The sequence below is a fragment of the Nycticebus coucang genome, chromosome 5, assembly GCF_027406575.1.
Source record: "Nycticebus coucang isolate mNycCou1 chromosome 5, mNycCou1.pri, whole genome shotgun sequence".
NCBI lineage: Eukaryota > Metazoa > Chordata > Mammalia > Primates > Lorisidae > Nycticebus > Nycticebus coucang.
Genome location: NC_069784.1, coordinates 121,941,038 through 122,011,426, shown reverse-complemented (window position 1 = coordinate 122,011,426; position 70,389 = coordinate 121,941,038). Strand labels below are relative to the sequence as shown.

The 70,389-nt window shown below is 38.4% G+C and overlaps 1 protein-coding gene across 3 annotated transcripts; it reads left to right on the top strand.

The window, feature by feature from the left end:
- The first annotated feature begins 38,715 nt into the window (after window positions 1-38,715).
- Window positions 38,716-58,072, top strand: FBXO30 (F-box protein 30). 3 transcript variants are annotated; one of them, XM_053591912.1, is made up of 3 exons: window positions 38,716-41,331; window positions 49,872-51,927; window positions 55,925-58,072. In XM_053591912.1, the coding sequence occupies exons 2-3, from the start codon at window positions 49,888-49,890 to the stop codon at window positions 56,126-56,128; spliced, it is 2,244 nt and encodes a 747-aa protein (XP_053447887.1). In that variant the 5' UTR covers window positions 38,716-41,331; window positions 49,872-49,887; the 3' UTR covers window positions 56,129-58,072. The 3 variants fall into 3 exon arrangements, with proteins under 3 accessions (XP_053447887.1, XP_053447889.1, XP_053447888.1); XM_053591914.1 differs by having other exon boundaries at window positions 55,912-56,207; XM_053591913.1 differs by lacking the exon at window positions 38,716-41,331 and adding an exon at window positions 41,806-41,993.
- The last annotated feature ends 12,317 nt before the right edge of the window (window positions 58,073-70,389 follow it).

Below are 70,389 nucleotides of genomic sequence, written 5' to 3'. Positions count from 1 at the left end.
CTGCACTGGACATGAGGTTTACACCACCAGCTCCACTAGTTCTCAGAACTTTGGAGTAGGACTGGAATTATACCACTGGCTTTTCTGGGTCTCCAGTTTGCGTTGCAGATTGTTTTACATCTCAGCCTCCATAATTGTGTGAGCCAATTTCTTATAACATGGTGCTGTTTCTTTGAAGAAGCTGGACTACAGTAGTATCCTGGGTGCAGACGACAGTATTTATCATGTAGGGCATTGAGAATGGGATGCTTGAGTAGCACAAAAAGAGACTGGGTGCTAGAAGTCCAAAGTCCAGATGGATATCACAGAAGTGCAGAGAGCATGAAATGTCCCTGATTGTACCTTGACCATTTTTTTGTGACAATTTCAGTTTTGCCCCTGTCATCATCCAGAAGATGATTTAGTATGTATGATTGTTTTTGACAGTGTTACTAAATTTCCCTCACTTAGTTAATAAGAATTTGTGCCTCATTGTCTTGCATAAACCATAGAACTTTTCTGTAGACAACTATGGCCTGCAGGATAGTCAGATAGGGCTTCCACAAATGAGCTGAGTTCAGGAGCCCAGTGATCTTTACTGTAATGCTGTTTGATGTGCACAGAGTCCACACGGTTTGGAAAGATAATGCAGATTACAAAAGAAATTTTGAAAGGCACTTCTGCAGAAATTTAAACATGAAACTTGAAGTGTCTCTCACTACTAAGAGGACAGCCATGACGTGCCTCTCAGATATAAAGAACTTGCTTTTCAGTTGGGTTAGTGCCATTTGTTGAGAGCTCCTGTCAATGCCTGGACATGGCGTTCTAAGGCCCAGCTGTATCACCTTAATGCAAAGCTCCTCTTCTGCCAGCCCTCATGCTGGAGCTACCTTTGGGGTTGACCAAGCTTTTCTAAGGCAGTTTCTACCCAGTCCACCTTCCTCCCTATTCTTCTTTCATAGAAGTCAGCCTTGCATCACAGCCTGAGTTTTTCTCTGTGTATTTCTGCTCCCTTCCCCCTTTTATCTTTCACTGAAATTACTCCTGATTAATTTCTTACACTTCTAACCATGTCTTGATATCTGCCTCCTAGGATACCCGATCTAATAGAATTGGATCCAAATTCAGAAACAGGAATCAGATCCATGTAAGCACAGGAATTACCTTTCATTAGATTTAAATAGCAAGAAAATCTTAAGCTTTTTTGTTGTTGTTGTTGTTGTTGTTATGGTTTATTTTAACTAGAAAGATCAGGCTTTTGTGGAACTGTTTTTCTAAAACTGAAGTAAGTTCTGTTGCTGCCAAGAACTTTTTTCTCTGAACTAGATTCATAAAGTAAAGGAAGTGACCAGTCACAATTGGTCACAGCAACTGGCAAAGTGGGATTACCTAGTTTTTCTAGATCAGCAGGAACAGATCAGGACAATTTATTTTTTCAGTCAAAAGACACACAAATAGAAATCAATATGAATATATATATAATATTTCTATTGCCCCAAAATATCTATTATTCTCTTTCTAAGAATATATGCTTTCCTATTGACCAAACAAATTTGAAAGGGGAAAATGTATTCTGGAATTGGTCTTTTAATGAAAGGATATATGAAATGTTTATGCTTAAACCAATCATAAGAAAAATCCTAAATTCATCTTCTAATGTGGAATTTTCTAAACTCTTTTGCTCAATGTAATTTCTTTCTTTTTGTAGAATGACTATATCTCAAGTAAATCTAACCACCTATGAAAATTTTTATTTGGTGGCAGTACATTACAAAATTTACAAGGCTAAGGGAGATTTTCTCCACATATTAAAATTGATGTAAACTTATTAAAACTCCTCTTTTAAAAGTATCTTTATAATACCTGGGCATTATGGCGGGCACCTGTAGTCCTAGCTACTTGGGAGGCTGAGGCACGAGGATCACCTAAGCCCAAGAGTTGGAAGTTGCTGTGAGCTGTGATGCCACAGCACTCTACCGAGGGTGACAAAGTGAGACTCTGTCTAAAAAAAAAAAAGAAGTATCTTTAGAGAATGTTTTAAGCACTGTCAACACTAACTTCATTACTTTAAAGCTATTTTTTTCTGTTAATTGAGTTTTTATTTTATTATATTTTATTTTTAATGTTAAACCATAGCTGTGTACATTTGTGCAATCAAGGGGTACAATGTGCTGGTTTCATATACAATCTGAAATATTCTCATCAAACTGTTCAACGTAGCCTTCATGGCATTTTCTTAGTTATTGTATGTAGACATTTGTATTCTGCATTTAGTAGGTTTCACATGTACCCATTCTAAGATGCACCATAGGTGTGGCCCCACCCATTACCCTCCCTCCACGCTGACTTCCCCCCTTCCTTCCCCTCCCTTGGCCCTTTCCCCATATTCTTGTGCTATAATTGGGTTATAGCCTTCATATGAAAGCTATAAATTAGCTTCATATTAGGGCTGAGTACATTGGATACTTTTTCTTCCATTCTTGAGATACTTTGCTAAGAAGAATATGTTCCAGCTCCATCCATGTAAGCATGAAAGAGGTAAAGTCTCCATCTCTCTTTAAGGCTGCATAATATTCCATGGTATACATGTACCACAATTTGCTAGTCCATTCATGGGTCAATGAGCGCTTGGGCTTCTTCCATGACTTAGCAACTACGAATTGGGCTGCAATGAACATTCTGGTACATATGTCTTTGTTATATTGTGATTTTTGGTCTTCTGGATATAAACCTAGTAAAGGAATTATAGGATCGAATGGCAGGTCTATTTTTAGATCTCTAAGTGTTCTCCAAACATCCTTCCAAAAGGAACGTATTAGTGGGCATTCCCACCAGCAGTGTAGAAGTGTGCCCTTTTCTCCGCATCCATGCCAGCATCTTTGGTTTTGGGATTTTCTTATGTGGGCTACTCTTACTGGGGTTAGGTGATATCTCAAAGTAGTTTTGATTTGCATTTCTCTGAGATTAAGGATGATGACCTTATTTTCATGTGTCTGTAGATTGTGCATCTATCTTCTTTAGAGAAGTTTTTCTTCAAGTCCTTTGCCCACCCTGAGATGGGATCACTTGTTCTTTTCTTGCTAATATGTTTGAGTTCTCTGTGGATTATGTTTATTAAACCTTTATCAGAGGTATAACCTGCAAATATTTTCTCCCATTCTGAGGGCTGTGTGCTTGCTTTACTTCTATGTTCTTGGCTGTGCAGAAGATTTTTAGTTTGATCAGGTCCCAGTAATGTATTTTTGATACTGCTTCATAAAATTTGGGGAGTCCTCCTCATAAAATATTTACCCAGGCCTATTCCTTCAAGAGTTTTCCCTGACTTTCATCAAGTATTTTTATAGTTCATGTCTTAAGTTTAAATCTTTTATCCAGTGAGAGTCTATCTTAGTTAATGGTGAAAGGTGTGGGTCCAGTTTCAGTCTTTTACTGATCGCCAGCCAATTGACCCAGCACCATTTGTTAAATAGGGAATCTTTTCCCCACTGAATGTTTTTAATTGGCTTGTCAAAGATCAAATAACGGTAAGTAGCTGGATTCATCTCTTGGTTCTCTATTCTGTTCCAGACATCTACTTCTCTGTTTTTGCACCAGTACCATGCTGTTTTGATCACTATCAATTTATAGTACAGTCTCAGGTCAGGTAGCGTGATTCCTCCTGCTTTGTTTTTAATTCTGAGTAATGTTTTGGCTATTTGAGGTTTTTTCTAATTCCATATAAAACGAAGTATTATTTTTTCAGGATCTTTAAATTATGACAATGGAGCTTTGATAGGAATTGCATTAAAATTATATATTGCTTTGGGTAGTATAGACATTTTAACGATGTTGATTCTTCCCAGCCATGAGCATGGTATGTTTTTCCATTTGTTAACATCTTCAGCTATTTCTTTTCTTAAAGTTTCATAGTTCATTTTATAGAGATCTTTCACATCCTTTGTTAGATAAACTCCTAAATATTTCATCTTCTTTGGCACTACTGTGAAAGGAATAGAGTCCTTGACTGTTTTTCGGCTTGGCTATTGTTGGTATATATACAGGCTACAGATTTATGGGTGTTGATTTTGTAGCCTGAGACATTGCTGTATTCCTTGATCACTTCTAAAAGTTTTGTAGTAGAATTCCTAGTGTTTTCCAGACATACAATCATGTCATCTGCGAAGAGTGAAAGTTTGATCTCTTCTGACCCTATGTGGATACCCTTGATTGCCTTTTCTTCCCTAATTGCACTGGCTAAAACTTCCATTACAGGTTAAAGAGCAATGGAGACAATGGGCAACCTTGCCTGGTTCCTGATCTAAGTGGAAATGATTTAAATTTAACTCCATTCAATACGATATTGGCTGTGGGTTTGCTGTAGATGGCCTCTATTAGTTTAAGAAATGTCCCTTCTACACCAATTTTCTTAAGTGCTCTGATCATTAAGTGATGCTGGATATTATTAAAAGCTTTTTCTGCATCAATTGAGAGAATCATATGGTCTTTATTTTTTAGTGTGTTTATGTGCTGAATTACATTTATAGATTTACGTATATTGAACCAGCCTTGAGAGCCTGGGATAAATCCCACTTGGTCATGGTGTATAATTTTTTTGATGTGTTGTTGCATTCTGTTTCTTAGGATCTTATTGAGTATTTTAGCATCAGTATTCATTAGTGATATTGGTCTATAATTTTCTTTTCTTATTGGGTCTTTCCCTGGTTTAGAGATCAAGGTGGTATTTGCTTCGTAGAATGTGTTGGGTAGTATTCCTTCTTTTTCTATGTTTTGGAAGAGGTTTAGTAATATAGGTACTAGTTCTTCTTTAAAGGTTTGGTAGAATTCTGATGTAAAGCCATCTGATCCTAGGCTTTCTTTTTAGGGAGATTTTGTATAGTTGATACTATTTCAGAACATGATATAGACCTTTTCAACATTTCCACTTCGTTCTGGCTAAGTCTTGGTAGGTGTCGTACTTCCAAGTATTGGTCGATTTCTTTCAGATTTTCATATTTCTGAGAGTAAAGTTTCTTGTAATATTCATTATGGATTTTTTAATTTCTGAGGGGTTTGTTGTTATTTCATCTTTACCATTTCCAATTGATGAAATTAGAGATTTTACTCTTTTTTTCCTGGTTAGGTTGGCCAAAGGTTTATCTATTTTATTGACCTTTTCAAAAAACCAACTTTTGGATTTATTGATCTGTTGTATAATTCTTTTGTTTTCAATTTCATTTAATTCTGCTCTGATTTTGGTTATTTCTTTTCTTCTGCTGGGTTTGGGGTTGAAGTGTTCTTCTTTCTTCAGTTGCTTGAGATGTCCCATTAAGTTATTAACTTCCTCTCTTTCCGTTTTCTTGAAGAAGGCTTGCAGTGCTATAAATTTCCCTCTTAGGTTGCCTTTGCAGTATCCCAGAGGTTCTGATAATTCGTGTCTTCATTGTTGTTTTGTTCCAAAAATTTGGTGATTTTTTTCTTAATCCCGTCTATAACCCATCTATCCTTCAGCATAAGGTTATTTAGCTTCCATGTTCTTGTATGGGTATGCAGATTTCTGTTGTTATTGAGTTCAACTTTTATTCCATGATGGTCTGAGAAGATGCAAGGAATAATTTCTATTTTTTTAATTTGCTGATGTTAGATTTGTGGCCAAGGATGTGGTCAATTTTGAAGTATGTTCTGAAGTATTCAATTTTGTTGGGATGAAATGTTCTGTAGATGTCTGTTAAGTCCAGATGTTGAATGGTTAAGTTTAAATCTAAGATTTCTTTGCTTAGCTTCTTTTTGGAGGATCTATCCAGCACTGCTAAAGGGGTGTTAAAATCTCCAACTGCTATGGAACTGGAGGAAATCAAGTTGCTCATGTCTGTTAGAGTTTCTCTTATAAATTGAGGTGCATTCTGGTTGGGTGCATAAATATTAATAATTGAAATCTCATCATATTGAGTATTACCTTTACAAATATGAAGTGTCCATCTTTATCCTTAATTATTTTGGTTGGTTTAAAGCCTATTGCATCTACAAATAGGATTGCAATGCCTGCTTTTTTCTGCTTTCCATTTGCCTGGAGTATAGATGACCATCCCTTAAACTTGAGTCTATATTTGTCTTTTAATGTAAGATGCGATTCTTGTATGCAGCACATATCTCGCTCAGGCTGATCTAGAACTTCTGAGCTTAAGCAATCTGCCCACCTTGGATCCCAGAGTGCTGAGATTATGGGTGTGAGCCACCTCACTGGACCTCTTCTTAATCTTTAATCTGCCTTTTAACACACCAAGTGAATGGTCTCCACTGGAGGGGGTCATTAAATACCTGTGGATTACAACAGAAAGTTTTTACTAAGATAGTTCCAGTTTTTTGCCTACAACACACTTTCATATACAGTCAAATAAATTTAGCATTTGATTAAACAGTACTTGCATCTTCTGAACCATTATTTTAAGCACATAAGTTAAACTTTTGTGCTTAAAGACCATATGAAATAGTGTTATCTTTCTAATCTGGAAGACATATTACTATTGCTGAAACAGCAGATACTCAAGTACACACCTTGTTGTCAAGTTAAACCTGTATTCTGATCATAATGCAAGAAAGGATTGAAGATATAGAATATTAAAGGTATCGATTATTATTTATTTAGAAACCAAGTTTAAACATTTAATGTCATATTCATTTCAGACAATTTTTAAGTGTATTATAATCCAACTTAAAATCCAACTTCCTCATAATGCCAGGTTTGATGACATAGGCAAAGCCATCCCAGAGAAAAGAGGGAATAAGAAAACTGAGAATTGAAACATAATACATGAAGAGCCACAATGGAAGAAACATCTAAATCCAGCTTGAGAAGATGAAGAAGGCAGGGTATGCCCTGGAATCCTGAATGAAGAGTGACACTTCAGGAGAGAGGGAATAGTATCATAAAAGGTTCCAGATGCCGGAGAGATCATAGCCTTTAGGATTAAGTAAAGAGTTGGGGAGAATGGGAGCAGTCAAGGAAAAGGAAAGGCTGAAGAGGCAGGTGGGAGCAGATCATGATGGAAAGGCGTGTTTGCTGAGTCTCAATTTTCAAACATTTCTCATACATATTACTGAATCTTACAAAGCATATTGTCATTTTTATAAAAGGGAGATTAAGGTGAATGTAAAGTCATTTGCTAACATTTGTTTACTATTCTGTTTTTGAGACTGTCCTCTTGACCCTGAAATGTTGTTAGGGAGCAGTGTGAAGAAGAGGCAAGAAAGACCCCCTACCAAGCAAAGCCATGGGCTGCCGCATCCCCACATCCAGCACCTGGGTCTGCTGCTTTGCCACCATCCCCAAGAGAAGGCTGAGGAGATGCTAAAGGCCAAGGGTGAACCACAGAGAAGACCTGAAGGTTGTCTGATGAACCGGCTCCTCCAAAGCCAGAGCCCAGGCCTCAAAATGCCCCTGCAAAGAGGGGAGATGGGACTCAAAGGGAGAAAGGGTAAAGCTGGAGCTGGTGAGGAGGGGAAGAACCCTGCAGCAAACAGAGCTGCCCAGACAAACCAGGCCCAGGAGCGGCAGGTGCTGGAGGTGCCAAGTGAAGAGTGTGCATTTTTGATCACTGTGTACTTCTAGTGACTGTACAGTTTGAAATACTGTTTTTTTTTTTTTTATCAAGTTTCATGAAAAGGGAGGATTTTGTTTTACTTTTCCTTAAGCTACATTGTTAGCACAGAACACTTCATTGTTGTTTTGGCCCCATTGATGGGTTATGTGCTGCTAAAAGAATGTCTCCGATGCTGGATTGATGTGGGGAAAACATCTTTCCCATCTAGTTTTGAGAGGCTTCCTCTTGGCTGTCAGGAGAGGGATTTCCTGACCTTGACACGCATAGCCCGTTGGCATAAATGTCCTGTGGTATAGAAAAACAACTTTGTTTTCTATGTCCTCTTCTCTCTTTCTGCCCTCAGCATAGACTTAACTCCCTTCCACCCAGACACCTGTTGGGACCTGATTCCCAATAATCAGTTACCACCATATCCAGTAATCTTGACTTTCCAATGATGCCACTGAGATGGCATCCCTGAAAAGACCAGCAGTTATGTTTCTAGATTGTGGATCTTCAGATAAATTCTGCCATTTTCCTTTCATTCCTGATAGTCAGAGTTAGCTCACGAAAAGTACTAAACAACGTACTAAATGTGAAACATCAACCTTCACTCTGAACTTTCCCTGTTCAGAGCATCCAGTGAAGACTCTGTTTCATAGTGGCTTTCTGATTTTGATAAACCACTGAAGCAAGGAGTTTGAAAGTTGTTGTATACTATTAACGATGATTGTCCGTGTCCTGTCTGAAAGACCATGATGGCTTATAAAAAGTATCTTTAATAAAGCTGGATACAGTTTGGCTTGGAAAAAAATAAAATGTTGTTAGGCAGCTGGGGAGGAATTCTGATAGCAAGTGTTCTCTTGTCTTGCTCTACAGCTCACAAATTGCTCTTAAGCCACAGATTTCCACACCCTTCTGTACCACCCAGTAGGAAATCCACCCACGTGGCTCTCATAGGATTTAAACCTTAGACTGATTCCCAAGGGGGTCGTTGGCAGAAATAAAAAATGACTCATTTGACAGAATTAGAATCATGGGATCTTGCTTCTATTTTTAATGGTATTCGATCCAGAGAATTCAAGTTATTAATGATAAACTTCATGGGTAAATAACTGAGTAAGAATGACAAACAACATTTTCCCTGCAGTGTGAACTGCACAGTCACCAACAACTTGGCAAGGTTAGGAGCAAAGTTTGTACGACAGTTGAGTAATGTGGTGCCCTGGCTGTCCTCTCCCTGTGAGTGACTCGCTAACAGGCGTGACGTACACTGAGCTAAATCCAGATACAAGAGGCTTTTGAGCAATGTAAAACTGATGCTTGAACTCTGAGTCTTTACATTTATTTGGCCAAGGAACCTTGTTTCAACCAGATAAAACAATATTTTAAACATTGACGGTCAGTATGTGTCAATAACAAGATTCCTGATTTTTGATCAGGTAAAATCAGGACTTTAGGACTTCTCAACTCTTTCCTAGGCACACCTGAGTTAGAAAACATAAAACGCTTTTGAAAATAATGAGTGAAAAAAATATAGAAAACAAATCTGGATGCTCAGATTTGTTAAGATGTCTTATAGTGATCTGTACTCCATAACATAGTTCCAATATATCACAGTTCTGCTATCAGCAAACTGGCAAATCTAAAAAAGATTGGGATGTAAAAATAAATATCAATCATATTCTGTCTCAGTGCAAATATGCCCGTGATATGCTACATTTCATTTAAACATGAATAAGCATATTAAACTTTCTCAAAGTTAGGCTAGAAATCTATTTTGAATGACCTTAAGCAAACAAACAGAAAGGAGGGAATTTGTCATCATGGTAAGTCACTGTCCAGTCTGTCGTGGGTCAGGTGTGAATGAACTGAGGAGACCAGGCCACGTCGCCAGGCCCTTTGCTCCATCTCCAGTGCTGCCTTTGTGTGTTTCCATCCTTGGCTTTCTGAGTTCTGGAAGGATGGCACCTGGACATTTGAGGCTTCATTATCCTGATGGCTGCAGATTCTAGGGAAAACAAGCACCACTGTCCCTGACACAAGAATTACAGTCAACAATCTGGCTGGAGCTATCTGCCTGACTTGATCACTGTGTGCAGAGGAGTAATAGACTCTTGACTGGCCTGCTTACGTACTCTCACCACCCGGGACTGGGTTAATCCAGGATTAACAAATGGGTTGGTTCCCCAGAAGGAAAAAGTGCAAAGCCAGTAAAAAAATAAATAAGAAATAAAAAATAAACAAATTGTAGATGTCTTCTATACAGGCCAGCCAAATACAGAAAACCTTTCTTTATTAGTAGCCAAAATATATAAATATCTTTTAAGGCTCGGCACCAGTGGCTCAAGCGGCTAAGGCACCAGCCACATACACCTGAGCTGGCGGGTTTGAATCCAGCCCAGGCCCGCCAAACAACAATGACGGCTGCAACCAAAAAGTAGCTGGGCACTGTGGCAGGCGCCTGTAGTCCCAGCTACTTGGGAGGCGGAGGCAGGAGAATCGCTTGAGCCCAGGAGTTGGAGGTTACTGTGAGCTGTGATGCCACAGCACTCTACCCAGGGCAAAAGCTTGAGGCTCTATCTCAAAAAATAAATAAATAAATAAATAAATATCTTTTAAAAAATAATTCTTTTCAATACTTTCACATATTCAAAGAATATGTTATGATGCCATTAGAAGGAAAAAGATAGTTTCTCCCTTCTATCAACAGAAAAGTTGTTTAAAACTCACAAAATGTTTTCCCAGTAATTGTAAGTATTAAAACACAATTTTAAATAGACCTAGTTATTTTAATTGCAAATGAATACAACTTAACACATTCTCTGCAGTGAACAAAAACTTTGCTCATGATATATCTTTATGGAATATATAAGGCTTGCTGACGCAGCCTACAAAGGAAACACATCAACACATCAAGTGCAAAACAGACTGACCTTTAGGGAAATAACTAAATTAAAAGGCAGATTTCCATTTCTGAAACTTGTAATTGTGCTATATGACCCAGAACTCTCAAATTTATTGCTGAAAATCCTTGGTAGCATTCAAAACTTTATTTACATCAGGTACTTTTAATAAAATATTGACAAACCTATCTCTGTACACAATTTAGGGGGAAGGAGACCCTTTCTTCCATTATGGATCAATAAAGAAATGTTTGCTCATAACCTGTTGTTCTGTGGCTGACTTTGGGAGCAGAGACAGGGCACAGGTAGGGGCCACAGCAGAAGAGAAGAGGTTCTGAGCCAGCATTTCACGTCAGACCTTAAAAAAAAAAAATACCCAACAAAGAAAAGGAGTTCTGAACTCTGGCACAGTACGAAGCCATAAACAAAATGCCTTCCCCAACAGACTGTATAAAAGGCATTTTATAAGTTAAACAATCCCCGCCTAGCCATCATGGCTTAGCAAGAGCAAAGACTAAAAAAGGAAACAGTCTCCTTTCTGCAGGAGTCAAGGTGGAATCTCTCTCTCTCTCTCTTTTTTTTTTTTTGAGACAAAGTTCCACTATGTTGCTCTGGGTAGAGGGCCGTGGGGTCACAGCTCACAGCAACTTCAAACTCTTGGGCTTAAGCAATTCTCTTGCCTCAGCCTCCCAAGTAGCTGGGACTACAGTCACCCGCCACAGCATTAAGCTATTTTCTTGTTGCAGTTGTCATTGTTGTTTAGCAGGCCAGGGCTGGGCTCGAACCCGCCAGCCTCAGTGCATGTGGCTGGCACCATAACCACTGTGCCACAGGCACTGAGCCCAAGGTAGAATCTCTTTGAGTTGTTCCCCTGGCATCCTCCCCAACCTCTGTTCCTTCTAGAAGTGTGATATGGTGTCTACTTCTTATAGAATTAATGGGAATTTTATTTTTAACACAATTTGGTGCCATCGTTTTGACTTCATTGTTCTACCTTAATGGGCTCTACCCACACAGAAAGTGAAGTCCACAGAGCAGGAGGTTGGGGAGCTGCCAGGAGAGGAGCTGACTCCTGCAAGGTGGGTGTTCCTACCCCATCACCCGGAGGCACATAAACCTAATCATTCTGATGTGTCTTCAAAAGCCCACGTGGAGCTTTTGATCCAGGTGGTTCCTGGATCAAAAACATGGTCTGGTCAGTGCATACCACTGCCTCTTCCAGTGGGTATTATGCATGTATAGGCTTTGATAATCACATTTTTTGATTCTAACAAAAATGTGCATGGATAGAAAAGAAGTTCAATGCTCTCCTACTCACAGAGCCGCTTATGATAATATTAAGAGACATTTGGCCAACAGTGGTGAAGACAGAAGTAAGTGCCTAATAACTAGCACTTACTGCTCATGCTGGCCTGCCTGGAGTAACTGCTAATAGTGCCCCTTTTACTCCCAAAAGAGTGCCAAAGTGAAGATAAAATCTTGGGTCATCCTACAAGTAACCTGCATTTCCACAGACACAGGCACAGTCTGTACACATGGTTATATCCAGTGACATACACAAAAGCTCTGTGATAAGGCATAATTAGTGGCCCTGTCATTAATCAAAGTATGAAAACTTTATGTTAAATAATTGCTCCTCCACTGTCCTGTAACCCACCTGTCCAGTCGCCTAGACCCACCAAAATGGGCAACAGGCACGTGGTGCTGGAGGAACACAAGCTCGGTGGGGAATAAAACTGCCCTTATAAATTAATAAAGAGATGCAAGGCAAGAACCTTGGCAAGAGCCTAGCTAAGAAAGGATATAAGGCCAGCTAGAAATAATGATAATAATTAGCCACTGTTGCGTGACCAGAGATGTGAACAAACAGCAGCTTTGCCGTGGGTGTAAACTGGTTCCTGTAATTACTAAGTCAAGAAACAGACTACATGAGATGGGATGGTGTGTAGCGAAAAGCTTTATTCAGAGGTTTGATTTTATACTTTTTTAGTTACATACACAATCTATCATCTGTTAGTTCCCTCATTATCTTATTTTACCTATCTGAAATTAACTTGAAAGGAAACACTTTGTTATCATATCAATACAATCACTTTTGTAGTAAACCTCTTCTTCTAAACACTGACTAATTTCTGAGCAAGTATCTAAAGAAAGATCACAAAGAAGAAAGTAGCCACAGGGGAACAGAGTTAATGGAAGAATATCTTCAAGCGTTCACTCAGTTTACTCAGTATGAAGTAACAACTGTGTCTTTCCCTCAGGGCAGAGCACCTATAGACCTCTGACAATATGTTGTTAACTTACGTCAACCCTCTGGCCTGAATCTCTGAGGAAGGGCAGCATGCCCTTTGATCTCAGGCTTCATGGGGTGTACAGCTTCAGAGAAATGGCTTATGGAATTAACTCCAGGGAAGCCAACTCTGCATGTATCCCAGGGGGGTTGAGGTCCCTTAAGCCTTTGGAAGAAAAGCAAGTCATTTTAAACTCACACTGATTTCACTTTGTGTACTTGATGTAGGATATGTTTATTTCTAAATATTATCCTACAGCCACTGTCTCCCATCTGCTACTCTGGTGTCATGTAGCTGCTGGTCATAAAGATTCTTAGCTTTCTCCACAGATACCACCACCTTTCAAAACCTAGGGTAGTTTCTGAGATGTCGTCTAGGTCTTGGTATGAAGACCCATACCAAGGGACTGATGGTTTCACCCAATTAGCAAACCTAATTGCCTAGTCCTTGGCTCTCCAAACTGTCCTTAAAAGCCCTGCCTTCCAAATTCTCAGGGAGGAATTGAGAAATTCCTTCCATCTCCCTGCTTGGCTCTATGTGGAACTAAATTCTCTCTGCTGTGAATCCTGCTGTCCCAGCATATTGGCTTTCTCTTGGGCAGCAGGCAAATGAACCTGGTTGGGTGGCAACAGGAATCATGAGAAAGGCTTGCATCAACCAGAGGATCTGGGTGGATATCAGACCCTAAAGAATTCACATATTATGAACCATGAAGTTCATTTAAAGAATGATAGTCATGGAGGAGAAGGGGAAAGGAGAGAGAAAGTTGCCTCTGCTTGGCTCTACTTTTACCAGTTTTGCCATATCCTGTGGTGAGGGGTGGGAACTTTAAAAGCACCTGAGTTATCTTAGTCAAGCTTAGTCTAGAAACTGCCCAACAGCACATCAATTTTGTAGGACTAGCTTTCCCTGCATTTCTGCACTTCCAGGAGCTGATGGGCAACTGAAATGCAGGTCTATAGGCAAGAATCCTGGCAAACAATTTCCTGATAGAAAAATGGCTTCATCTCCTCTATGGTCCAAATTGCAGCCCAAGCCATTGAGAATTTTTCAAATGAAAATTATAGCTTGAACAGCAGTGAGTAGAAAAGCATGCAGTTTATCAACATGTGTTAGATTAAAAAAAAAGTATACTGGTCAGTTACATACAATCACCTGCTCCATAGCAGAGAAGCCAAATATTTGGAACATGTAAATTAAAAGTTATTCCTGGGGTGGGCATGGTGGCTCATGCCTTTAACTCTAGCACTCTGGGAGGCTGAGGCTGATGGATTGCCAGAGCTCAGGACTTCAAATCTAGCCTGAGCAAGAGCAAGACCAATCTCTACTAAAAATAGAAAAACTAGCTGGGCCTATATATCCAGCTAATCAGGAGGCTGAGGCAAGAGGATCACTTGAGCTTTTGTTTGAGGTAGCTGTGAACTATGATGCCATGGCATTCTACCCAGGTGACAGAGTGAGACTCTGTCTGAAAAACAGAAAATTATTCCTAGCTGTTAAGATTTAAATGTCCTCCAAACCCACAGGGATGGTGTTAAGAAGAGGAGCCTCTGGGTAATAGTTAGCCCATGAAGACTCTGCCTTCTGAATGGCTTAGTCCTTTTATAAAAGAGGTTTCAGGAAGCACTCTAAAGCCTTTTGCCTTTTCTTGTCTCTTATCACAGGAGAACACTACATTTGATCCTTTTTCCTCCCCTTCCTCCATGTGAGTTTGTAGTAAGAGGTGGCTTCTTGGAGCAGAGAGCAGCTCTTGCCAGACACAGGATCTGCTGGCCCTGTGATCTTGGACTTCTCATCTTCCAGACTGAAAAATAAATTCTCATTGTTTATATAAATTACCCAGTCTATGGTATTTTGTTATAGCAACAAACCAACAATAGCTTTAAACAAGCTACTTTTCCTGGTATTTAATATGTTGTAATTACATAATTATAATTGTATAATAGAATTGTAATATATGGTTATAGATTATTAAAGCAAATCAGTAAAAGAGGTCCACGTGGCATCATCTTTTGAAACTATTCAGGTTCCACTGATTAAATAGGATAAAAGGGCACTGTATTACTCAGGCTTCTGACCTTTTTCTCCAGAAAAAGGGAAGCGAAAGAGAGATAGAGAAAAAGAGACAGAGAGTAAGAGAAAAACAGATACAGAGAAAGGAAGAGAGAGAGTTTTAAGGAGTTGGCTCATGTGATTATGGAGTCTTCAGCACTCCAAAATCTGCAGGGTGAGCCTGTAGGTCAGAGACCCAGGGAAGAGTTGATGTTTCAGTTTGAGTGTGACGGCAGGTTGCTGGCAGAATTCCCTCTTTCAAGGAAGTCAGCCTTTTTCTATTAAGGCCTTCAGCTGATCCGATGAGGACCACCCCAATTATGGAGGGCAATCTGCTTTACTCAAAGTCCACTGATTTAAATGTTAATCTCATCTAAAAAAAATACCTTCATAGAAACATCTAGAATATGTTTGACCAAATATCTGGATAGTTAGTGTGGCCTAGCCAAGTTGACATATAAAGTTAACCATCACTGTGCTGAGTACAAAGCTGTCCTGGTCTCCATGCACCTTCGAAGCCCAATTAACAAAAGTCAGAGCCCAGGAAGTATTTGGAGCTGAGAGAATATATTCTGTCATGTAAATAAAAACAGAACATCTCTGAAGAGTTATTTGAAATTAGTAACAAAGAGCAGAGTGTTTCCTAAGTTAGGAAAAAAAAAATTTCTTTGAGCTTTGACTCAGGTTTCCCAGGCTGCTTTGGAGGATATAACTCCGGGAAAATAATCATGCCAAGCCATACTATGCAACTTATAACAATGAGAAGTAGACAGATAACGTAGGTGAAGAGTCTATTAGCTAATTTACACTTGCTGAGCTAAATAAAAGAGAATGTATGGTTTACTTAACTCAGGAAATTTTCAGGAAACAGTTTGTGGAATTTGGAAATACAAAAATTTTTTTTAAAACCTTGCTTAAAAGGATATGAAAACATGTTTCACCTTTAGAATCTACCTTCTATTTTTATACAAGGATAATTTGCTAGAGCTAAGAAGTATTACTATATGCAACCCAGAGGCAGTCTTGGAATGGGATGGTGACCGGATAGCAACCGTCCCAAGAGGTCCTCCAGGTACCAGCATATCTAAACCCCAAAGACCCTGGGGTGGCATATAGTCTGACAATAGCACATAATACTTTAGGTAGCAACTTAAAACCTGCTGTCCCAGTAAAATTTCCTGGATTTTATCTTTCTATTAGAGAGCTTTCCAGATATTTCAGAACATTTACAAAGTTAACTTAATTCTTGTATGCATTATATCCCTTTAAATGCAAAACTTTAAGATCAAATGTTCTTTACAAAAAATAAAACTGATTTCCGCGACTGAGAACAAAATATCAATGTGATGAATAATTTCTATTTACATTTTATTCTTGGTAGAAATAATTATTTCCATATTTTTACCTCTTACATTTTAGATTAATGGTACAAGTGAAGTAGTGATTTAATGATCATTTCCTCTTGCTACACTGAGGATAGTCTCAATAAAGATCATGACCATTTATTTATTTTTTCAAAATGATTGTGAAAAGCTTTGGAAGATATGCTGGAGATGCTGAGAGGAGTAAGACTTTGAGCCTCAGGGAGTCCTCTTTCCAGTAAGGAAAGCAGGTGGTGTTATGGTTTGAAGATTTTTATCCCCTTAAAATCATTTTGAAACTTAATCCCTAATGCAATGACATTCAGAGTTCTCAATTATAAGTGGAGCCAAAGGATGGATATATACTTCATATGGTCATATGAAGTGGTATGTATAATGGACATTGGAAATGAAGAAAGGGGACGGGTTGGAGGGTAAGGGTTAAAAATTACCCATCTGGTACAATGCGTTCTGTTCAGGAGATGGGTGCACTAAAAATCCTGACCTCACCGCTATGAGTTTCATCCATGTCACAAAAAAACGCTTGTACCTCCTAAATCAATTAAAATAAATTAAAAAATAAACAAAAATCATTTGGTGCTATGCAATTTCGTAAAAAAAAAAAAAAAACACTTGTGAGCTGTCAAAGGTGATTTAGTCATAAGGTCTGTTTTCATGAATGGAATTGGAATTCCCTGAAAAAGAGTTGACGGGGAGTTTATACTTCTCCCTCACCCTTCCATTCCTGCTGCCATGTGAGGACTCAGCATTCCTCCGCTTCAGAGGATATGGCGACAAGGTGCTATCCTGGAAGCAGACCGCAGCCCTCACCAGGGACCAATCCCACTGGTGCCTTGATCTTAGACTTCCCAGCTTCCAGAACTTGAGAAAATAAATTTGTATTCTTTACCCAGTCTGTGTAACTGTGCTATAAGAGCACAAATGGACTGAGATAGGTGGATGAACAACAAACGTAGGTAAAATAAAAACCGAGGAACAAAAACAAAAAGGAAGGTCAATCCTTCCTCAGAGGGACGAGGTTAATGACAATACAAGTCAGTAAGGAAGATGTAAATTCTCTAAATGTCTACCTATCCTGTGTCTACCAACAGGTATGTCCTTCCATGAGTCTGGCGTTGCCCTGAATCAAATTGAGGAGATTGTGATGTTGCGCTCCCCTTTCGTAGATGGAAGGCAATGGGCTGTGTGGGCAATGGAGCCTGAGAGACAGGGGTGCCTCTCACAAAGCCTGACCAAGAGTGAGAAAAGGGGCAGCCAATGTGGAGCTGCTGCCTGGAGGGTGGTCTCCAGGGTGCAGGAGTGCATTGTCCCAGAGCTGTCAAATGCAGGAGTGACCGACCCCCTTACACTCCTGGCTCACCCCTCTCCATCGGAGGGTTGCTAAAGTACATGCCATTGCATGTATACACTGCTGCCTACTTCCAAGCATAATTTGAGAAAAATCACTTGAGTAAAAGCCACATATACAATATAACCATTGAAAGAACAAAATAATAAGTATTAAGAAAGAAATGTGTTAGGACCTCATACATATTTCCTCCTACAATGTTGAGTGACAGATGCTGTTCCAGAAATGCGTAGAGGGACTGAGAGAGATTGGGGACCTGGGTCACTCAAAGCTAAGACATGGATCTGGGCTTGCCGGATCTAAAAATCACATTCTTTCCACTCTGCTTGGCCAGGCATGAAGCTTCTGTTGATTTAATGAGAAGATAGAGGCAGAACAATGCAGAAAATGCTATTTATCATGTCCCTGCCATGATAAATGTCCAATAGCCATTGTTTGAGTCCAACTTTAGCTGTTGTTGAAACAGAGTCTCACTCTGTTACCCCACACTAGAGTGCCGTGGAGTCAGCCTAGCTCACAGCAACCTTAAATGCCTGGGTTCAAGCAATCCTCCTGTTTCAGCCTCCCGAGTAGCTGGGACTACAGGAACTGGCCACAGTGCTTGGCTAATTTTCTATTTTTAGTAGAGATTGGCTCTTGGTCTTGTTCAGGCTTGTCTAGAACTCCTGAGCTCAAGGGATCCTCTCACCTCAGCCTCCCACAGTGCAAAAAATACAAGTGTGAGCCACCATGCCAGGCCTAGTCCAACTTTTGACCTAATCAAGAAAGAAAAGAATTTGATTTGAGGTCTCTAATAAATACCTGCAATACTGGTATTTTGCAAAAGACATTTCAAATGTTTTATGCACCAAAGAGGTAAAGCTGATTTTCTTCTCAGTGAAAACCAGAACCAAATATAGACTCTCCAAGATGGGGAAAATCCTATCTTTGCTGAAAGGCAGGCTGTGGGGCTGGTCAGGATTAGGGCCACAGCTTTCCAAAAGGGAACTTGAAAGCAATATACATTAGGAAAGACTCCTGCCTGAAAGTGACAGAAACCCCATTTGAATCCACATAGGAAAGGGAAAAGAATTTCTTATTGCACAAAACCTAAAAAGGGGTACCTCAAACCATGTGATAGGCAAACATGCTGTTTGGTTGGAGGAACAGATCCTACTAAGACTTGAATGATGCCAGGTCTCTTCCCTCTCCTTCTCTCTCTCACTTTCTCTTTGCTGTCTCATGACTCTATGCCAACATTTTCACACACTGAGCCAGGCTTTCTGCATGTGGCAGGAAATACCATCACTGACAGTTTCTAAGTTTTACATCTCAATGCCATGATGGGACGGGGCTGCCTCCCCGTATACTACCATCCCACAGTCCCTGCCCACAAATGAACAAACACACACCTTGGTTTGGTTACTCATCCCTGGGGACCTCAGCACTTTCTAGGGGGCAGAATTGCAGCAGAAGGAGGAGAAGTTTCCAGAAGAAGGAGTTGCTTTTTTCAGAAGAAGATGGGAAGTGGTTGGTGGAACAATCAATAATATACTCAACAAAGGTTGCCTCATCTCTGTGGCTTTTAAAAGCAGAGATTACCAACTGTCAAATTCTTCTATAATTTATTTATTTGTAATTTATTTAATTGTTCAATTAAATTTTTTATTTATTAATACCTTCTCTTATTTCAAAAGAGTTTAAGATCATTAAAGAGATATATTAATATAGAAATAGCAATAGGAAACCAATAAGACACAACAACAGATCATAAACTACAAATTTGACAAGAGCGAAAAGGAAAAATAAGCATGGGGACAGAAACTGACAGCAGAAATGAGCTAAATGAAAAATGTCTAACACTTTGGGAGGCCAAGCTGGGAGGATCACTTCAGCTTAAGAATTTAAGACTCCCTTGGGCAACAGCAAGACTCCCTCATGGCTACAAAAAAAATTTTAAAAACTAGCCGGGTATTGTGGTGGAGCCATGTAGTTCCTGCTACTAGGAGGGGTGGCTTGAGCCCAGGAGTTTGAGGCTGCTGTGAGGTACGATGAGGCTATTGCACTCTAGCTGGAGAAACAGAGTAAGATCTTGTCTCAAAAAAGAAAAAGAAAAAGAAAATGGCTCAGAGCCTGTAGCACAGTGGTTACCGCGCTGACCATATACTCCGAAGCTGGTGGGTTTGAGCCCGGCCAGGGCCTGTCATAATACAATGATGAATGCAAACAAAAAAGAGCCGGGCATTGTGGTGGGCACCTGTAGTCCCAGATACTCGGGAGGCTGAGGCAAGAGAATCACTTAAGTCCAAGAGTTTGAGGTTGCTGTGGGCTGTGATGCCATAGTACTCTATTGAGGGCAACATAGTGAGATTCTGTCTCAAAAAAAAAAAAAAAAAGAAAAGAAAAAAGAAAAAGAAAGAAAGAAAAATTTAAAAAAGCAATCATACTATCAATTTGAGCTACAAATTTCACCCTATGACAGTGAATGGTAAAAGGAAAATGTGACTCGTGACACAATTTATTGCCATCCATAAAATAAAAACAAGTCAATTTCTCATGCTTAGTAAGCCTATTCCTTTCACTAATCCCAGAAAAGAAATGTTGAAGCATTTGTAAGGTAGAGAGTGTGAAATATAAAAACATGAGAAACATTAGTTACTTAGGAGGGTACACAGGGCAATTATCAGCGCAAGACCACACCATCGATTAAAAATTAAGAACAATTCTGTAGGGCAGATACATTCTGGGAATATATGTCTTAGCTTATAAGAGACTTAATCCAGTAAAATATTTCATTTAGTTATTCAATTAACAAATTAAATATTACTTGTAGGGTACCACCACTTGTCAGACAAGTGGGAAAAAAATCACATTTTATCTACTCCTTTTGTATCTTGTTCCCCAATACAAAGGAATAGATAAAATGTGTATTTTTCCAAAATCATCTGTGGACACCATTTCCTTTAGTTGAGCTTTTAGTAGATACTTGAGAGACAAAAAATTAAGAATGTACTTCCTAACAAGTAGTTGGCAATTCTTCTATGTTGCAAATTAAATTCCCTATGAAACACTTGAGGACACCAACGTTTGAACTACTCTCTGGGAGAATTTCAAGAGGGATTATTTGTCAGATGTACATTAAAATCAGTGAACAAGGTGACATGCTTGCTTTCTTTCTCTCTCTTTCTTTCTTTCTTTCTTTCTTTCTTTCTTTCTTTCTTTCTTTCTTTCTTTCTTTCTTTCTTTCTTTCTTTCTTTCTTTCTTTCTGTTTTTTGAGGCAGACTCTTACTCTGAGCCTTGGGTAGAGTGCCATGGTGTCATAGCTCACAGTAACCTCAAACTCTTGGGCTCAGGTTATCCCTTTGCCTCAGTCTCCCAAGTAGCTGGGACTACAGGCTTACACTACAATGCCCAACTAGTTTTTCTATTTTTACTAGAGATGGGGTCTTGCTTTTTCTCAGGCTGGTGTCAAACTCCTGAGCTCAAGCAATCCACCTGCCTCAGCCTCCCAGAGTGTTAGGATTATAGGCATGAGCCACGGCACCCAGCCTCTACCTTGATTCTTAATAATTATTTGATGATTGATGGTTAGGAACCAAAAAAAATTTTTTGAAGTAGTTATTGGGAGATGGATAAGGGGACAATAATTAATTAAACTAAGGAGGGAGGGAGGCAAGATGGCCCACTAAAGCCAGCTTTCGGCAGAGGCTCCTGTCCAGAGACAGAAATAATGGCCAGAAATAACCCAATAAAGTGGAAGATCGGGAGCTGAACTGAGAGAGAGGATTGATAAGTTCATATCACCCCTGCTGCAACAAGCTGGGACTCCAAGGAAACAAATTTCAGGTACAAAATGCATCTCAAAGAGGACAGGAATCCTTCCCCTCTGCCCCAGGAAAGCGGTTTGAGGTGAGTAGAGAACAGAGGACCTTTTGTTTCACCAAAGGGGAGAGAAGACTGAAGGCTGGGGCTCCCTCTATGGAGAGATACTGCTGCAAGCCCAGGCAGTTTCTTGTCTGGGCCAAAAGTTGACCTAATATTTTCCCTACCTTCCTGAACTCCCAATCCACCCCTCCCCTCCTCTCCTAGTGGTCTGGAAGACTACCCCCTGCAAAATCCAGAGCGTTTGGCAGATTTTTGCTAGGGTGGGGCACCTTATCAGCTTATCAGTTATAGTTTGTGCTCAAACTATAACTTTAACAGAGGCGAAGAGTCACAATGATACAGGATTCCACCACTCAGGGCTAGACAGGGAGCACCCCATTCTCTAGGCCCAGGTGAGCTCAGAGGTCAGACCCCCCATTTGCAGGCACAAGCAGACTGCCTTTTTTAGGACACACTCTTTGGGCTCTGATAAGATCATGAACAAAGCAGCCTGTGATAATTTTTTGGGTAGTTTCACCTTGGGTAGGAGTACACACCCTAAACCCTTCTCAGGGATAAAGACTGTAGGACCTGATAACCTCACCCTAGTGAAGGAGGAACTACGTCCTCTAGACTTAAGACCCCTAGATAAAAGAGCCCATATGGAGACTCCTGAGTGAGTTCTTCAGTTCTTTCCCCCTTCTAGAAGCTCTGGTGCTTTTTACTTCTTCTGTATTCCTTTCTATCTTCTAATAAAAGTCCTTTCTCACCACTGATCTGTAGTCCATGGGTTCATTTCTCAAATCACAGAGACCAAGGACTTACTGATGAGTGAAATTCCAGTATCAACAAGGGGAGAGAGGCTTGCTCCATGTTAAAAGAGCATAACGCGGGACCCCTGCTACCAAACACCAGGGACGGCAGCCCACTGGGGACCGTGGCCCACCAGCTCCCTGGCCAGGCAGCCCATGGTGGGCAGCTTAGCTCCCCACTGGGCTCCTGTGAGCAGTGGCCAAGGTGGTGACTCCCAGCTGGCTCCTGAGACCCGTGGCTCGCACCCAGCAATTCCCACCCAACCCTTGCAACACGCGGCCAGCAACTCCCGCCCGGCTCCTGTGGCCTGTGGCTGGTGACTATGCCCTTGGGCTCCCTGCCTGGCTCCTGAGACCTGTGGCCTGTAGCCAGTGACTCCTGCCCGACTCAGGCCACCCCCAAGGCCAGCAACTCTGCCCTCTGGCTTCCCACCTGGCTCCTATGACCCTTGCAGCTGGTGGCAATGCCCTTCAGCTCCCTGACTCCTGCAACCTGCACACCGCAGTACCTCAGACCAGTGCCACCACCCTCAACAGTGGTAGCACTGCTCCTGACAGTGGTGGCGGCTCCACAGTCCCTCCCACTAGGTTCAAATTGAGCTGCCAGTGGACCCCCACAGCCTAGATGCTGAAGACCTTTTGAACTCTCCCACCTGATTGGAGTTTGTGACGACCTGGACAACTGGTTTGGAACTCTTGACCTGGGCCAATCACCCAGGACCCACCAAGGTTGTACCCTGGTTGTGTTGTTGTGGGAGTGTGGGACTCTCCCATTCCAGTTGTTGCCTTGTGGGGGGGGAGGGGGGTGTCTTAGTTGCTTATATGTCTCCACAGCTCAGATTTCAGTCCAAAACCATAGATTCACTAGGGTTGGACAGAGACTAGCTGAGTACCGGTCAGCGCCATCTAGACCACCACACCAAGCAGGTGCCCAGAATTTCGGTTCTGAATGGGACGTTTGTAAAGCTCTAAGGGAAAAGCCTCAATCACCAGTGTCAGTTCTTTGGGAAAGGGCTGGTTAGTTACAACTCCAGGAGCCCTCAATTCAGTTTCACTTCACCAGCTTCTCCAGCCAAATGGTGAAAAATAATCATGGAGCAGAATCAGTGGAAATGATACATGAATTATCAGAGTAGATCAACTTCCATGAGGAATTACAAAGAAGACACAACAGAAGATTCCATTCATAAACAAATGGCTGAGATGTCAAAAGTTGAATACAGAATTTGGATTGCAAACAAGATTTAAAGAATGGAGGTAAAGATAGAATTAGAAATTCAAGGAGCAATTCAAAAGTTATCTCAAGAATTCAATGAAATCAAAGACAAATCACCAAAGATTTTGACACATTGAGGCAAGAACTTGCAGCCCATAAAGATCTGAGAAATATACTGGAATTCCTCAGTAACAGAATGGAGCAGGCAGAAGAAAGGATCTCTGACATTGAAGACAAAGCTTTTCAATGCTCCCAAACACTCAAAGAGGAAGAGAAGTGGAGAGCAAAAATGGATCATTCCCTGAGAGATTTGTGGGACCATTCCAAAACAGCAAACATTCACCTCAGAGGAATCCCTAAAGGAGAAGAGGATGGTCCAAAAGGCACAGATACTCTACTCCAAGAGATAATTGAGGAGAAATTCCCAAGCATGGCAAGAGATACTGAATATCAGATAGCAGACAGTTTCAGAACCCTAGCACGACTCAACCCAAATAAAGCATCTATTAGACACATCGTAATTAACTTTGCTAAAGTTAATATGAAAGAGAAAATCCTTCAAGCAGCCATACGTAAGAAAGTCATAACCTACAAGGGGAATAAAATTAGAATGACTGCAGATCTTTCTGCTGAAACTTTTCAAGCCAGAAGTGGATGTCATCGACTTTCAATCCCCTAAAACAAAACAACTTTCAGCCCAGGATCCTGTATCCAGCTAAATTGAGCTTCATTTATGACGGAGAAGTTAAATACTTTAATGACATACATACGTTGAAGAAATTGCCATAACCAAACCAGCTCTTCAGGATATCCTCAGACCCATCCTCCATAATGACCAGCACAATGCTCTACCACCAAAGTAAACAACTCACTCTGAAATTCTTGACCAAAACCCAATTTTCATAGTGGTGAAAAGATTCAAAATGTCCACTAGACTTTCAAAAAAACTTGACACCCAAAATACTACCAGGCTTATCAATACTCTCAATTAATGTGAATAGCTTAAACAGTCCTCTTAAGAGGCACAGGTTGACTGACTGGATACAAAAACTCAGGCCAGATAGCTGATGCATACAAGAATTTCGTCTTACCTTAAAGGATAAATATAGACTCAGGGTGAAGGGATGGGGATCTGTAATCCAGGCAAATCAGAAAAAAGCAGGGGTGGCAATTTTATTTGCAGATACACTAAGCTTTAAACCAACAAAAGTAAGGAAAGACAAGCATGGCCACTTCATATTTGTTAAGGGAAACACTCAACATGATGAGATATCAATTATTAACATTTATGTGCCCAACCAGAATGCTCCTTAATTTATAGGGGAGACCCTAACAGACATGAGCAATTTAATATCTTCCAGCACCATAATAGTTGGAGATTTTAACACCCCTTTGGCAGTATAGGATAGATCCTCCAGTAAAAAACTAAGCAAAGAAATTTTGGAATTAAACTTTACCATGCAACAATTGAATTTAATAGACATCTATAGAACATTTCTTAAATTGAATACACATTCTTCTCATCAGCCCATGGAACATCCTCCAAAACTGATCACATCTTAGATCACAAGTCTAACCTTAGCAAATTTAAAAGTATAGAAATTACTCTTTGTATTTTCTCGGATCATCACACAATAAAAGTTGAACTCACCTTTATCTTAAATTTAAGTACTTTATCCATCTTGAATCAATTTTTGTGAGAGAAATGCAAATCAAAACCACCCTGAGATACCATCTAATCCCAGGGAGAATGGCCCACATCACAAAATCTCAAAACTGCAGATGCTGGCATGGATGTGTGAAGAAGGAAACACTTTTACACTGCTGATGGGACTGCAAACTAGTACAACCTTTCTGGAAGGAAGTATGGAGAAATCTCAAAGCACTCAAGCTAGACCTCCCATTTGAACTGGCAATCCCATTACTGGGCATCTACCCAGAAGGAAAAAAAATCCTTTTATCATAAGGACACTTGTACTAGACTGTTTATTGTAGCTCAATTTACAATCGCCAAAATGTGGAAACAGCCTAAATGCCCACCAATCCAGGAATGGATTAACAAGCTGTGGTATATGTATACCATGGAATACTATTCAGCTATTAAAAAAAGAAAAGAAGTATGGAGAAGTATAGAAGAAAAAATATCCCATGTACTCAGTACTATTATGAAACCAAGTGGGATCACACTTATGGTGCAAAATGCAAGGGTACATGTTGGATCTATTAGTATAGAGTATAAATGTCTTAACACAATAACTAAGTAAACAAGATGAGGTATATATTAACCAGTGTGATGTAAGTGTTCCTAATTCTATATGAAATCAGCACATTTTACCCCATAAATACATTAATGTATACATGAGGTATGTGTTTATGATTTAATAAAAAATAAAAATAAAATTTAAAAAAAAACTAATTTTTTGTTAAAAGGTTTGCACTAGGCTCTGCACTATGATTGTATCATGGATATTTACAGAAGTACTTGCCAGAAATCCATGGCACCTGTGGAATATTTCTTTGTGAGTGGTCTGTGTCCAGGTGGGCCTGCCTGGATCAGGTAGCCATGAAAGATGTACCCCGAGAACTCCCCATGTTGCTAGTGTTAAATAATTCACCCATCAGAATGGAGTTACATAGCATGGACTAGATACCAACATGACAATGTGGGTGTGGCTGTCATTGATGTTAATCAGGGAATATTATTAAAATAACATTATTTACTGAAACCACCCTAAGTAATACAACCTTTGTACCAATTTGCTGATTCCCGTTAGGAGTGGAAATTAATCTATCAGCGTCTATGTTTGCAGGTAGTTTTGCAATAACGTTTCTGAATTCACTTTGAAATCCTTTCGTTTATATTGAAATCATAACTCTTGGTTCATGTATCCTTATCTATCACAAGATGACAATAGATAGATCAAAACTGATGCAAAAATTCTTAACTTATCTGGATTTTATCATCATTTATATGAACAAGAATATAGCAGTGACTCAATGGTAAACCAGCTCTGCCTAGTGCCTGTCTGTTCCTCATAAAGGAATAGTCATAGCCTGGCATACAGTGGTCACTCGGGAAATGTCTGCTGAATGGACAACCCTGAGCAGATGACTTTACATGTTTAACAGGAGGGTGGATGATTTCCATCTTGTAAAAAGATTACATTTTGAGTCCTTGCTGAAGAAATAGAGGTGAGTCAATAGTGGTGATTTTGACTTTGAATTGAGGAATTCAAAGGAATCTGTGTCCATACAAATTGATTAATGGTTCCGAGTTCTAGGAAGCATTGTTGTTTACATTAGACATGATTCTAATTTAAATTTCCAGTGAAAATTTGACTGTCCAGAGTCCTTTGAAAATTAAATACTCGAAAAAGCTGTGAAACTAAGAGTTACTCTTTTTAGCTTTAAAATAGTGTGGCTCTGCTTTGGGTTTTGTTTTGTTTTAACCATTTTAAATAAACATTTTAATAAATACACATGCTCCTATTTTCTTAAACAGAACTTACTAAATATGTCAACTTGTTCTAAGGTGCTACAGAATGTTACTATAAATATCAGTTTCCGCATGGCCCTGAAGCCTAATAGAAATGAGGAGACACAAGACAGATGTGGGTTTTTTTGGTTTGTTTTTCTGTCTGAATTTTCCTATTTACTCCTCGTCTGTCAGACTCTAATGCAATTATTTCTTCCTGTCTTTAGTGTATGGTTCATTTCAATCTTGTTTCAATTTGTGGCCTCTACTCTGTGGTAGGTTAAGATACTAGAAAGCTACACTCAAAAATACTGTGTATAAAATATGATAATTTAGATTGCAAATGATTTAAATGTTATCCTCTATTAAAAAAGTGTGTGTTTTATTTCTGAGCATTTTTACATATTTCAACTGCTTTTTGAATAACTATTTCAGTTCTTTTTTGGTTCCCGGGATATTGACTGTTTTCCTGATTACGTAAGTTTTAAAGACAGTTACGTTCTGCAAAGATCAAGTATGGATGTCTACACAACATTAGTTAACCAATAAATACATATTTCATGAGATTCTGCTATTTTCTCAGCATATAATAGAGGTTATATGTGTGTTAGAGAAGGTATTTTTCTCTAATGTCAAAGGACAGGAAATATACCTATTTTAGTGATAGCCTAAGTCCTATGAAATGGAAGGAAGGAGATGGAGACTTAGACAATTAACATTTTAAGAATATTTCATAAAATAACTTAAAAAATCTACAGAACAAAAACATGAGCATTTATCATAGTTGATAATTATGTATTTATTTACGTTGTTATTTACTTAATCTCCATCACTCCCACTACACTGTATGAGCAAGAATGTTTTACTAACCACTGTAACTTTTAGTGACATAACAGATCTTGATGTGCAATAGGTGTTCAGTGAAAATTGACAAGTGATTCAATGAATGATATACACACAGATAGTGAGGAAATATTTTCTGTTGTAAAGGACATGGGATCCAGATTTATAAAACTCCCTCACTTCCTAACTGTATGTGATTCTGACAAGTCATTTATTGTCTTGGATCTCTGGTGTCCTCACGTGAAGAATGGAGATAAGAATAGTCACTTGATGGGGTGGTGCCTGTGGCTCAAAGGAGTAGGGCACTGGCCCCATATGCCGGAGGTGATGGGTTCAAACCCAGCCCCGGCCAAAAACTGCCAAAAAAAAAATAAAAAAAGAATAGTCACTTGAATAAGTTGTTACTAAGGCCAGTCAAAATGCTACATTGACAATATTTCTTAAACTATAATAAATGAGATAGTAATTTTTCATCAAATTATAGTAGCAGACAAAATTCTCAAAAATGAACGTTTGATTGTAGCTTCTTCTGCTTGATAAAAAATTTTAATCGTCACAATTCTTAATTGCTGCTAATATTCCCAAAAGTTAGATCATAAGACATATGTCTCTCCTGGATGAAGTATACCTATGAAGTATTCTTATTAAAAATTGAACTTGGTGGCTCAGCGCCTGTGGCTCAACTGGCTAAGGCGCCAGCCACATACAACTGAGCTGGTGGGATCGAATCTGCCCAGGCCTGCCAAACAACAATGACGGCTGCAACCAAAAAATAACTGGGCATTGTGGTAGGCGCCTGTAGTCCCAGCTTGGGAGGCAGAGGCAAGAGAATCGCTTAAGCCTGAAAAGTTTGAGGTTGCTGTGAGCTGTGACGCCATAGCACTCTACCCAGAGCTTGAGGCTCTGTCTCAAAAAAAAAAAAAAATTGAACTTGGGCTGAGTGCCTGTAGCTCAGTTGTTAGGGCATTGGCCACCTGCACTGGGGCTGCTGGGTTCAAACCCAGCAAGGATCTGCTAAAAGAACAATGACAACAATAATAAAAAAATAGCCAGGCGTTGTAGTGGGTGCCTGTAGTCCCAGCTACTGGGAACCCGAGGCAAGAGAACCACTTAAGCCCAAGAGTTTGAGGTTGCTGTGAGCGATGACATCACAGCACTCTACTGAGAGTAACACAGTGAGACTCTGTCTCAAAAAATAAATAAAAAAGTAAATTAAAAAAAAAATTGAACTTGATTCTCATCAAGCCTCTACGTGTAATTACCAGTCTGCAGGGAATATGGGAGCAAGCAATCAGTAAACTGTCAAGCAATCAGTAAACTCCAGACTGAGGTAAATACTATTGGACAAATGACCTGGTTTCTTTAATGAATTAAGTTCAAGGGGTTAAAAGAGAGAGAGAGAAAGATAGAGAAAAAGTTTCAAAGAGACTTAAGAGCCACATCAACCCATTGCAGTATGTGACACACAACCAGGTTTCTTCAATAAATACATTTTTCAGAATTATAAAAAAGAAAGGAAATACCTAGAGATTAAAATGATCTTCAAAATTAACAACCTCCACTCCTCAAAATACCTTGTCAAAGGAATGAAAAGATAAGCCATAGACCAAAAGCAAATTTGCAAAACGCATCTACTAAAGAACTTTTATTCAGAATATATGAAGGATTTTCAAAACAATATTGAGAAAACAAACTACTCCATTTAAAAAATGGGCATGTGAATTGAATAGACACCCCACCAAAGAAGAGAGATGAATAGAAAACAAATTCATCACATCTGGCGTGAGTTCATACTTCCAGTCACTGGCTCCGCCACTAAACTAGTTCTAGCCTGATATTAATGTACCAAGTCCTGGGCTCCCGAGCCATCATTAACATGTATTCACCAAAAAATCTTATGCTAACATAAAATACAAAAAGTTTGGTACTAACAGTAAGTAGATCTCTGTAAATTTCTGTCAGTTGTTGCTATCTGTTATTATTATAAAAATGACCACTGTTTTCTGGGTTAGATGTCTCCCTTCTACAAAGGATACTTATTGCAGAAATTTTATTTCAGGTACTTTGTTTCAAACCCTTGAAAATACAAATGGATTCAGAGAAGAAGGCAGTTGACACATATGTAAGATCTTATTATGGAATATTTAATAATTCTATGCTACAAGGTGCCATTGTCATAGTCACTTTCTTTAATTAGAAAAAAAAAAATCCTCCTCCAGTGTATATTGTGTTCAGTCTTTCTGCATACCTCTGCTCTTTATTCCCCAGAGAGCTGTGGAGGATAAGAAGCTGAGTGAGGGAGCCAGGGCCATGAGGCAGAGGGTCACGACTGAACCAGTGGACCAGGGCCAGCCTGGCTCAGCCCAGGGCAGGAGGCAGCCAGCAGCAGCCAAGCCAGAGAGAGCTGGAAAGAGAGCACGGGTCAAGCAGCCGGAGGAAAACAGGTTGGGGAAGGTCAGAGCAGAGTGTAGCCTCTCAAGTTCACAGGACAGAAAGCCTGGCCCTGCCATCCCCTGTGACAGTGCATTCTTAGAGTGGTTGCATTTCAGGGGCTGACTCCATCTGCGTTGCTCTTTTTCTTCCCCAGAACATCTGAATGACCGTAAATTCCTTAGTTTTTCAATCTACTGCAGCTCAGGCTAGGTCTAATGTGGATATTAGTATTAGCATTTAATGAATATTCTTCTGGGCAAATTGCAGAACCACTATCAGCAAACAACTTGGACTGACCTACTTCTGTGAGTGATGCAGATTTTTAATTTTAATTTAAGAAAAAATTAATTAACATTGGAATCGTACATCTTTATGGGGTACAATTTGGTTTTTCAATAGATATATGTTGTATTATGATCAAATCAAGGACGTTAACACATTCATCACCTCACATGTTTATCTTTTTCTGTGGTAAGAACATGGAAATATTTTCTTCTAGCTATTGTGCAATATAGCATACACAACACCTTACTGTTACCCATAGTCACTCTACTGTGCAACAGAACGCATTTCTCCTACCTAATTTTAACTTTGTATACTGGCCAAGCTTTCTTATCCTGCTACCTCCCTCCCTTTCCCTTCTGTTTACTCTCTGCTTCTATGATAATTAGTTTTTTTACTATTATTCCACATACGGATGAAATCATATGGTACTTGTTTTTCTAATCCACCTCAATCTGAACACCACTGCAAACATGTGAAGACAGTGTTTTGTTTTGTTTCCCCTTCTAGAATCTACTTGTTCTATAGTCACCATAGATGCCTCTTTCATTACCCTGAATTCCTTGGCCTTGGCCCATGAATCCCAGGACCTAGTTCCTAATCTTTTCATCACCCAAGTCCCCATTAATTATCTAGACCCTTTCCTCTTCATGCATACAAAGAATCGTGGTTTTAAATCATTTTCATTTTTTTTGCCACTCTGAAATGACAGAGTTTTATTTACAAGCAAGGAAACTTGGTCATTTACCAGCCTGTATGTTATATGTAGCAACAATATAAACATAGGCCCTACATGGCCACTTTATTTGGATTTGCCAGTTGTGAGCCACACAACTCTGGGAGGAAAACAGTCTAAACACTCTGAAAAGGGAAGCATTAGGACCGTGTGTTATTTTTCTCTTTTTAATGCAAAATGCTACATCAAAGTGGTATGGGTGCCAAACATAAGTCTGCAAAGTCCCAGGTGTTCTGATACTGCCAATGATTAACACTGTGGCCTTGGACAGGGGTTTGGTGTCTGCACTCATAAAATGGTAAGGTTAATAATCTCTAATGTCCAACTTGTTTGCTAGTCCTTTTTCTTTTAATAAGTCCGATGTTCCTGAAAGTGGGAAAATACTGAATCAGGAGACCCCAGCTCTACTTCCAGTTCTGGGTTGTGAGACCTCACGTAAACGCTCTTTGCCCTAATATTCCCAAATGCTAAGTCGGGATGAGTTGAGTAACTCATGAGATATAAAGTGAAGTTGCAATAATTATAAAAACAGTTTGAACCACAGGGGGCACTTCACCTAAAATCAGTTTAATGTGATTGTACTTAATCAAGTTGAATTTGCATGACCTTTTTTGAGAACTTCCCTCTACTAGTGAAAATAGCTAAGGAAGTCCTGGTATCCAAGCCAGGACCTCAAGGGCAGAGTCAAGAGCAGAGGGTTGAAAATAGTAAATTTTTTCCTGACCTGCTGTGTGGTCCAGTTGCAACTCTTTTAGCTCAGGGCACCTGCTCTTACTGAAAGAAGTCTAGTGAGGTTGGAAGTTATTGTGGGTGTTCTTAGCATTGCTTATGTTTCAGGGCCACTTTAGCAATAAAAAGGACTTTTTGGACCAGATCCTCCATCCCTTATCTATGATCTGAAGATCTGCACCTTTTCAGACATCTTAGTCAACTCAGGGATGCTTTGATGTTACTGTTCTTATTTATTCCAAGCCAGGGTCCTCTAAACCAGCGGTTCTCAACCTGTGGGTTGTGACCCCTTTGGGGGTCAAATGACCCTTTCACAGGGGTCACCTAAGACCATCCTGCATATCAGATATTTACATTACGATTCATAACAGTAGCAAAATTATAGTTATGAAGTAGCAATGAAAATAATTTTATGGTTGGGGTCACCACAACATGAGGAACTGTATTAAAGGGTCACGGCATTAGGAAGGTTGAGAACCATTGCTGTACCAGGGGTCCTCAAACTGCAGCCTGCGGGCCACATGAGGCAGTGTATTGTAGTTGTTCCCGTTTTATTTTTTTACTTCAAAATAAGATATGTGCAGTGTGCATAGGAATTTGTTCATAGTTTTTTTTATTAATATTAAATCATAGCTGCGTACATTAATGCAATCATGGGGCACCACACACTGGTTTTATAAACAGTTTGACACATTTTCATCACACTGGTTAACATAGCCTTCCTGGCATTTTCTTAGTTATTGTGTTAAGACAATTATATTCTACATTTACTAAGTTTCACATGTACCCTTGTAACATGCACCGCAGGTGTAATCCCACCAATCACCCTCCCTCTCCGCCCATCCACCCCCCTCCCTGTCCTCCCTCACCCCCATATTCTTAGGTTATAACTGGGTTATAGCTTTCATATGAAAGCCGTAAATTAGTTTCATAGTAGGGCTGAGTACATTGGATACTTTTTCTTCCATTCTTGAGATACTTTACTTAGAAGAATATGTTCCAGCTCCATCCATGTAAACATGAAAGAGGTAAAGTCTCCATCTTTCTTTAAGACTGCATAATATTCCATGGTGTACATATACCACAGTTTATTAATCCATTCGTGGATCGATGGACACTTGGGCTTTTTCCATGATGTAGCAATTATGAATTGGGCTGCAATAAACATTCTGGTACAAATATCTTTGTTATAATGTGATTTTTGGTCTTCTGGGTATATACCTAGTAGAGGAATTATAGGATTGAATGGCAGATCTAATTAATACATTCCTTTTGGAAAGATGTTTGGAGAACACATAGTTGTTTTTTTTTTAAACTATAGTCCAGCCTTCCAACAGTCTGAGGGACAGTGAACTGGCCTCCTGTTTAAAAAGTTTGAGGACCCCTGCAATCGCTTCCACAGCAAGTAGGTCAGGTGCATTTACTTTGATGTACTTTGCATTAAGGCCAGCCCTGGAAAGTACTGTTTGCCTTTCATTTCTTTCTGAAGTCTTTTCTTTGTATTTCTCAAATGTTTATGTTCTTTTACAAACATTGAAAGCATTTAGCCAAATGTGGGAAACTACTGAAGTTATTCTTGTACTGAGGCATTAGTCTGTTCTATTTCTCCAAGGAACGTTGTTGTCTGACCTCACTGAGGAAGGGAAGAAATAGAGGCATATGTTGTCTGTAATATTTCTCTGCATAATATCTGCTGAGAAGTGAGTAAGCAGAATTGGGATATGGTAAGCTCATTCAACTCTGGAGTTTCTAACAGAGACTTGGGAACAAAAAAAATCACTGAAAGAAAATGAGGAGGCATTTGGGTTGTGGTGATACAGGGTTTAATGAGTGACTCATGTGAACTTGTTTTTAGATCTTGCTTTAGATCTTCCCATTTCAGGTTGGAAATTAAATTAAGCATCTGATCAGTAAAATGCAAGTCCATTTAGGGTTAATCTAGTTTTTTCTGAGTATGTTTATTTTCAATATCTTGTTAATTGAATCACATTATGTGGGAGTCAGTGGTCCTAGACTCTGGTCCTGGTTCTGAAATTGATTTTATTGCTCTTCCTATTTACAAAATAGGAGTGGTATGAAAAGTCGTAATTCCGTAGGGAGCATACAATGCCAGTAAAGCTAGCTCCAGAATTTCTATAAAAAAGATATTAAAGGAAAGTACTTTGGTTCTTCCTTTCTGTCTAGAAATTCAATGAAACTTCTTGGGTCAAACTTTGCCCCAGGATGTCAAGGCAAATTGAAGATAATAATGTCAGAGTTGTAACCAATGTAGTTTTGACATATACATCTTACTGTGTAATTCATGTGGGAAAAAACTCCAGAGAAACAGATACAGACTTATGACTGTTGGGCGGAAGACTTAGCTTCTCAGCAGAGCCCACATTTGAGACAAATAGGAAGAAAATGTTCACAACTAGACTTTGGAGGCCTCTGCCAACTCTTTCAACTCTTTCACCATCCTGAGGCCCTTGGAATCTTTCATTCCCATGCCTCAGTTACCACCTATACCTTATTCTTTTGCTACCAACTATACGTTATTCTTATAAATAAACTACTGGCCATTTTTAAGCTGTCTTTTGACAGGTGACTCCTGAAGACCTCACAGCTACCAAAGGAACAAACTGCTAACATTGTCACCTGGAGGACTTGCCTTTCACTCCACTAGGTAGACCTCAGACTTCCCAACATTGAGGAAGAGAACAAGAAGACACTCTCCTGGAGTTTTGTTTTCCTCAAGGAAAAATCAGTCCAGAAAGGAATCATGGGGCCATTTGTTAGGTCCTAGCTTCAACTTTGAAAGCCACTATGAATAGAAAACATGCTCACCTTTAACCCTTTATATACTGGAAAAATGAATTAGAAAGGCTCTTTCTTTATGGGTCTTACCATTCCTTCATCTCTGCTGTGGAAAACACTTAATTCTTCTTTCAATGGGAAAACTTCCCCAAATCTACATTTCTACTTTCAAGACATATGTGATAGAGTCTTTGGTACTGCAATGACTTGATCTGCCTTACATTAATATCAACCCAATATTATTGACTTGTTTGTACACATTTCTTTTCTCCAGTCTCATCTTCCATACTCTGACTATACCCTGAATTGTTGGTATAACTAAGGAGGAATGAAGTGATGATGGGTAATTTATTTACTTAAGAAATATTCTGTCTTAAAAGATAGTAAACTTAGGTTGTCACCTTAGATCAGTGGTTCTCAACTTTCCTAATGCCACGGCCTTTTAATACAATTCCTGTGGGTCGTGACCCACAGGTTGAGAACCGCTGCCTTAGATATTTCAATGGAGTGGAAAATAATCCACTGACATTGAAGACTAGCTTATTCCTGTTTCCAGAAATGTGCCAAGGTAGCTGTGTGCAGGAGAGCTTCCATTCCAATATCATTCTGCATTGTCAAAGTGTAAGGTCAAAGAAAAGTCTGCGAAAAGTGTGCTGCCACCTCAAAGAATGAAGCAACAGTGATTTACCATTACTGGTGCAAGACAAATGTCATTTAGCCAACAGTTACTTTAATATCAAATATATCACACTCTTCTAGGCTCTGGAGATAAAGGAGTAAACTGAGTAGACAGCAGATCCTGTCCCGTGGCCTGTTGGGAGTTATCAGATTTGCTTGGCAGAGGTTTCAAGCAACCAGCATTAATGTGAGGACTTACCACCCCTCAGAGGCTCATTCCACGGGATGACTCAGTTGTTTCTGGGTTTTCCCAGAGAGTGTGTAAGAAGTGCTCAAGAATAAATCCACTAATGACCTTGTGCTCAGACCATCAAAGGCAAGGCCTCCACCTTGAGGAGGACACAGCTCCCCTGGCTTTCATAGGTGCTGCTGGAGCTCTGTCAGGCTCTGCAGCAAAGTTGCCCTATTGTAATACTCAGAGTAGGGAGGAATTTCCCTCTGCCCAATATGACATCACAGTTTGTTACTTGGGTCTTGAAGCAGCACAGAAATAGCCCTCTTAGCCTCTGTGTACCACCCTTCTTTGCTAGAATACCTTACTTTGCCTGTAGGATCTAGCTGAGGAAAAGACACCCAACACTATTCCATGCTCACATTACCAGTCACTGTTCTAAGCACTTAACAGATATTAACTCATTTAACCCTAAAATAGCACCTGTTGGGTGGAGGCAAGTACTCTTCTTTCTTATTTCAGAGATGAGAAAACTAAGACATGGTTATGAGTTATTTATTGCTATGCAACAAATGGCCACAAACTTAGTGGCTTAAAACACTTATTAGGACACATTTTCCATGAATGAGTATGTGGCTTAGTGGAGGGCTCTGATTTAAGATCTCTCACGAGGCAACATACAAGGTGCTGGCTAGAGGCAAAGTCTCATCTGAAGGTCAGCTGGAAAAGGATCTTCTTCCAAGTTCACATAGTCATTGGCAGGATCCAGTTCCTTTGAGATATTCAATTGAGGGCCTCAATTCCTAGCTATTGGTTGTCCAGCAAATACCTGCAGTTCTATGCTACATCTGACTCCCTAACTTGTTTCAGAAAAACCAAGGAAAAGAGTCAGCAAGTGAGACAAAAGTCACAATGTTTGTAATCATGAAACTGATATCCCGACACCTTTGATATATTCTATTGGTTAGAGGCAAATACAGCTCCTCCCCACATTCCAGAGAAGGTTACACAAATGTGTGAATACTGAGAGACCTAGGTCACTGGGGGCCATTTGAATTTTTCTCCCACTCACAGAGAAGTTAAATAACTTATGGGAGTTGTAAACTAATAAACAAATAAGCCAGCATTTGAGCACAGGAAACCTACCTGCAGAGGAAAGTGAGATTCAAATGGTTCGGAAACCAGGCTGCGCATAGAAATAACTTCTGGGGGCGGCACCTGTGGCTCAAGGAGTAGGGCACCGGTCCCATATGCCAGAGGTGGTGGGTTCAAACCCATCCCCGTCCAAAAAAAAGCAAAACAAACAAACAACAAAAAAACCCCATGAACTTCCATTTCATCATCTTTTGGATAAGGCAGTAACATAAAGGTTGCTGAAAATGTAGGGTATTTTTCTTTTTCTTTTTTTTTTTTGGTGGTGGTTGGTTATTTTTCCTCCACACAGCATTTTAAAATATTTGAAAACAAATTATGTGGCTTTCATATAATCATCTAAATTTCTGGGAGCTTTAAAAAAAATCAGAAGAAATAGCGCTACTATTTCCTTCATTCTCATGTAGCAACAGCTATTATCTAGAGCCAAGTAACAAGTTAGTGACGATGGGCAGGTCTGACCCCAACAACTCCTTCTGAACTCAGTTCTTGTTACTAACACTGCGTTTAGCTAAAGGCATTGGACTTTGCTATTTCTGGATTTGAATACAGAAGACCTGAGAACTGAATAGTAAACCCTTTTATGGCGTAAATTAAAAGTGATTTCTCCCAGATATTTATTCTATACCAAGTTCTTTGACTAATGAGAAAATTATACATGGAAATGAAACATTGTCTAAAAATGTGCTATGAAAAAGTACTGCTAGCTTAATAAAGGTGCATATGTGTTTGCAGACAGCTGGGTAAGTGGTTGTCTTCATTACCCCACTAGAGAGAAGGTCACCTGTTCATCTGCTTCAGCTGAATGAAAGGCAAATACAACACTTAGGAGGCACAGCCTTTTTGGTACTAGAATTATTCATTTGTTTCATTGTTTGTTTTGATAAACATATTTAACGTGCTAGGTGCTATTCTAACACATCAAATTATAATAACTCAAATTGTGCAATAGTGAAATGCACTTGATATATAATTTCAATGATGACCTATAGCAAGTCTATGGAAATAAAACCTGGATCCTCTACTTTTCCAACAGTACAGCTGCCTTGGTTCAAATTCCCTTGATAATTTATATAAAACTGCAAGGTTGATTTGGGGTTATGAACATTATCCTTGGCAGGCTGCTTCCAAATTACCATTTAATTGTATGTTAATTGTCATATTCTTCATACTTCAAATGAACTTATAGAGGAAATATAATTATAGCTACTAGATTCCAGACTCTGGCAATTAGGTGACTCAAACTGGCTCTTGCTCACTTGTAATTCCTTAGGAACAGATCATAAAAGAGGAATGGTATTCCCCCCACAGTCCCAGCTGGTAATTCTGATTGTCCCATGATTTCACAGCTGCAAACAAGCCCCCACCCAATCATACTTGTCTCTGGCAAGGATGCTTTCCTTAATTAGAATATGACTTAAATGTTAATCCTGGCCCCTGAGCTACCTGGGTGCAGGCTGCTCTAATTGAGAAAGAAAACCTATTTGAAGACAGATACTCTTTGTCCCATGTTGAACAAGGAAAAAACAATTTTTCTGTTTACTGATTTTGCTTTATCAACTGAATTTGTTTTCTTTGATAACTTCTTTCTCTTATTATGTAGGCTCTCATCTAGATGTTAATTTTTATGGTTCTTATACCTTCTCCAACTTGAAAGTAGCCTCTAGAAAAAGCCACTAGGAGCTAACCTTGTCCAAGCCTGTGTGGACAGCCTTCGAGGAGCTAGGCAAGGCCCTCCTCTCTGGTCAGACCCAGCACTACTCTTTCCTTTTTTTTTTTTTTTTGCCTTAAGTTCCCAGGGTCCTTGTCACTTCTCTAGATGGTAAAGCCACACAGATGATAGCTTTTCTCTAGAAGTCTGTGTCAAATTGCACAACATATATGACACTGGGCACACTTGAACAAACTTGTGATTGCTTACACTTTCTCTGCTCACCACTTAAATTTAAGATAAATTCTCTAGAAATGGCACCAGTAGATGGTAATCGAACAGCACACAGTAAGGAGGGAAGGGATGAGAGGAAAAACAAACATTTTATTTTTCAAATGACAAACATTCATCAAGTGTCTACATATACACAGTATGTGCTAGTTATTCAGGAGAGATATAAATGATGCACCCACTTTCATGAACTTGGGAGACAATATGTGAGCTAACCAAATTTGTGAAGCAGGTAACAGTGTTATTTGGTGCATGTGGAAGTGCTGAGAATAGGTAGTATTTGTTACAGAAGCCTTTTATGGGTGGCATGGGATTAGAGCTGTATGTTAAGAGGTAGGAACCTTAGGTTCCTATACCATTACATTGTATGGGTATAGGTGGTTTGGAATTGGATTGGGCATAGTGTTTGGTGGAGAAAAGAAGGAAACTAATCTGGCTAGCATGAATGATTTACTTTGAGCAATTGAGGACAAGAGTTGAGACTCTATTCCATACCTACTAGAGAGCTGTCTACTATGATCTGAAGTTTTTCTCCCCTTCACAAATTAATGCTGAAACTTAATCCCCAATGCAAGAGTGTTGGGAGGTGTGGTCTTAGGGAGGTGATTGAGTCATAAGGGCTCTGCTCTAGTGAATGGAATTAAGTGCCCTTATAAAAGGGCTTGGCCAAGGGAGTTCACCCCTTTTTGCCTTTTCACTTTCTGCCATGTGAGGACACAGCTTTCCTTATTTCTGGAGTACAAAGTTTTTGAGGCACCATCTTGGAACCAGAGATAAGACCTCTACCAAACAATCTTGGTGCCTTGATCCTGAACTTTTCAGCCTCCAGAATTATAAGAAAAATAAATTTCTGTTCTTTATAAATAACCCAGTCTTTCACATAGACTAATGGAACAGAATAGAGAACCCAGAAATAAATCTACACAACTATAATAACCTTCTCTTTGACAAAGTTGCCAAGAACATACATTGAGGAAAGGACAGTCTCTTTAGCAAATGTGCTGGAAAAACTGGATATCCATGTATAGAAGAATGAAACTAGACCCTTATCTCTTCCCATACACAAAAATAAAATTATAATGGAGGAAAGGCTTAAATGAAAGATCTGAAACAATGAAACTTCTACAAGAAAACATTGGGGAAATGCTTTGGGACACTGGTCTGGGAAAGGACTTCTTGAGTAATACCCCCGAAGCTCAGGCAACCAAAATCGGACAAGTGGGATTACATAATGCAAAAAAGCTTCTGAACAGCAAAGGAAACAATCAGCAAAGTGAAGAGAATGGGAGAAAATATTTGTAAACTATCCATATGACCAGGGATTTATAACTAGAACACATAGGAGTTCTAACAATGCAATGGGAAAAAAAAAAATCAAATAATTCCATCAAAAAGGGCAAAGGATATAATATTTCTCAAGAGAATACATACAATGGTCACAGACTGGTCTATACTATTTTGTTATAGCAGCATAAACGTACTAAGACACCACCCAAGCTAGATATCTAAATAGAAAATAGATGAAATTAGTATCTTAGGAAGAACTGTGTTGAAGGGAAACACTGAAGGAGAAAGATTGACTAGGTAACAGCAGAAATCTAAATTTATTTAAGATGGCAACTAGAGATGAATGTGAAAGACAGGAAGAACGAATTTTCTTTTCCTTCCTTCCTCTTTTTTTTGGTCAAGACATGGAAAATTATTGAGATGGAGGGAGAAAAAAATGCTAAGTTTCCATCCTGAATGACTCAACTTGAGGTGGGAGAGGTGGCCTCATGTCAGCGAGGGGACTTAGCAAAGGGGAAAGCCCCAGATTTCAGTAAGTACAATCATGGAAACTTCGGATTTTAAAGCTGCAAAGGACTTTAGAGATCATCTATTCCAGCTCCATTATTTCACAGGGGGGCAACTGAAGCAAAAGAAGGGTGTGTGACTCCACCCAGGACAGTGAGCTCCAAATGGGCCCAAAGTAAAATACAGCAGAATCCATGTGTTGCCCCCGCCAGGTCATACTGTTTAACCATCCTAACTGTCCAGCTGTCTGGATAGCGATTCTCAAGCTTTAAACTGAGGACCAGGCCTTGCAGGCGGCCAAGTTAAACAAAATAAGAAAAACAGACAATTTTAAAAATTCATTTATCAGCTTCCATTGTTGTTAAATTTACTGGTCTTTAAAATCCAAAAGTCTGAGAGTCATTTCTCCGCTGAACAGCAAATTATGTGTTAGCTGTCTTTTCCAAGGTAGAAGAATAAAGAGTAAAAAATGCAGCCGGAGAAAGAATGACAAAATAGGATTTTCCTGCCTCTGTCTCCACCCTCACTGCCAGGGTTACGGCCATAGTCTCTTTGTTACAGTTCTTTCACCGCAGGAGTGGGAAGGAGTCCACAGAATGGACACTGGGGTGGAGACGGGATAAGGGACTCCCTTTCTCTCCTTCGCCCAGACCAAGGCTTGGTGTTAGTAACGGGGGCGTGGATATCCATTCTCCGCCGCGGCCATGTGGTAACATACGTAAGGTATCTTGCAAAAGCAGCGGCTAGATCCCTTTGCGGAGGACGCCTCTGTTCCTCACAGAAGCAGACGGTGTTGGGCTGCCCCGTCAGGGCTCCAGAAAGCAGGGCTGAGCCCGGTCCCCGGGACCTAGAACCCTGCAAGCAGTAACGGGTCACAGCGCGGTCCGGGCACTAAGTCACAAGACTGGGTTAGGTACGTTGACTTGGCAGCGGGAAGGCCGGCGGAGTGGCGGCAATCATCAAAGATTCATGGAGAGCTGACCCATTTCCTCCAAATCAGTGCTAATGGGAAGAGGGCTGTCGCCGGAGTCTAGAAACATAGGCTGCTTCTCCCGCAACTGGCGGGGCGAACAAGTCTTTCTACTCGGGCCTGCTTCCTCCACTGTAAAACCAGGGATCCAGGATTCCTTCCTGGAAAGCAATATTCTAAAACTGAACAAGATTTGGTAGCACCGCCGGGGAGAATCTCTAAGGCGCTCCTCGGGAAGCCCCCAGCGGAACGCCGCAAAGCAAGAGGCTCTCCGACTTCCACTCTCTGCCACGTCGCTGCGGGGGTCAGAGGGCGGCGTACACGTCCCCGCCGGGCCCTGCGTGCGCGCCCTCGCCGGGCTGGCCGCCGGTAGCCGGGCCGGTGGGCGGGGCAGAGCGGGGCGGGGCGCGCGGGGAGCGGGGCCGCCTCTGTGGGAGGCAGACGAGAAGAGAAAAGGCGGCGGCTCGGCGAGGGGGGGTAGAGGCCCGGAGGAGGCGGACCGGACGGGGGTGTGGGGCTCGGAGCGTCGTCGGGACACAGCGGGGCAGCCGGGCACGGCGGCCACGGCAGCCAGGGCCTGGGCCGTGGTTCGGCCGCGCCGGCCGGTGAGTGTCTGGAGGCCAGTAGGGGAGGCCGTGCGAGGCCGGCGGCGGGGCGGGCTGAAGCGGAGGAGACACTGCCGCGGGCCGTTCGTGTCCTGGGGCGCCCGTTCGTGGGGGTGGGGAGAGGGCGTCCGCGGCGCCGGTGTTCTCTCCCGGCCTCCCTCCCGCCGGCCGGCCGTTGAGACGGTCAGCAAATGGCGACCCACACCCCGAGGGCACCGACCCCCGCGTCAGCCCAGTTTGCGCGTCTGTGGGGAGGGAAGGGACGAGGGAGGAGTTAAACTTAGGAAACCCGAAGAATCTTGAAAGAAACCCAGCTTCTCGTGCCGTTTGGCTTTTAGAAACTTGGATTCTTTGGGAACAAACGGGTTGAAGTAAGACTGGGAGGCATCTTCCACTATCTCCACGGGATGAACGAAGTTGGTAACTTTTCCATTCATGGAAGTGTGAGGATCTTAGTCTAGGCTCAGTCCTTATTAAAGGGAAACGTCCTGATTTTTCAGACCTGAGCGGTTGTGTTATTTGTGTCCTGCTCCTTGGAAGTACATTGCTTGGAAGGGATAAAGAGAGCGCATGCTAGGTTCAAAGTAATCTCGTGTGTGTGTGTTTTTAACGTGTTGTTTGGGAGTCTAGAGGCAGGCAGGCGGAACAGTATGTGTTTACCATGGCCCTACTACTCCCATTTCCCTCTCCCTTTCTCTTGTTTTTCTTTCTGAGCCCTGTCGTAAGTCCCAGATAAAAGATGCTTGGGAACGAATTGACCTTTTATTCCATGATTACTTTATTGACTCTCATCCAAGATGAAGTTATTTATGGGCATCCTGATACAGTGTAGCTTAATTTCAAGCTCTTTTAATACAAAAATCCAAACTAAGTTTTAATTTCTATTTGCTAAATTTCAATACTGTCTTTTAGAGACTTATTAAATAATATAAACATTTGCTCACATTAAAGTTTTCCAAAGTAGTCCAGTAGTTGACATGGCAAAAGAAAATGAGGAATATAAAATATGCCTGTAGGATTTTTCTGAGGTTTATATTTCAATCTACAGTTTTCGCTGAATCACTCTTCTGTATGCTTAGTCACTGTTTCTCACTCCAGAAGTTTAATTGGGGATAACATGTTTTGCTAAGTTTTTAAATTGTCCATTTGTTTTCACCTGGTGCTTTATGTGGTGACATAAGCTTTTTTGGAGATGTTAGGGGGTGGAGTTTTGTGAATGTTAGAACTGAGTTTTGGATATAGGAAAATTTTTATGTATTCCAAGTGTACTGGGTATTTCATTTCAGTCCAATATTTCTCCATGTCTAGTATTGAGAGACTTTGTTTATAAATGTCCTAATATATATTATTAAATAACAACTATATAAATAATGGTTACTATTTTAAGATAGTTTATATAGTTAGACACTTTAAGGTCACTGAAATAGTTAATGTGTTTTCTGTTTCATATAATGTGTCTAAAATGCAACTGTTATAATGGGATAAGCCCTATGCCATTCCTTATTTTGGATAAATCTTTTAGCTGAATTCCTAAGACTAATTATTTTGATAAAAGGAGTTGCTATGAAATGGCATTGATTTGTAGAATTCTTAGATATTAAAGTCTTGAGTCAAAGACTATATAAAATATTATTTAATTTCAAATGTGGCAGATGATATTGGCCTGGAACTAGTTGCTTCTTTATTGTAGGGAGCTAAATTTTGGGTAGATATGGGTATGTACAAGCATACCTCAATTGAAACCCAGTCTGTTAAAATCTTTCGGGGGGAAAAAAAAAAGTCTTTTTTTTCTAGAGAGTGTGTAATGTGACATTTGACAGTTCCTCATATGATTGCATTTAATAAACTTTATAAATTTAAATAACCTCATAAAAAATACATAAAGCTTTGTGTAAATGTGACTGTTGTGTAATTGGTAACTCAGAAGTATGTCTGTTTTCTGAGAACACATTTATATCTTATTGGATACACACAATTGTAACCAACCTTTGCAGAGTTCTAAATTGTTTTCAGAGTTGAGTAATGGCTCCAAGGTCACAAAATTGAGACTTTTGGAAGCCCACTCCCTCATGACATGCTGCCCATTTAATAAACTTGAGTTCTCCCATTTATATGGATTATTTTTTTCTGAATATCAAGTCAGTGGGTTCTAGTCTAATTAATTAATTAATTAAAATATTTATTTATCTTTTAGACAAGAGTCTCTCTCTGTTGCCCAGGCAAGAAAGAGCACGCTGCCATTAGCGTAGCTCACAGCAAATTCAAACTAGTGGGTTCAAGTGATCCTCCTGCCTCGGGCTCCTTGGTAACTGGGACTACAAGTGCCTGCCACAGTGCCCTGCTAATTTTTCTATTTTTAATAGAGACCAGGGTCTCACTCTTGCTCAGACTGCTTTTGAATTCTTCACTTCAAGGGATCCTCCCACCTGTCATTTTAATAAAGGAATATATACATTGTAATCCATTTAGCTATTTTGGACTACTGAGGGCATGTGCTTTGAGTTGGGAATTTAATGGTAGTAAATTTTTTTACATCTTGTCTAGCCACCCCACCGACCCTACATTAAAAAAAAACAAAAACAAAACTGTGAGATGTCCAACTGAGGTATGGTTTTATTATGTTTAAGGCTGAGTGCATCTGATGTGCAGGTCAATCAGCAAGTGTTTGTATTTACTATGCACTAGAACCTCCAGCTGTACAAAGGATCAAATTTGCCTGGGAAGAGATTATAACTAATTATTAAATATTAAATTGTAATTGTGGATTTACTTTTAATAATGGTATCTTTTTCAGTTTCTTTTCTATTTTTTTAAAGTTTTAAAACTGGAAGTGAAATTAACTGTCTTTGATTTGCTTTTTTGGTAGATGCTTTGTCTTGTTCCATATATATTGGCTGGAACATATTACCTAAGTGCTCAATAAATGTTTGAGCACCATTGACTTTTTATGACCAGTACCATGAGGTAGTTTTGACTCAGTTTGTCTGAGTCCTGACCTGTAAGATTGTTTCTTTTCATGGAGTGTGTAGTTTTCAGTGAAATTAAGACTCTGATTTGTTTGGGGGAATCATTTTGTTATTTTCTTATAATTCTTCATGTATTTAATACAAATAAGATCTTTAATTGAGGCAGAGTTTTGAACGTAGGGAACATAATGAATGAGACAGAGATGGTCCTGACCTTCGTGGAACTTTTAGAAATAATTTTAAATATTAAACGGAATAATGATTTACTGAGAGTTATTATTGTTATCAAGGAGAAATGCAGTGTATAATGAATAGGCATAATACAGGATCCATACCTTGTCTTTGGGGTACATGGAAAAGTAACATTTAAGCTGATACTTAAAGCGTTGTCTTGGCAGGTCGTGTGGGGAAAGAAAGGTCTGTAAGTCTGTCTGTCTGTGTCTTGGAGGGCAAGGCAGACATTTAGGAACAACCCTGAGGTAGCAATCTGTTTTAAGTATGTTTAGGTGATTGTTTTTGTGGTATGTCTTAAAATCATCCTAATTTGTGTACCTAATTACTCTAGGTACTTATCTCCTTACGTGTTTTAATGTATTTGAAAAAATAAATGTTCTTTGAGGACGATGTCTTTATTCTTTTAATGACAAGGTCTCATTTCTTTGTATGAGAAAATGCCGTGTCTTAAAACTATTTTTATGGATTGCTTGTCAGCCCCAGAGTATTAGTTGCCAAGGAACTTCTCTCAGAGAAAATTGAAGCTCTTGAAAGCATTTCATCATTTACAGATAGTTTCTAGTCTGATGAAACTTCTTTTAGTGATTTAAACTTAAGTGTAAGCTAATTGGGATGTTAATTAATATTTGGCATGTGAGGCTTCTGATTTAAGGGAGTTAAACAAAAATCAAGGGTTTTAAATAAGCTTATCTTGAACTTGCAGCTTTAGTATTAACAACATGTTTTCTGCTGGGTCTGCTGTGTCACTGTTCAACTCATAAATCAGGGATGATGTTTTTGAACCGGTTTCACAGGTTTTTAAGCAGTTGTGAAATACTTTATGAAAGCATATTAAATCTGGCAATAGTGAGTGGTCTTGATTAGAAAGAGGATGGATCTGGGAGAATTTTAAATTCTGAACTGAAGATTCTATCCCCAGAATACTTGTTGTTGTATTGAATATTGTATTGTATTTTCTTCTAACTTATTTCTTAACATATTTAACTATAAAATAGAATTGAACTTAATTCCTCCTTTGTATAGCTATTTTGAGAATTGTTAAATTCATAATATTCTGTACATTTAATAATAATAATCTGTAGATTATTTTAAAAATAATTAAAAACACATATATTTAAAGTAAAGGAATGTGCTATTATAATTGGAAAAGACTAAAAAACTTTCTTGACCACAGGGGTGATTAAGTGTTGGAGTAAACTGCAAGCAATGTTGTGTAATCTCCATTCCTCAAATAACCTCTTAAAATGGGATCGACAGTTATTGACATGCTGCCCTATTTTCTTAAACTTTTATAAGTAAACATATCTGTTGTTTATGTATGTTGACCAGATAAAGATTTAAATCCTAGCTTTGCCAGTTACTAGGTAGATGACCTTATTCTTTCTGAACCTGTTTTCTGTGAATTGTTAGGAAGAATAAGTGATATATGTGAAGAAGGACAAAATAGGTACATAATTAGTGTTCTCTTTTCCTTCTTTCTAAATCTACTTCAATGAATAATAAATATTGTGAATTGTTGCAATGGATTTTTTTTAACCTTCTTATTCAGAGGGGAATAGTGTTAAAGAGGCTATTTTATTTTGAAACTTGACTATTTCTGCCTTTGAAAGTTATTGCTGTTTTTGCATCTAACTCGAGTCATTTGTAGCAGTTGGTTTTTAAAACATTTTTTTTTTTTTGCCTTTTTTTTTTTTAGAGACAAGAGTCTCACTTTATGGCCCTTGGTAGAGTGCCATGGCATCACACAGCTCACAGCAACCTCCAGCTCCTGGGCTTAAGTGATTCTCTTGCCTCAGCCTCCCGAGTAGCTGGGACTACAGGTGCCCGCCATAGCACCCGGCTATTTTTTTGTTGCAGTTTGGCCGGGGCTGGGGGTTTTTAAAACATTTTTAAATTGATTTTTTAATATGTGTTTTGCCTGGTGTTGTCATGTGATGTGACAGTGTGTATAGTAACAAAGTGGTGTGTACAGTAACAAAGTATCCTAAAAGTTCTGAGAGCACAGGGTACTTCTATTGAAACTACTTGTATTAGGTTTCTCCCATGGCAGTGATAAAGCTTATAACATTTAGCATGTGAAATGAACTCAGTTTAGGTATTGTAAAATAAGAAAATTGTAGCTGTTTTCACAATCTAATCACTCAGCAAGATTTATCTTAATTCTTACTAAAATTTTTCTTTGAATGTCTGCTTTATTTACAAATGTTTGTCATTAATCTTATTAATCTCATATTTCTATTATGACTAAGCATGTCTTTTTAATTTATAGCTTCTATACTTACATATAAAGTTACATATAAAACGTATACACTTATATAAAATTTATTAATATAGACATTCAAAAGTATTTAACTCACAATTTCTAATTTTTAAACACAATTTAAAATGGTTTTGGTGTTGAATTTGCCCGAGAATCAGTGAACACCGTGATATCAAATCAGAATTTTTCCACTTAAGAAAAGCTCTTTCTGATGATTTAAGTAGACTTTTGTTATTCTAGTTTGAAAAAATCCTCAACTAGAAAAAATGATATAGCAATTATCAGGGTACTTATTTTAGCTACCTGCAACCAAGATAGGATTTATGGAAAAACGTAACAGGGAGCTAACTATCACTTACACACTGAAGTGAAGAAATCATCAGACTAAGAATCATCTTCTTATTCAGAAAACTGCCTACTACTTTGTCATTTAATTTGAGAAGTGTTGAGCTGAGTTGCTGGTGCCATATGCTAGTGGAAATACAGTAGAACCTCTAAGTTGACCACCCCACAGACTGTAACAAACTGGCTGATATACAGAGGTGGTCAACCTAAGGAACTAGGCCCACTGTACTGATGATAGCAGGCACGTTCAGGGTGGTATGGGTATAGACAGGCCTGCTGTATTGATACGTAGATGTAGTGTATGTCCCATCTATGAAAATTAGGTCAACTTAAGGAGGTGGTCAATGTAGGCAGGTGGTCAACTATGGGGATTCATAAATAGTTGAAGAGGTCTGGGTCTAGGGTTTCGGAGAGGGATCTCAGCACATGGGTGGTAATGAACAAAAGTAAGGGATAACCAGAGAGGGAGGAGGAAAACTGGAGACTTGTGACATCATGAAAAGTAAGAGAAAACAATAGTCTAAAAAGGATGGATTAGGCATCACCATGATACAATGGCCAAGGATGATGGGGTCTGAAAAAAATCTGTCCTTTGGATGTAGTACTTAAGATCTCTGCGAAGCAGTTTTAATAAAGGTAGTATTCATACTGTAAAGACAGATTAGAGAGTTGAAGTGTGTATGGGATATTATAAATTTTTTTGGTTTTTAGTTTTTTTTCTGAGAATTTGAATAAAAATAAAAGTATGGTAGCACAAGGGAGATATTTTATTTCAGGTTTTTAAAGAATAATCTTAAAATATTTATTCTTAAAAATATTCTTTTACATTTTTACTGCTAATAGGAAACCAATAAGTTGATGATTATAGAGAAGATATATTGATAGGCTCAAAAACTAAAAGTAAAATGCTTATACTTTGTTTTTGATATACAATTTTTTGATTAAATTTATAAGGAAAATTTTAAAGCAGGAAAGATTATTAGGTACCTGTAATCCCCTCATGTTATCTTACAGACACTATTTCTCTGCTTAAAATTCTCAGTGACTTATCATTACTAAAAGTCTGACCTTCTTAAAGAAGCATATAACACTAATTGTGATTTTCCTATCTGGCCACATCTTTTGCAACTGCCTTGTGATCCAGTGATACCAGGAAACTTGAGGTCCCCTGGATATGTTTTTTTACTGCTATAGCTGCTTCTTTTTTTTTTTTTTTTTTGGCCTGGGGCTGGGTTTGAACCTGCCACTCCGGTATATGGGGCTAGGGCCCTACTCACTGCGCCATAGGTGCCGCCCTGCTATAGCTTCTTGAGAGGAGGCCCCATGAGGTACTATGTACCAGGCACACCAAACAGAAGAATTAAACAGTACTAGGCATTTAACATATGAGTGGACACACTGGCCCTCAGAAGTAAGTGATTTGCTCATGGCTGCAGAGTTCAAACTATAACTTTTATTAACTGGATAAATTCCCTATATGTTCTAACTAAGTCTTAGTTGATTTGTTATAGGCTGTTGAAAGTGACATCAATGGATGAAGTCTTTAATGAATTCAGGTACTATATTTAACATGGAAAAAAATTTCTAGTAAAATTTTGGTTAAGCACATTCATGAAATTTAGATTGTTCCCTTTTAGGCATATGATGAGGTTTCGACAGTATGGAGTACATCAAAATCAGTTTAGTTGAAATTGCAAAGGTAAAAGCTAAAGTAGTCTCTGAAATCTAAAAGTTAAAATACACTTTAACTTGTTATTGGTATTATGTACTACATGGTACTAGAATTTAAGAGGTATATTTTGAAGCTTTTGCCCTGTTAGGCATATTGGTATATAAAAATGATCCTTTATAATATTTTAAGGTACTTAATTGTTACTTAAATCAAAGCTCATAAGTTCTTTCAAGATGTATTGATTATGTCTAAAATTAATAGGTTAAATATGTTTATTTTATAGCATATAACCTAAACCTAAAGTAAGCCAAGATTGTGTCTGTGATTTATGTTATTAAACAATTTTGAAAAATCAACCACTTTTTGTCTAACTTCTTATCTTTCTCCATTTCAACAACTAGAACTGAATTGTCCGTTATGGAGGAAGCGCTGCAGCATTCACACTGTGTGAATTGTGTCAGTAGACGATGTATGACCAGACCAGAGCCCGGAATTTCCTGTGACTTGATTGGTTGTCCATTGGTTTGTGGAGCAGTTTTCCATTCTTGCAAAGCTGATGAGCATCGACTTTTATGTCCATTTGAACGAGTGCCTTGCTTAAATAGTGATTTTGGATGTCCATTTACCATGGCCCGAAATAAAGTTGCTGAACATCTAGAAATGTGTCCTGCAAGCGTGGTGTGCTGTACCATGGAGTGGAACCGATGGCCAGTTAGTTATGCAGACCGGAAATCATATGAAAATCTAAGCAGAGATGTTGATGAAGTGGCACAATTAGATATGGCCTTGGCCCTTCAAGACCAAAGGATGCTCTTAGAGTCTCTCAAAGTAGCCACCATTATGTCCAAAGCGATTGATAAAGTATCTGAATCTAAAGAACAAATCTCAGTTAAATCAAGTGTCCCAGAAGTACCACATACTAATGGTTTGGTGCCTGTCGATGAAGAATCTTATGGTGCACTTTATCAAGCTACTGTAGAAACAACCAGAAGTTTGGCTGCTGCTTTAGATATCCTGAATAATGCCACAAGAGACATGGGCATGTTAAATACAAGTCTTTGTGCTTCCCCAAATGAAATGGATGAAGAGCATAATGAAAGAGAAAGTTTACGGGATAGAAACTTAAAAGACCAAGACTATCTTTCTGAGGATGAGCTAGGAGCAGTAGGTGGAATTGACCATAGTGACACAAGTCAGAATGCCCAGTCTGAACAAAATGGTTCAAGTGATTTATTATGTGACTTGAATACAAGTTCTTATGGCACCTCTGCTCTTTGTAATGGCTTTTCTTTGGAAAATATATGTACGCAGGTCATAGACCAGAGTCAGAATTTGTGTGGTGATTCAAAACAAAATAATTTGACAAACGGAGAATGTGCAGCACCAGATGACACTTCCAAACCTTCCAGTTCACTTTCAGTAGCAGCACAACTTAGGGAAGTAATACCATCCAACGCTTTGCCTAATGGCACAGTTCAGCATATTCTCATGGCAGATGATGAAGATGAAGGAGAATTGTGTTGGAGAAAAGTAGACTTAGGGGACTTGAGGAACGTGGATGTCTTATCTTTCAGTCATTCTCCTTCATTCAAATTCCTTTCTAATTCATGTTGGTCTAAACCAAAGGAAGATAAAGCAGTAGATACATCAGACTTGGAAGTTGCAGAAGATCCCATGGGCCTCCAAGGAATAGATCTGATCACAGCAGCATTACTCTTTTGTTTGGGAGATTCTCCAGGTGGGAGGGGTATATCTGATAGTCGCATGGTTGATGTTTATCACATTGACTTTGGGACTCAGACTTTTTCACTTCCATCTGCAATATTAGCTACAAATACAGTGGTTGGTGAGATAGCTTCAGCTTCAGCTTGTGATCATGCCAATCCACAGCTTTCAAATCCAAGTCCTTTTCAGACTCTTGGACTGGATTTAGTATTGGAATGTGTTGCTAGGTATCAGCCCAAGCAACGCTCAATGTTTACCTTTGTGTGTGGACAGTTATTTAGAAGAAAGGAATTTTCTTCACATTTTAAGAATGTGCATGGTGACATTCATGCAGGACTCAATGGCTGGATGGAACAGAGGTGTCCTTTAGCTTATTATGGTTGTACCTATTCTCAACGTAGATTTTGTCCATCAACACAAGGAGCAAAGATTATACATGACCGCCATTTGAGGTCGTTCGGAGTTCAGCCGTGTGTGTCTACAGTATTAGTAGAGCCTGCTAGGAACTGTGTGTTGGGATTACATAGTGACCATCTAAGTAGTCTTCCCTTTGAGGTCTTGCAGCATATTGCAGGTTTTCTTGACGGCTTCAGCTTATGCCAGCTCTCATGTGTATCCAGGTTGATGAGGGATGTCTGTGCCAGTCTGCTTCAGTCTCGTGGAATGGTCATACTGCAATGGGGGAAAAGGAAGTGTCCAGAAGGAAATTCATCATGGCAGATTAAAGAAAAGGTTAGTTTACCTTAACTGTATCAACCTCTTACTGATATGAAGCAGCCCTTAATACTGCTGCTAAGTTATTAACTTGTTGATAAATTGACCATCTCCTAAAACTTACTAAATCAATACGACAATTTTAATGATAATTAATGAAGAACTAGAATAAGTTAGAATTGTCATGATCATAGTTTTACTGCAGATTTCCTAGAACTAGATTAAAAACTAATATGGCAGAGGGCACTTCTATTTCTTCAGATGAGCACTCTCTATCATTACAACTCTATTTCTTTGATTTTTATTGTTTTTGTTTATTGGAGGTTTTTTGTTTTCATTTGGGTCTATGTTAACATTTTCTAACTTGGGCTCCATCTGAAACATTTTTATCATGAGACAATGGGGGAAGCAAGGAGAGAGATTTTTGTCCTGCTCAAAGTTATCATTTTCTCTCCATTCTTACCAGTTTTTTTTTCTGAGGATTTGGTTGTTTCATGAGTACCTAAATGGAGATAAGAAAAAGTTATAACTACTAGTATGGGGTCATACGAGTAGGTTACCAATGAAGTATTTGGGGGATAGAGAACATAAATGAATGGATAAGGCAGTGTTTTAGGGCAAAGTGAGATGGAAGCAGGACAGTAGGGTTTGATCCTGGGTGGGTGACGTGGCTTTGAGACAGTACAACAGACTGGTGCATCTCCGTCCCATCTCCGTCATTGTCCTTCTCTGCTGCCTTCCTCCTGCCCAGCTTCTGTCTGAGGCACTACTCAGTAAAAACTAGAAGGCACTGCAGATAACCTTTGATTGAAGATGTTTTTCTCTTTAGAACATTTATAATATGAAACCACATTTTGTAAAGTGGAAACAATTTTGATAAACTTCAATTTGACTGTGTAGCATTCCAATTCTGGTTATTTTTTCTTAGCACCCTTAGGCTTTCTTTTTTACTCATTGCTCCAGTTTTACAGAATTCCACATCTACTTTTAAGTTCTCTTGAGGCTTTAACCAATAAATAAACACAAATTATTTTATGCTTTTTTACCAAAAGGGCATTGTAGTGGTGGAAGGTTTCACCTGCTTTGTGTATGTAATCTATTTTTGTTTTCCAGATAATTTGGTGCTTTTTCTTCCCTCTGAGTTGGGATACTCTGAATATGGCCTCTTTTTTCCTTCCCCACTAATATTGATACATGGAATGAAGTATTTTCTGAGGAGTCTGTAATCATTCCTGCAGAAAATCTCATCTACTCTTCATGTTTAAATGGCCATGATTCATACAGGTTATTCACAGATTTACATCCTCACCATTTTCTCCACTTAACTCCAGACTATATATAAGCATCTACTGGACTTCTCTACTTGATTATCCCACAGCTTCCTCAATCTCAACAACTCCAACCTATTCCATTCCTTTATCTCTCTTAATTGCAGGAAGTATCACCATCATCTACCAGGATTCCCAAACCAGGAATTTGGGAGTTAGGGTTGACCGCTTTGCCTGTATCCAGATAATCAGGAAATCCTATCGACTCTCCCTTTTTTTATCCCTCTCAGGTTTGCTTCTCTATTTCCACTGCCATTTCCCTAGTTCCATGCCAACTTTAGTTTTCTCTTGGATTACTACAGCAGCTCCCTCCTAAATAGGTTTCTATTTATACTTGGGACACTCTCCAACATATTCTCAATACAGATCTTGGGTGAAATACATTTTCTTAAATACAGTTCTTATGCTGTCATTGCAGTGCTTAAAACATTTTTAGTATTTGTCCATTTACCCCTGGGATAGAGGGCGACTCCTTAATAAGACATTGAAGGCTTTTCATAATCCCATACTTACTTGCCTGTTCAGTTTCCTTCTGCCACTTTGTGGTCTAGCCACATTGATTACTTACAGTTCTCTGGTGTTTTCTTTCTTGCCTTAAGGTCTTTGCATATGTTGTCGCTACTATCCATGTATGAATCCCTGCAACATAACATGCTAGACAATGTGCATTAGTACTTTTCTTTTATTAACTTAACTCACTGTTCGCATTTCACAGATGAACATATAGAGGTTGAGTAACTTGACCAGCTGATTAATGGGTTCAGACGTAAGGAGCCTCCATCTTGAGCTTGCAATCTTCATCTTGCTATAGCTTGCATATTCTTCTGGTCTTACTTCCTGAAGAAAGCATATTGGAACCTCTACCCTGAAGCCTTCCTGGAAATGCACTATCTGTGTTCCCATCGTGTTCCATTTTGTACCCTTACTACAGGGCTTACCATGTTGTTTTTGAAAGTCATTGAGGAATTGGCAGTTTCAGTCTCTGGACTGTAACTTAAGAAGTGGGACTATATGGGAAATGAAGTATCTAATGCCTCACATAGTGTCTACTATGTAGTAGGCTCTCAATAAATACTTGATGGATTCTTCAATGAAAAATTGACCGAGTACTAAGAAACCTTGTCCCAGTAGGTGGAAGTCATCCATTTTCTTTTGTCTGCTCTTCCTAAATTTATTTCACCAGACTCTTAGTTGTATGAAGTGGAGAGGCTACCTACCACCATCCAATCTTTTAGCTAATTCATTCTGTCAAAGCTTTAAGAAAACTCCTAATTTCTTTGGGATATAGGGAATTGGAAGGGAGGCTAGTAACATCTATAATATCGCTAGATCTCACCTATTCTTGGAAAAACTGTAAGGAGTATAGGACGTATCTTTTGTGCTGAACAGTGGGAATTTCTATTGCTAGCTGAAAAATTATATTATCTCAGAATTTGAAGGTACCCAGCCACCCCCAGAAGACATTACCATTCCTTCCTAAGAAGTTGTAAGGTGCTGAGGGCATTTCCCCAAATCTGATCCTTTCTAGAGTATCTGCTCTTCATGTATTTCCGTGTTTTCTGACTAGGGGTTTGCCTTGGATGAACTTAGCTAGAATGCCTAGGCCTATACTGCTGCATTCATACTTTTTTTTTTTAGGTCTGCCCTGCAGAGCATTCATACTTTTTTACAGATTGTCAGTAGCTGTATATTTTCAGTTATAAAGATGAGAGGGGCCACTGTAGTTGCTGCTGGTCTAATAAAGATGACAGTGTTTCAGGGCCTGGACCTTTTGAGTGTGCACAAGGGGAACAGCAGACACATGAGCAGGGATAACAGGTGCATTCTTTGCCTAGAAACACATTTTACAATGATACGGACAAAAAGGGAATTCATTTTATAAATGCTCTTTTTGTTTTTTAAGTACTAATCATGTAATATATCAAATTACCCAAAGCACCACAGTTTAAACATATAGTGTGTGATAAAATTATTAATATAATATTTACATGCTTTAAAATTTTAATTTCAAATTATCATGGGGGTCCATATGATTAAGTTTCATAGTTTGCTGGGTTTTTTTTTTTTTTGTAACAAATGCTCTTTTTGTATACACATTTTACAAACACTGTTTTTGTATAAATTTTCAGAAAAAATTTGAACAATTTGAAGCACCTGTGTTCTTAAATATCACTGAATACCTTTAGTGCTTGTGAATAGTGGAAAGATAAGCTATCTTAGCACACAATATTCTAGGGCATTTTTTAATATTCTTCATATGGTATAAGTAAGGAGGGGGGAAAAACCTGTAGAAAAAAAATAACACTTGTATTGTCAGTACCTCTAGACTGTGGATACTTCTGTATGGTCAGACAGTTTGAAAGAATTGTGTGCTAGGAAGTAGCTCTAAAATCATGAGGTTGTGATTTTAAAATAATCATTTAATAATCCACATTACATGTACTTTTTAATGCTGGACTTTATCCTTTTATTTTCATTTTTAAATTTATATCATGTGACTTCAATTATTTACCTTATAAACAGATTTGTAGCAAATGGATTTAACTACTTTTTAATTTTGTGGCTAACTATGTGAAACTATATTGGCTGTGTCTCCAATAGTAGCTGTGTATGCAGTCAGAGCAAAAAGTATGTTTTGATTCTGTGTATATTGATGTGTTTAAATCTGACGTAGAATTTTCTTCTAGGTATGGCGATTCAGTACTGCATTTTGTTCTGTTAATGAATGGAAATTTGCTGATATCCTAAGCATGGCTGACCACCTGAAGAAATGCAGTTACAACATTGTCGAGAAACGCGAGGAAGCAATCCCATTGCCATGTATGTGTGTGACGAGAGAACTAACTAAAGAGGGACGTTCCTTGCGCTCAGTGTTAAAGCCTGTGCTTTAAAACTGTGACTTCACTTGCACATACATGCAAGCACCTAGTAGAATTTCTTTGTAACATGTGACACTTTATTAATGTATTAAAGATTTACAACTAGCTAAATTGATTGTCACTATGTATATAATGTTTTGAAGTGACATATATTTTTATAAAGTACTGTTTAGTTGAGAAGAATTTGCCTTAATGTTTGAAATGTGTGACATTTTTGGAACTTGCTGGACAGGGTGATTTAATTTTTAGCTACATAATTTTCAGAATTAGTATTTTTAATGGTGTGCATATTTTGGTTCTTAAATTTTTTGCTTCTTTAACTAACAAGATCCTGACCAAACCATGTATTCCTCTTGTTTTCTGTGGGTTGCTGTCCATGCAGCAGAAAAGAAAAACTTCCATTCAAACTTCTGCAGCGCAGGCTTTTCAGATAAAACCATTCTCCACTGCTTCAGCACTACCGTAAGATTGTTATAAAGTTTGTCTTGTGTAGTGCTCCCCATATACAGTTGTTGATGATATTGAAAATCCTGACTAATGTTTAGTAACGCTATTTATCATGATTTAAAAATAATCCACAAAGATGTTTTCATCTTACATACTTACAACTATTATACAAAGAGTAACCATATGCAGCTTTCTTTTTTGTTAGATGCCGCATCCAAAGATCAATGGCAGTGTGTTAATCTGACAGGTTAAAGCAAAAACGGGAAACAAAAAGCAGGTCTGTGTTTAATTTGAAACTGTTCATGGTATATTATATATTTGCCATTAGAAAAGGAAATATACCTCATTTTAAGTGTGAATTGGGCATATTGTGTGAGTAAATTTCAAGTATTCAGAATGTAATTATTTTCCATAAGGATTTTAAATTTTTGCCTTTTGATTATAAAAATTACAAGTGAGTTTTAAGACATCTAAAAACTTGAAATTTGGCATCTTTTTTTGTAAGATGACAATCATGCAGAAAACTGTCTTGTTTGACAATCTCTTCGAGACATTTCCAATTTTCCATAGATTACCAAGAAAGTGAGAATTGCACCTTTGTATAAAGAGCAAAGTATAGTAGAAAAATATTCAAAGACCTATTCTTGAAGTACTTTGTTATCATTTTCAAATTGATTTAGTTTAAAAAGTGAATATCAGTGTTTAGAAATAATCTGTTCTAAGTAAATTATAGCATTAGAAATAATCTGCCCTAAGTAAATTATAGCATTTGGTAGTTTGAAATGATGACAGATTATCTTGTTATAATTGTCAAAACTCTATTGCGTTCTTCTGTTCCTACATTTGTCCCTGAGAGTACTCTGTGGTTACTAGGTTTGATTCCCATATATGGCAATCAGGCTGGGCAGAGACGTTCCTTGGGCATTAGAGAAGAATTCTCAACTGTTTAAGACTTGTTTTTGTTGGATCAAGACCCTGGTACAATTGAAAAATGTAGCATTAAAGACTAAATCAATTGTTTTGCGTCACCTGTCATTTAAAGTAGTAAAATACTTATTTCTCAGAGCTTAAACTTTCAACTGTGAGATTGAATTGCATCAAGTCTCTATTTATGTGAACAACCCAGAAATCAGATATCAAATACTGTAAAATCTCACTCTGCCTTTTAAAGTTTTCCTGAAGAATGTGTCTTTGGTTAGGATAGCACAAGCATTAACTTTTTGTTTTATGGCTATGCTTTTTAAAATTCATGGTTTTTAAGTTTACACTTCTTATTTCCACACTGGATCATGAGATGTTTAACATTTTTTTCACCTTATATTTCTTTTACACATCTTTAGCTGTCTTTTTTTTTTTTTTTTTGTTATGCCACCATACTATTTTGCTAAAACATTTTCTTTGTGAAACATTTGTTCAAGTTCTAATAAAATTAATGTTTTTCCTTTATATGGCTCAGTAACTTAAAAAGAAAAACTTTCATTCAATAAAATTTTAATACTTGTTCGACAATTTCCAAACCCAATCCTGTTGTTTCTGTGATATGAGTTATCTGCATGTTGTAGGAGTTCCTTTTTATTATCATTGCTCACCCATGTTTTACTGATGAGCATTTATTGTTTTTAATGTGAAAAACTCATTAGTTAGGTTCCTCTGCCCCTTTAGTGTCTGGAAAGCAGTCCCACTTAGGGGTATGGAAAGGCTACAGAGTTTCTGGCATGATTATATCTCTAATATTTGCAATGGGAACCATGTATTTAGCCTGTTAAGCATGTAAAGGTTTGTATGTTGGCCTAGTAGATTGTCATTTGAGATGTCTTAGTTAGTTTTTTAATCTTTGCTAACCAGCAAGACAAAGGGCAAATACCAGAAGGGAGAGAAATATTTGAATTCACTTTTAATTTCTGCCACCTTCCCCAGCACTGCCTGGTAGTAGCTCCCCCCTTCTGTCGCTCCCTTTCTTCTGCCTCTCTCATTGCTTTTTGAGACTCAACAGATCACTCAGAGATTCCCAAAGTGTGGTCGCTGGACCAGTAGCATCAGGATCACCTGGCAATTTGTTAGACATGCAGATTCTGAGTTTTAGCCCAGACTTAAAGAATCAGAAACTTTGGGATAGGAACCAGCAATTGTGTTTAACAGCATCTCCAGGTAATTCTGATGCACAGTAAAGTATAAGATCTTAGAGGAAAGCCTTGAACATGCCACCTACCCTATTATGTGTTATTGGAGTAGATATGTGTGTGTACTTATGTGCAATTGAAAATTAAGAGTAGTAGTAATGGTTAAAAGGTAGATGTTGTCTCAGTCTTGTAGCCATAGGACAAAATACATTGGGTACTATGGTTGTTGAACTTTTTTTTAAACTAGTATGTAGAAATCTTTTAAATCTCACTAGTATTTTACTAGTGTTCTGTTTGAGGTAAATTGCAGTGCAATTTAGTTTTGCAGTGCAAACTTTAGTTCATTGACAGAAACATTTAGCCTGGTCATCACATTCTCTTGTTTAGTGATGGCAGAGTCATGTGAACATATTTTTAGGATAAGCAAAGAATAGAAGTAGATAAACATTGAACTAAATCCCACAAAAACATTTGTAGGGATCCTTTCAATTATCCTATCAGTGTTGCTATCAGTATCTGTTCCTTAACATCGGATATTTGGGTCGTAGTGATGTGGATGATAAGGAGTTTTCAACAAAACTTCCATATACCTTGAAGATTTGGTTGCTTATATTACTATATTGATAATGGATTTTACCTGTAGGGATGTAACTAGTTTTAGGTACACCTATTTGGAAGCAAAACAGATTTCTTCATGTTTTGCATTCCAACCTAGACAGACATGGAGTTTATTTTTCAAATTTCCTAAGGAAAAGTTACTCAGATATTTAAAAATGTGTTTGTTCCGTGCATGACAGCTACGCTGGAAGTGATGTGATTGGAACCTGCAGAGTTGGTTGTTTAGAAGGGCAGTTGAAAGAAAGCTATTGGCCCTTATTTTCAGGACAAAGACTTTTTTAAAAAAAATCTTTTATTTTTATTTATTTATTTTTTATTTTTTTGCAGTTTTTGGCCGGGGCTGGCTTTGAACCCGCCACCTCTGCCATATGGGGGCAGCGCCCTACTCCTTGAGCCACAGGCACCGCCCGACAAAGACTTTTTTGATGGGAAGAATTTCTCTGATGGGTCTTGGGCTGGTTATGTAAATGCTGTAAGTAGTCTTACTTAACATGTTCACAGGCCTAGGAAGCCAGAGATTGTCAGTTATACCTTTAAAGAAGTGCATTAGCACTTCTTCTGTTGTGTTCAAAATAATTTAATGAATAGGTTATGTTAGGATTTAACTGATTAAAAAAAAAAGTGTGACATTAGTAAAGGCCGACTCTAACAAAGTTCTTTCTCAATAAAATAAAGGGGAGGGAACAGCTTCTTTTTGAGGTCACCTTTTACATAATTATTTTATTTTAAAGACCAAAGTAAGTTCAAAACATAAGACCTTTCAAATTCCTATTTCATGGATGAGAAAACTGAGGTACTCAAAATTTAGGTAGCAATGAGAGTATTGGGTTATTTGAGAGAGAAATTTCCAACACAGATCATTTTTCCACTTTGCAAATGCAGAAAGAAAAGGATATTTAGATGTAAGATAATTTGAAAAACACTGTTGTGTAGATTATTTGATTACTACTGTTTTGAAATGAATTTGGGGGTATACCAGAAGGAAACAAAGTAGAAATTAGCCAAGTGTGGTATGTTGCTCTGAGATCTTTGTAAAACTAGGACCTTTCACTGAATTTTTAGAAGTATTTCATCTGTGACTAAAAACATTTTGTATTTATTTGATTTGTATACTGTCCATAATTGGCCAGTACATCTTGAGATGTATTAATGGAGATACATCTTGAGATGCTTTGTTACCTTAGAACATTTCAAAATTGACATTTTGTATTCAAATTGTTTTATATTTCAGTGTATTAGGTGGAGAATGACTTTTCATTATATAGAACCTACAAAGAAATAGGTTACAAGGAAGATTCATGAACAGGCTTTATAGAAATACAGTAAATATTCGTTGATGTAAATCTCCTTTTTAAAAAATGATTTTTGATCTTTTGACATACTCGACTGAAGTTTCTTTACCATGAAGGAAAGCATTTCTAAAGCAAACTGATAACATGAGCAAGGAAAATTAGATATTTCCTTTTTACTAATACCAACAAAAATTAATTATCTCTAAAATCATTTTATTAACTATTTGCATGCAAATATTATAATATGAAATGATTTTTTGGTACATAGTTCAAGTGGTGGTGATAGTTTGTGTGTTTTAAAGTAATAGAACTGCATTTCTGTTGAAGTCTTACTAAGACCAATTCATCAGGTCAAATTTTTCTTTCCTAATGAAGGCAAATGCATCAGTTTTAGTTTTAAATTGTTAGAATTTTTTTTCTTAGACAAGATCTGAGGTAAGCAGGTTGATATTTATGTTCTTTGGCAAAGGAACTGATTAGCGTTAAGTAGGTGTTCATATCTCCCTTTTAGGCAAAGGATAACATTAATTGTTACATTATTATTAAGTAGTAGTTATGAGGTGTAATGATATAAGAACAGTAGCAACAATTTGTTATTGTTGAAAAAATTGAAGTTAAGGAAGAGGGTCTTGCCTAGAGTTATTTTTTATTTTGAATTTCTTTTTCCATATTGTCTTTATTGCTTATTTATACCATGACTTTTCAATTTGCTGAGGAGGCAATCCTAAATTTAGTAGTTTTGGTCAGTAATTTTAGATTTAAGCAACTTATCCCACTTTTTAAAAAGTGTATTTCAGGGCATCAATGAAGAAACAAAAGCAGCATGTACTGCTAAATCAAACTAAAACAACAGCGTTCAGGTTTAACCACATTATTTGATTAAAAGAAATCAAACCATAGAAATGGAAATAATGAGTGTTATATCTGTTCAAAAGTAATATTACCCAGTGATGAGTTTTGTCAATTGGATGTCTTTTATGTCAATTGACCTGCGTTTTGCAGATTATCTCCAGATTTTTAATGAAGGATCTAAAATCAGAGAACAGTATTGATTTCCCTACAACATTCCAACAGCTTTGTGATAACAGGCCTAACATATGTAATAAACTGCTTTGAATAGTTAATAATTCAGTGGGTGTGAATTCTAAAGATTTTTATTATGCATTTAAAATGTTGAAGTTGCGTTATTTATTCGATCGGTGTTTAAATACTAGTCAGCACTGCAAACCAGCTACATTCTGAAAAATAATTGTGCTGGTGACACACGTACCTCAGAGGCCAGTTTCCAGTGTTACCTTTGTTTTCTCATAATTGATATTATTAGTTGTTGCCTTAAACACTATAGCAAAAGTCTATAGTGTTCCTTGGAGGAAAAGACAGGCTAAATGAATAAAGCTAGACAAAAAGGTGAGATATTCTATGATTCCATTTATATGAAATATCCAGAATAGGGTAATCCAGAGAGACAGAAATCAGAGTAGTGACTGCTGGGGGGCGAGGGGAGCGACGTTTAATGGGGATGGGATTTTCTTTTTGGATTGATGAACATATACAACCAGATAGTGGTGATAGTTGCACAATATTGTGACAGTTCTAAATGCCACTGACTTCTGTACTTTAAAATGGCAAATTTTATGTGTATTTTACCACACCTTTTTAAAAAAAGAATATGGTATTTTTAGTCATTACCAAAGTCAAAAAGTACAATTTTCCCAAGGTTTGTAATATGCCCAGGCTGTTTTAGAATTAATTTATAGCATTAATAATGTGACAGATTTATTCAGCTTAAAGTCCAATTAAGGGATCTCATCACAGAAAGTACTGCTGCCAGTAGCAGAAAGAATGTTGTGACCCACTGTGATTTCCTTAGATTCATCCATCTGTGACTGAGTAACTGGCTTCTGTGTCATTGTTTATTTTTTACCTTTTGCCATTTATTATGATTTCTTGTGGCACATCTCAATCATGATTTTTAAAGATCTGTTTTACAAATCAGACTTTGAAACAAATTTGTATAATTTTCAAGGTTATTTTTATAGTTTTCTACTTTGTTTCTTTTAGAGAGCAAATGCAATTGTGTATGACTACATTAATAAATTGAACTGATGTATACATTTTGAATTCTTTTGTATTGTTTTGTGGGGAAAAACTATTGGTTTGGTAGGAATTTTAGTGATCATTTAGTTTTAATTTATAATTGGAGAAGTTAAGCCTGGGTTTGAGAGTATGTTCATTCAGCAAGCATTACTGAGCACTCCTGCTAGGTACCGTATGGGCTTGATTCTGGAAGGTTGTTTCATGCTTAAAGTTTCACAGGTACTTTCTTCTTTCTCTGTTTTCTTCTTTATTTTATCATGAGCCAGACACCTGGACATTCAGAGACGTATCAGAGGAGGGAAAGCAGCGATTCACGTTAAATGGTTCATCACATAATTCTTCTCCAAACACGTTACAGAGATGTTCTTCAGTATAGTGAGGTACACATGATCATAAGCAGTCTGTTATTGAAGGGCTGCATTTATTATTTCTATGACTTTGGAAAGAAGGTATTTTCAAATCACTTTAAATCAACTCTTCCACTGTTCTAAAGAGCCATCTTATGACTGCTGATGATTCAGAATAGGGTAATCCAGAGAGACAGAGAAGAATCATAGAATATCTCACCTTTTTTAAATGTTAAAAAAGTTTAAATTGCTGGGATGGTGCCTGTGGCTGAAAGGAGTAGGGCGCCGTGCTCGTATGCTGGAAGTGGCAGGTTCAAACCCAGCCCCAGTCAAAAATTGAAAAAAAAAAAAAAAGTTTAAATTGCTTTGCACATAACTTGAGTTGGGGGTATATGTGTCAATTAAGTAGTGCTTATGCTCAAAGTTGAACAATAGTAAGTATAATGAAGTGAGCTTACCAGCATGAGGCTGACTTTGTGAACTAAGCTATCAGGGTAAACATGAAGTAGATAAGGAGAGACTTGTACTGTGATAGCTTTGCTTACGGAGTGCAAAAGGATCCAAAGAGAATGAGAGGAGGGTAAATAATTATGATAAGCATGTCATAACACATTTGTGATTTTTCACTTTAGTGATTTATTAATTTTTTAATACTTGTCAAATAGGTTATCTGACCCAGACCGGTAATCACCCACCTTCTCTTACTCCATCCCCTTTGCACACTGCATTCCTCTTGCACTGCATTTCTCCCCACTTCCCAAACACTTTGTACCCTAAAGTGTCTCTGAGCCTTTACCCAGGCTGTTTCCTTTGCCTAAAGTGTTCTCCAACTTCTTTGATTCATTGGTGAGGATCCAATTCTGGTCTCATCTTCTTTTTTCCTAGACCATCTTAAACCAGTTAGTCAGCCGTCGTCTGTGTTCTCATGTTTTGCTCTATTTTTTCCTTGATCGTACCTTTTTCAATATTGCGCACACTGCACTGCCATCATCTGATTGCCATATCTCTACACTGCTAAACGGGAGCCACTCTAGGGAGAAAGCACATCTTTCTTGGCTTTGTATCCCTGTGTCTAGCTGAGGACCTGACACACTGAAGGCATTCAGATGTTTGTTGCCCTCGTAATGCAAAATGATTGAATAATTTTAATGCTGTTTCAGTTAGCTTTTGCTGCCTAACATGTCACCCCCAAACATGATTTAAACAACAGTTTAGCTCATGATTGGTTGGCTGAGCTGTTCTGGTTTGCCCTGACTTGGCCGTATTTGCTTGGTTGGCTCACACGTCCATGGTCAACTGATGGGTCAGCTGGAGGTGAGATGATCCAAGATTGTTTTAACTCACATGTCTGGCAGTTGGCAGGCTGTTGGCCAGGGGTCGTGGGGATGATTGGGGCACATGGCTCTTATCATCCGTCAGGCTAGCCCAGGCTTTTTTACATGGCAGTAGCAAGAACAGCAAGAGAACAAGCCCAAACATGCAAGCTCCTTCCAAGCCATTGCTTATTACATGTGTTAATGTCCCATTTCCAAAGTAGTCACTTGGCCAAACCCAGATTCATGAAGTAGAGAAATAGAGTGTACCTCTTAATGGAGGGGAAAGCTAAGTCACCTTGCAAATATAAGAATGAAGAGAATCATGTCCACTTTACCACAAACGCTGATGAAATTTTCAAATTTAATAGTCCCTCTACCTCTGAAGATTTTTCTGACACAATATCCTGAATATTAGAGCCAATTTAAAATCAGAGTTATTATTTGCTTTTTTACAAATTAGAGGGTATGTCCATTATGGTTCCTCAGAGAGAACCCTGGTAGGAGATTATATGTGCATATGTGTGTATGTGTGTGTATATATACATATATAATAGAATTTATATCTAGAAAATCTTACAGACACATGTATTTGTGTATATATACATATATAAAAAATAGATATATATAAAATCTAAGATTTTCTAGATATAGATAAATTCTATGATATGTGTATATATGCACACACATACATACATATATGTATATATATATGTATACATGCACACATATGAAAGAAAGAGAGGAAACGAACGGGATTTATTAGAACTGACTCACTCTGGTAGGTGGGCTGAGAAGTCCCACTAGCAGTGGTTCTCAACCTTCCTAATGCCTCAACCCTTTAACACAGTTCCTCATGTTTTGGTGACCCCCAACCATAAAATTATGTAGCAACGAAATATAATTTTATGGATGGGGGTCACCAAAACATGAGGAACTGTATTAAAGGTCTGCAGCATTAGGAAGGTTGAGAACCACTGCATAGGCTCTTTGCAAGTTGGAGAACCAAGAAATCCAGCCACATGAATCAGTTGAAGTCTGAAGAACTCAGAAATGAAGTCACTGCTGGCATAACTCTTAGTATTAGGCTGAAAGCCCTGAGAGCCTACGGAGCTGCTGGTGTGAGTCCAGAAGTTCAAAAGCCACAGAACCTGGAGTCCTATGTCCAAGGCAGGAGATAAAGGGTGCCCTGGCTCCAGAGAAAGAGCATGAAGTTACCCCTTTTCTATGTTTTTGTTCCATTCCAGCCCTAAGCTGGTCAGGTGGTCTTCCCCACTCAGTCCATAGACCCAAATGCCAGTCTCCTCCAGAAATACCCTCAAGATACACCTGGGAAGTTCAATCATGCTAATCAAATGCTACCCCTTCACCCCCTAGGTTTCCCTTTCAGCAGAAGCTGGATGGGCTCAGTCTCTACTGAAGCACTGAGAATAAGTAATGCTTTACCAGCTATCTGGACATCCCTTAATGCAGTCAGATACCCACAATCAACCATAACAAGTCTACATCCTGTCAACTTAGTAACTATGCACACCTCTTCAAACCACACTCAATTTCGAAGTAAAGACACGCTATAGTTCCACCTAGCACAGTACAGCTATCCTGTGTATCACCAATAACTCACTAATCATTCCCTAGAAGGGGAGATGAAGTCCTTGAGTGATGTTTACTCCTCTCCTGATATCCCATTAACACAAATAACTAAGATGTAAAATTAACTACACTCAAATACTGATAAAAACTGAATACATTTTATGTTATGTGACAAAGAAATAAGACGAAAGAAAATGAAAATATTTGTTTAGCATATGTATCTATACACACAAATGTACTATTAATGTGTGGTCTGAGACAACTCTTATTCTATCAACATGCAGCAGAAAAGAAAAAAAGTTGGACACCCCTGGTAATGTATTTAAAGAGGTTATACATACACTTGAAATGTACTCTGCAGTTTAGCATTTTCTCAAGATACTGAGTGAAATTTTAAAATGCTTTCAATTATTTTTCTCTAAAACTCCTGTTTCTATGAATATGACACTACAAATTGGGCACAGGTTGTCAAAGTTATGCACATATGTATTACATATGCATAGAGAATTCACTATATAATTTTCTTAAAATTCATCTTTTATTTCAATAAAATATATTTTTAAGAGTAATCATATTATTGTGTATGTTGAAACATCCTTGTATCACAGGGATAAATCCCACTTGATCATGGAGCATTCATTTTTTCAATGTTTTGTTGAATTCCATTTGCTAGTATTTTGTTAAGGATTTTTGCATCTATGTTCATCAGGAATATTGGCCTGTAGTGTTATATTTTTCTGTGTCATTTTCTGGTTTTATAAGCAGGCCAAAGCTGGCTTTGCAGAATAATTTTGGAAGTATTTCTTCCTCTTCAATTTTTTTGAAGTGTTTAGAATAATTGGTATTTGTTCTTTAAATGCTGGTAGAATTCAGCCGTGAATTCATGAAGACCCTTTATTACTGAATGTATAATGGTGAAGTCTGGGCTTTTATACCCATCACCCAGATAGTGTAAATCATTCACCCATTCCCACCCTCTCCTCTTTTGAGTCTCCAAAGTCTTATTATACTAATCTGTATATCCTTTTGTATCCAAAATTTAGCTACCACTTATAACTGAGAATATGTGGCATTTTTCTTAGGATAATGGCCTCCAGTTCTATCCAATTTGCTGCAAAAGACATTTTTTCATTCTTTCTTATGGCTGAGCACTACTCGATGGTGTGTACTTGTTTTTTGAGTTCCTTGAATGGTAATCTGAGATGTTAATTTGTGATATTTCTACTTTTCTGATGGAGACATTTAATGCTACATAATTCCCTCATAGCATTGATTTTGATGCTTCCCACATGTTTTGATATGTGGCATTTTCATTTTTATTTCTTTTGGAAAATTTTTTTTAATTTCTGTATTTCTTCATTGATCAGGTGATCATTCAAGAATGTGATGTTTAATTTTCATGTTTTATATAATTTCTAAAGTTCCTCTTCATGTTTATTTCTAGCTGTATTCCACTGTGTCTAAGAAGATACTTGATATGATTTTCATTTTAAAAAATGTGTTAAGATTTGTTTTGTGGCCTAACGTGATCGTCTTGTGGAATGTTTCATGTGCTATTGAAAAGAAGGTATATTCTTTAGTTATTGGGTAGATTGTTTTGTAAATGTCTGTTAAATCCATTTATTCTAATGTCCATTTTAAGTCCAGTGTTTCTGTTTCAATTTAATTCCTTGATGTGTTTAGTGCTCTAAGTGGGGTGTTAAACAGCCTGAGTATTTTTTTGCTGTTTATCTCTTTAAGTCTAGTAATATTTGTTTTTTGAATCTAGGTGCTTTGATGTTTGGTGCATATATATTTAGGATTGTTACATCCTCTAGCTGAATTGAGCCCTTTATCATTCTATAATGACCTTCTTTGTCTTTTTATTACTTTTGATTTAAAATGTGTTTTATCTAAGTATAGCTATTCTTGCTTGCTTTTGATTTCTGTTTTCATGGAACATCTTTCTTCCAACTCTTTACTTTCATTCTATGTGTGTCTTTATGAGTAGTGTGAGTTTCCTATAAACAGCACATCGTTGGATTATGTTTTTATGTCCTTCTGCCAATCCCATACCCTTTAAGTGAAACATTTAATCCATTTAAATTTAGAGTTAATATTGACAGATGAGGCTTTGTTCCTGTCATATTGTTAGTAAACTTCTACATGTTTTATAAATTCTTCTTTCTTTTCTATATCTTTTTCTCTTTGTGGTTTATTGGACTTTTGTCATTTTGCCATTTAATTTCTCTCTCTTACTCCTTTGTGTGATTGTTTTGTAAGACTTGTGAGCTTTAGGGGCGGCGCCTGTGGCTCAAAGGAGTAGGGCATCAGCCCCATATACTGGAGGTGGCGGGTTCAAACCCAGCCCCGGCCAAAACTGCAAAAAAAAAAAAAAAAAAAGACTTGTGAGCTTTATAGTGTTGTGTATTTGTGATGGTGAATGTTGACCATTCATTTCCATATTTAAGACTGCTTTGAACATTTCCTGTATGGCCAGTCTAGTGGTGATGAACTCTCTCATGTTTGCCTCTCTGAGAAAAAAATATTTCTCCTTTATATATGAAGCTTATTCTAGCAGGATACAAATTCTTGACTGGCAATTTGGTTTTTCTTTCAGCACTTTGAAAATGCCAACCCATTTTCTTCTGGCCTGTTAGGTTTCTGCTGGAAGGTCCGCTGTGAGGCTGATGGGGTTTCCTTGATAGGTGACTAGATGCTTTTCTCTTGCTGATTTTAAAATTCTTCTTTCACTTTGACTTTAGTCAATCTGAAGATAATGTGACTTGATGAAGTATTTTTTTGTAATGGATTTGCCTGGAGATTGTTGGAATACCTGTATCTGAATATCTAATTCTCTCTCTCCTTTTTTTTTTTTTTCTCTCTCTCCTTTTTTTTTGAGACAGAGCCTCAACCTGTGGCCCTGGGTAGAGTGCTGTGGCATCACAGCTCACAGCAACTCTCAATGTTCCAACTCCTGGGCTTAAGCGATTTTCTTGCCTCAGCCTCCCAAGTAGCTGGGACTACAGTGCCCGCCACAATGCCCAGCTATTTTTTGGTTGTAGTTGTCATTGTTGTTTGGCAGGTCCGGGCTGGATTTGAACCCACCAGCTCTGGTGTATGTGGCTGGCGCCTTAGCCGCTTGAGCTACCGGCACCGACCCTGAATAACTAATTCTCTAGTCCAGGAAGTTTTCATTAATTATTTCCTCAAATAAGTTTTCTATACTTTTTGATTTCTCTTCCCTCTTGGTAATGTCAATTATTTGTAAGTTCAGTTGCTTTATGTAGTCCTAGATGTCTCTAAGGCTTTTCTCATTCTTTTTTATTTTTTTCATGATTTTTATATGACTGGATTATTTCAAAGCACCTGTCTTTCAAATTCTGAGATTCTTTCCTTCTACTGTTATGCCCAGGAGTCTCTCAAAGACCACACCACCAGACAAGTAGAATTTAAACAGGAGTTCTTTTATTGAAGAGCCTGCTGGCAACTGCCTCAGTGTCCCAACATGGTGTTTCTGAGAGCAGCCCCGAGTTGTCTTTGGCTTTGGTTTTTATAGGGCAAAACTTTCCCGGGGAGCAAGAAAGTGTTATTACAGAAGCAAAAATAGCAGTTAAAGGGGTAGGGAGCATCACGATGGTAGGGGAAGTGGTTAGTCCTAGGGGAGAAATGCAGGGAGGGGGCACTTACAGGTTATAAAAATTCATAATTGCTCATTCATGGAAGAAGCCCAAGTGCCCATTGACCCATCTATGGATTAATAAATTGTGGTATATGTACCACATGGAATACTATGCAGCCTTTAAAAAAAATGGAGACTTTACCTCTTTTATGTTTACATGGATGGAGGTGGAACATATTCTTCTTAGCAAAGTATCTCAAGAATGGAAGAAAAAGTATCCAATGTACTCAGCCCTACTATGAAACCAATTTGTAAGCACCCACACTTCCATATGAAAGCTATAACCCAACTATAGCCCAAGAAGAAGGAGAAAGAGGAGGGGGAGGGAAGGGGAGGAGCGGAAAGGTGGAGGGAGGGCAATTGGTGGGACCACATCTATGGTGTATTTTACAAGGGTGCATGTTAAATCTACCAAGTGGAGAATATAAATGTCTTAACACAATAAGAAAATGTGGTGAAGGCTATGTTAATCAGTTTGATGAAAGTATTTCAAATTGTCTATAAAACCAGCATATTGTACCCCATAATTGCATTAATGTACATAGCTATGATTTAATAATTAAAAAAAGAGAGAAAAAGCTATAATTACTAGGTCACTATCACAAATAAATGCAATTACAATTACACAATGGGAGGGCAGACAAGAGGAACTAGTTTTGAAGGTAAAAGGGAGTAAATAGTAAAATGGAGTCAAGCTTGTTCTTTTAATATTTCAATATTATATACAGATGGTATGAAGACCAGCTTAACATAATCACAAGGATTGGTTGTCACGAGGGTAGTTG

What these genes read in the sequence shown, in the direction of transcription:
- FBXO30 (XM_053591912.1), top strand. Translation starts at nt 49,888, where the DNA reads ATGGAGGAAGCGCTGCAGCATTCACACTGTGTGAATTGTGTCAGTAGA. An exon ending in CATGGCAGATTAAAGAAAAG is followed by an intron (nt 51,928 to 55,924) that starts GTTAGTTTACCT and finishes ATTTTCTTCTAG; the next exon opens with GTATGGCGATTCAGTACTGC.